At 35.6% G+C, this 59,774-nt stretch overlaps 2 protein-coding genes and 1 long non-coding RNA gene across 6 annotated transcripts; 1 reads left to right on the top strand and 2 right to left on the bottom strand.

The window, feature by feature from the left end:
• Positions 1-3,500: 3,500 nt before the first annotated feature.
• On the top strand, positions 3,501-29,041 carry LOC126814867 (lysophospholipid acyltransferase 2). 3 transcript variants are annotated; one of them, XM_050540300.2, is made up of 12 exons: positions 3,501-3,721; positions 10,940-11,085; positions 12,841-13,011; positions 13,352-13,462; positions 14,062-14,206; positions 14,582-14,665; positions 16,787-16,880; positions 17,191-17,289; positions 19,295-19,398; positions 19,790-19,987; positions 22,699-22,850; positions 25,228-29,041. In XM_050540300.2, exons 1-12 carry the CDS (start codon positions 3,641-3,643, stop codon positions 25,328-25,330), a joined length of 1,488 nt encoding a protein of 495 aa, XP_050396257.1. In that variant the 5' UTR covers positions 3,501-3,640; the 3' UTR covers positions 25,331-29,041. The 3 variants fall into 3 exon arrangements, with proteins under 3 accessions (XP_050396257.1, XP_050396264.1, XP_050396272.1); XM_050540307.2 differs by lacking the exon at positions 22,699-22,850 and adding an exon at positions 21,830-21,981; XM_050540315.2 differs by lacking the exon at positions 22,699-22,850.
• Positions 29,042-38,783: 9,742 nt separating this feature from the next.
• On the bottom strand, positions 38,784-41,638 carry LOC126813757 (putative ankyrin repeat protein RF_0381). 2 transcript variants are annotated; one of them, XM_050539176.2, is made up of 2 exons: positions 41,501-41,638; positions 38,784-41,126 (listed from the first exon to the last, which is right to left on the bottom strand). In XM_050539176.2, the coding sequence occupies exon 2, from the start codon at positions 40,978-40,980 to the stop codon at positions 39,796-39,798; it is 1,185 nt and encodes a 394-aa protein (XP_050395133.1). In that variant the 5' UTR covers positions 40,981-41,126; positions 41,501-41,638; the 3' UTR covers positions 38,784-39,795. The 2 variants fall into 2 exon arrangements, with proteins under 2 accessions (XP_050395133.1, XP_050395132.1); XM_050539175.2 differs by lacking the exon at positions 41,501-41,638 and adding an exon at positions 41,398-41,496.
• Positions 41,639-45,382: 3,744 nt separating this feature from the next.
• LOC126813981 (uncharacterized) lies at positions 45,383-51,837 on the bottom strand. The gene is made up of 6 exons (XR_007677298.2): positions 51,539-51,837; positions 49,840-49,917; positions 48,679-48,783; positions 47,748-47,894; positions 46,548-46,616; positions 45,383-45,452 (listed from the first exon to the last, which is right to left on the bottom strand). It is a non-coding gene; the product is annotated as an uncharacterized LOC126813981 (long non-coding RNA).
• Between the last annotated feature and the right edge of the window lie 7,937 nt (positions 51,838-59,774).

The following is a 59,774-nucleotide window of genomic DNA, read 5'->3' as shown; positions in this document are numbered from 1 at the left end:
AACCAAAAATTGAAAAGGGAAATGAAATGAACTGGGGTTTAACGTTCTATTGCTGTTCTGCACCGACTGGGATGCTGAAGACGGGCATACGCCATACAGTGTGCTATGAGGGAAATTTTGCCCGGACAGCGGCAATACGGCGCCTATACTCTTATTTCGAATTCCAACTGCCAAAGGTTCTTTTACGTGCACATCAGTGAGGACACGGGACCTCGGTTTTTGTCCCATCCAAACGACTATATGTGTTCCCTTGCCGGGCCCTCTGCAGGAGGTACCAAGCCGGAAAATCCCGATAAACTCTCTCGGCCACCACCGGGATACAACTTCAACTGTAATATTTGAATTTATCATTTTTACAGTATATGAGTAAGAAGTTATATAAGTTATACATACATTGAAGTACTGTAAGTATATTAGACTGGGTTAAAAGTAACAAGCCACCATATTATTGTAAACGTAAACAATGAGGTAAAGACTGGTTTGTAAACTGTTTTTATTGGTTTGTAGAATCGTGCTACGATCAAGGGCAGATAATTTGAATACGTGAATACCCCATGGATGAACCCAGGGTATACTGCAGTAGAACGGAGTGGGACTACTGGCAATACCGAGGGTGGTGATAACCATTCATCTCCGGGTGGGCTTAGTTCTTTCGATTGTACAAAACCATTTTAAGTAATGTTGGTAGGAGAGAAAATATAGAAACAACATTGAATAAGGTACACTGTTAAAAATATTTTGGTTATTTTACCCTAAAATTACGGGCAGCAAAAGTTGCCCCTAAATCATAGGTAAAATTACACCATTAGTTATTTAACAATTTACTGTAGAAAGACATATCTGTTAATTTACATTTCTTGTAAAACTACATCACAATGTTAATTTACATTTCTTGTAAAAATACATCACACTGTTAATTTACACTTTTGTTAAACATACTAATATTGGTAATTTTACATGCAAGATTCGAGCAATAGCCCCGGTGTAAAATATTTCGTATTAATTTCACTTTGATATATATTGAATATCGATAATCCTGTTTGGTAGACGAGAGCATGGTTCCAGGCTTCCAGATGTAAGCTCGCGTTACTATCTATTTGCAGGCATTATAACCCTGCTTTACAGACAGTCCGGCCCAACTAACACTGGCCAATCGATTTAATTTACCGCCTTCAAGTGAACTTGAAAACGAGATAATACAACCTACGGCCAGAAAGTCAGAACATTTTTTTTTTATGCATTTAAGAAAATACTTACAAACTGATTAACGTACGCTAAATATCAACACACTTTATAGATCTTATAAATAATGGAAACTAGATATACATGACATGCAATATACTAAATTTACAAGATGTGATTGTCCATATTATGGTTAATAAATTGAAATGAATACCATAAGAAGATAATTATTAGGAATGTTTTGTTTCTATGGAATACTAAAATACAATAAGAGATAGTAAATTTACCGAATAAGTAAATTTACCGAATAAGTAAATTTACAAAATAACGTGAATAAACGTAAGTCTGTAAAATGACATGCTGGCTATGTTATTTTCCGTTCAATATTTTAAGGTAAAACAAATTCTTTAACTGCTGTAATTTTACTTATATTTCTTACCTAAAAGTAAATTACATAATAATGTGAACAAACGTAAAATCTGTAAAGTAACACGCTTGCTGCGTTACTTTCAGTTCAATTTTATTACATTATATGTATTTTTACAGGATTTTGAATATGTCTTTGATTCGATCGCCACTTATTGTCAAAAAGACATGAAACTCGATAAACATACTTGAAACTCGGTAAAAATACATTAGACTTGGTAAAAGTAGTATGTTGTAAAATATACCGATAATTGAGATACAAAAAACCCTTGTACTACTGTAATTTTACATACATTTCTGACAGTTTTCCTGGTGGTTGTCGTAACATCATTTGCTATTTGGTTGTGGACTTCAACGGTCACTGTTAATTGGTTGTGTGTTGAGAAATGTTAACAAAAATATTTCAAGGTTTGCTTTCATTACTATTGAATAAAACATTTCTGTGATTTCAACATTTTACGACAACCAATTTGGGCTACGGTACATCTTCCTATAGTTTGAATACACTGAACATTACTGTATTTTGACGTTACGTATGTAAAAATAAATTATTTCACGGTAAAATCACCTGTATAATATGTTTTTTGTACGACTATTTGTACTATCACTTCTGTTTGGTGTAATAAAACATACATTTGTAAAATAACATACAACTACGTAAATATTTTACCACATTCTTACGGTAAATTAACATTTATTTCTAACAGTGTAGCTAATTAATTTATTTTCTCAAAATAATGAAATATTTGACGTACAAAAGTAAATTACTTTCGGTATTACTCAAGTAACCTAAAAATACAAAAGCAGACTAAAAGTCGTTTAGCTTTGACAATTCCTCGACTGGGGTAAGCTTAACCTACCTCGTGTACGATGCCAGTCACTACATGCCGACAGTTTGGACCTGATTTCATAACACAAAACTCCTGTATGCTAGACGACAATTTTGGACAAAAAGGCGTTCTGCAGCGTCGCTAGCACAGCGGTTTAACTACAAAAGTACAATAACGGTTTAAGTGTATCACTAAATTCCATTGTAAACTATAGTATGAATAAAAGACATCACCAATTTATGAAATCTGTAGTATAGAACATTGTTTCTACAATATTATGTAGGAAACTATCGTAGGCTATTTGTTAAAATGGTTTAAGTACAGTATACATATAAATTCTACAGAAAACTATAGAAGGCTCATGCATTATATTTTTCTCCACAAAATCTATAGAAAAAAATATTTTTTTCCATTGTTTTCTACAGAATGTCATAGAAAACTATAGGAATTTGAGACAATAAGTTAGTTCTGTAGAAAACTATAGTTTTTACCGCCAAATCTATAGGAACCACAGTTGACATGGGAATACAAGTTAGTTCTATAATAAACTATAGTTTTTACCACAAAGGCTATAGAAAACTGAAGGATTACTCAACTGACTCGAGGATACAAGTTAGTTCTATAGAAAACTATAGCAGCACCAATGAATCGAGATCTGTAGGGGTTTTTTTTCCAATAGTTTCTTACAGAATTCTATAGGAAATTACACGTGGAAAATATTCATCTACCAATCCTACATAAAACTATAGTAGGCCTACATGTTTTTGAATCTATAGTCATGTGTAAGGGCAGAAATCGGATCAAAAGTTTGTCACAGTCATGCATTGGCCGATTATGAACGCCCTCTGATTTAAAAGTTTCAAATACTGCCCTGTGCCCCTGGCAGAATTCGTTCAGAAAATTCAACAGAAATCTAACAACCAACGGAAGAGGTGTCAAACCATTCGCCGTTAACAATGGGCTTCCGTATCTAATAAATTCATTGCACAAAGGTGTTTCCATAAAATTCTGGATAATAGTGTCTATCATTTTGTTTACATCGCCATTTTGGATGAAGCTCGCTGGGATTAAACGAAAATGGTAAACGTGCAAGAGATAAAGTTGAAGAGATCTTAGATTTTTGGCATTATTAAAAGAAATGCGTTGAATCGCGAAGTGGAACGCAGTTTGAAGTTTTGAAGAACGTCTGATATATCATCAGAATGGTTCGTAGTGGTGAATTTTATGCTGGATCTCGCCTGTTAAGCCCACTTACAGAAGTGATTGGTTTGCCGATTGATCAGGTGAGAATACCAGGAATTATGAGAAAAGATTAATTAATTAATTAAAGATAGCACCTTAATTTGAAATTGAAGATTAAAATTGAAACTGTGGTCTACTTTCCGCTAATTAACGGATTGAAAATTCTTTTAACATGGACCGAAATTGGCAAAAACTAAGAGTAAAAGATCTTCAGTTTTACTTTATCGGCATGGTAATTAAAATTGGAAGTGGATAAACGACCGGAATTGGTTCCTTACGAAAATTTACTACGAAACCGGATATCGTCTCTGATTCGGTTCCTTACGAAAATTTACTACGAAACCAGATATTGTCTCTGATTGGCCAAACTAACCCTAACCCAAACCCTAAAAAAAGGAACCGTACCCGTGTTGTGGTCTCTTTCCGGTACTTTTTTACTTAAATGTTCTTCCACCAGAAGAATTTCTGGGTTATCTGGAACGTTAATTCCTCGCTTTCTTGCATTTTCTAATGTCCGCGTATCTCTTCGCCAATATGTCACTTTATTCTTAAATTAAAATTGTTTCATCACCTCTAAAAGTGAATTTAGAGTCGTAAATTTAGCACCAACAAGGATGCCTGTAGAGGCCTCCATATTGGAAAAGACCCCTAATAACCAGGTGATAAAATTGGCCAATCAGAGACGATATCCGGTTTCGTAGTACATGTAAATTTTCGTCAGGAACCGAATCCGGTCGTTTATCCACTTCCATTAAAATTTGACTTGAAGTAGCTAAGTCTCTAACTCAGTATCATCCAAAGTCTTCGATATTGAAAACACAAATTATTTGTCAATTTAAATCAACATTGATGTTGTAATCTTACCGGGAAAAGATGAGCTTCTGATCCAATATTTAAGACAAAATATACATTTTACATTTATACACGAATCGTGTACCATAATGCGTTTCAGCGCCATAACAAGGGACTTGAAGAACGAGGCTAGACATATTCCACAATTCATGTTAAACGGTGACGTCATATTCTTATCTGGAGAGCATGCACAATAAATAATATTGGTGTAGACTGGAATAACCAGATGCTAAAGATTGCCATTAGATTGAGACTTCTGGCATATTTCGCCGAACATAACTGATTTAAAATTAGAGTAAAAACGGAAACGATTGAATGTAAATCATACATTCATATTACATTATTATATGCATTGCGACCCATTTGTGCCAATTTCTAGGTCCCGAATATTAGCGGTTTAGCTCCTTTAAGTTATAAAAAATTTGAATTGGAATAGTACCAGTAGGCCTACATGTACTCTTACACAGAGTTTGAATAGCCAAGGGGTGACGATCCATGTGTCAGATATTATCTGAAGGATCTTAGCTATGAGAACGTAGCTAAAAACTGACGTGCTTGTTTGGGTGCCTTTGCTTTAGTTCCAAGTGGCAAACCCAGTTTCTTTATTAATTAATGCATGTAACATCTTAAAAATAAGTTAATTTTACACAATTATGACTAATTAAACTTTCAGAGGCCAATGTAGTGGCACAACTATAACCTAACTCCAAATGTTCATGTTGAAATTAATGAAGCGTTGTTTTTATCCAAAATACATTTGTACACCGCCATCGAAGTCCATTCATAGTTACGGTGCTTTAGACATGCCGTTCCTAGTAACATCTTAACGCCTCGATTTTAAATACGATGATTTATACCCGTTTCAGGTAGGATTATATGCTTAATTTTAGTTGGATGTGGCAGAAATATTTTAGATAATAATCGTTGTTTTGATGAAAAATATTGTCAATTTTGCTTACTGAGGTCCGATCTGATTCGCGTTGGGCATTGCTACATTGGAATATGGGACCATCTCTTATCTCGAAACACAGAGGGTTGAGAGATGAGGTTTGTTATCTATAGGATTTGTCAAATAATTTCAGATGATTAAATTATGAAAAAAAGTATAACAAAATGTCGTAGTACCTAACAGTTTTGTGACACCTTTGTAATAAATACCGAGAAGTGCTTTTCTTTACATATTTGGATGTAATGACATTTCACCGCATTAAAAAAATTTGTTACCGGTACTTAGATTTTAAAATTTATTTAATCGAAGAATATAACAGTATTTTAATATTATACTAATAACAACTAATGTACATGCTTTACCCTATTCATTGAAGAACTGAATGTGTCGATAAACAGTCAATAATATATTTTTCCGACACATTCTCCAACGATCCAAATTACCAATGATATATGTGTGACCAACATATACAGCAATTGGAGTTATGATTGGAATTGATGGATTTCAAACATAATTTGGTAACTATCAATACCTGTACCATACTTGATATATTTTTATTGGGTGATGCTTGTCCAGATGCAATGTCCTTTTCAGCTAAAGGGTCCAGTTTTAATGCTGCTGTTACTTCATCTAAAGCTTATGACAGATTTGAACTAAATTGAAAAAGTAGAACAAGGATTGTAATTAATTAGCTTTTTAAAATGATGTTCAAGTACTGTAGCTTTGGCCCATTTTGGGGACATTACAGCATATTTAAACATTTTTGGACTTAACGTTAGATATTTCAAATAAATTTCCAATAGATTTTGTTAAGATAATTGTCTCTTTGATTTAGTCCTGGAAATAACAATAACAATGTATACATGTATATTGTACATGGTCTTTGTTTTGTTGTAGGCATTTATAGTTTCACTAAGTGAAATCTGGCTTCAAATGTTATGAATTATTATTTAAAAATTTATTAACATGACAAGCCCATGGCTCCGATTTTAAGTAGATTAGAAAAACGCGGCCATTTAAGAGTAGATCTATAGTGATAAAATAGATACATGTGTACGATAATTGAGATTTAGTCTTGATTGCCACATACCGTGGCTAGGATAATACGTATTTTGTCAGAACTTCCAACACTCATAACTTCGCACAGAATAAAGTAATTTGACTTAAATTTTCACTATATTAATTTTTCATCATCTATTTTTGAACTATTATTACCGTAGTATTTTATCTGAATCTTAAATATATACAAGTAATGCTTCTTTAACCATTAGGCGATTTTTGTTTTAATATTTCAATTTATTCACCTCTTTTTTTATTTTTTACTAGACTCTAATCTGAGGCCAAAGTATTTTGGATTGAAGATATTTGAACTACATTTGTATATGTATATCATGTTCTTATGTTATTACCAATGATTTGATAAGATAAAAACTATATAAACTTCGTACAGTAGGCCCTACATATTTCTTTTATTTTCTAAATGACAATAGTGATAATTGCTGTCACTTGCTTTTTCTAGAACATTGATAGCGAAAATGTTTTACGGTGGGGGTTATTGGTTAATGAGGAAGTACCGGTAATTGTATCAAATTGTTCAGAATGTGTTATATAATCATCATTTAGTCTACATGTACTATAGACAATAGTTGATTTGATATCAAACTCTGTTAATCATAATGTTATCTCACATCCTCGTTAAACACTATAGTCTTGATTATCAAAGATTTTACATAATACATGTAGTAACGACTGACATATTTATATCAGAATTGACTATGGACCTTAAACTTAAACATACATTATGCAAGAGCTAAATTTGCCTATTGCAGGTGTTTTTTTAGGCCTGAAATGTTATACATGTATAAACTATTATTAATTAGACATATTAACATGAAAAGACCTTAATCAACTCTCGATGCCATCTTATATGTCTCATTTTACTGGATCGATTGTAACTTAAAATGCAATTTTAATAGATTTTAGTTAAAATTGCTTGCGCTCGCGCAGTGCACAATTCCGGTGAGGTCACATACGGTGTGAGCGTACACGCTTCGGAACTGAAAACTGTTGCCAGGTTGAACTAACCGTTACAATACCAAAGAGGGGGGTTTCATACGTTGTAACAATGTCTGCACATGGTCAGTCAATCGCAGAGAGATGAAATAAATACGTTTATTGCATGTTTTTTGTTTTGAAATTATCAGTTGGTTGGCCTTGAACTTGCATGTCGCTTTCGTGACCTTGGCATTTGATTTACTCGCAGGCTTCAATGGAAATAATGCGTAGGCCTATCGATAAACTAAATCGCTTGAATTTCGTAGTTTTATGGTATTTTGGATAACAGAAACTACTGAGAAATTGTCACAAACATGTGATATTTCTGACTCAAACGATTAATCTAGACTAAACTATTGTCAATTTTTAAAAGTATTTAATAACTTTTAAATTATTACACAAAATAACCAATGTTCCGGCGATGCCTAGATTTGAAATGTCAGTCCCATGGACCCTTTCAATAATAATTTGAAAATGCCAAAGTGCCACACTCCTTATTGGATAATGCCTATCTATTCCCAATATAAAATACCCTTGGCTCCTATAAATCATCATAACCCCAAAGCCATAAATACTGTGCATAGGTTTCCGGCGTGGTTCCCCCTTGTCAATGATGCGGGACGGAGGGCCTGACAAGGACAGCTGTCTAGTCCTTCGGATGAGACGAAAAACCAAGGTCCAGTGTATATATTGGAATGCACGTAAAAGATCCTCTGGCAGTTGGAATTCGATATAAAAGCAGGCGATAGTGCCGCTGCCAGGGTAAAATTTCCCTCATAGCACACTATGGCGTATGCCCGTCTTCATTAGCCCAGTATAGGAGCAGAACAGTAGGACGTTAAACCCCATTTCATTTTCATTTCATTTACTTTGCATATGGCGTATCTAGTATTATAGGACTGACAGGGTTTCGATTCCCCGGTTGTACGTCCAACCTCTTGGGTTTTCTCCGGGACCTCCGGTGTCCTCACACTACTAAAGACCCCTACGCCCAAGCAAATTATTGAAATAAAATTGAACCATGTGTTAGTCCCGAAAAGCCTCTCTCTCTCTCTCATTTTAAACAATTGTAGGCCTACAAAAATATTTTTTTAGACATTAGATATGAAGTGTGTTTAAATTTATTTTAGGACTTTTGGGGGGGGGGGGGGTCTTTTAATTATTTGAAAATAATATTATTTATACTTGAATCATGGTAATATATAAAACAGTAACAAAGAGTTTTGAGGTTTTTTTTTGTTCTTGGGGTTTTAATTTGGGGCGTCATCTAATTGCTTATATTGCCTTAAAGTGGGCCGCAGCTATATTTCCCAAATCCCATGCAATAAAAAAAAATGAATGAGAATTATTTTTGTGAATGATAGTATGTTTAAATTATACAACCAGGGCCATTGGCAATATTATCATCATTCCAAATATATCCATATGTCGCAATAGATCCCACAACGTAGCTCTAATCAATGTTTGTTAATGTCGTGATTTTAAGTTAGGAGAGGGTGACGGCTGTCCTAAATTAAAATTGATTTTAGTTAAAATTGTCCCTAAAATAGCTTTGTGAAACGCCACTATTTTAAGTTAAGATAGAATTTTAACTTACAATATTATTTTAGTGGATTTTATCTAAAATGCTTAAAATTGATTTGTGAAACGCATCTATCTTAAGTTAGGATGGAATTTTAGTTTAAGACGATTTTAAGGAGATTTAAATTTTTGTGAAACAGGGCCCCGATCTGCTGCTTGAGGCTAGGCCTAAAATTCAATCACAAATATCTCGGTTCAGTGTGGAGCAATTTTCAGCATATTCCCTTTAAATGTACATTATCTATAAGACTATATTGTCGACGCCCCTGTCCGTCCACAATTTGTTTGTGGACACTCTACAGGTCACAATTTTATCCGATTTTGATGAAACTTGAAACATAGGCCTATCTCCCAAAGATCTCGGTTCCTTTCGATATTGGCATGTATCGAACCATACATGTAACTTCATGGATTATAGCCCCTGATTGTATAAAAAAAATCACGTTTTTAGCTTGTGGACACTCTGGAGGTGACAATTTTCATCTGATTTTGATGAAACTTGAAATGCATGGTTATAACCCAAAGATCTTGGTTCCTTACGGTATTTGTGCATATGGGATTATAACTTCCTGAATTATGGCCCCTGATTGTACGAAAAATCCTGTTTTTAGCTTGTGGATACTCCTGAGGTCACAATTTTGATCCGATTTTGATGAAACATGAAACACATGTTTATTACTTTATAACCCAAATATCTTGGTTCCTGTCGATATTCATGTATATAGGATCGTAACTTCCTGAATTATGGCCCCTGATTGTACGATAAATCACGTTATTGGCTTGTGGTCCCTCTAGAGGTCACAATTTTTATCCTATTGAGAAAAACGTTTGAATATATCACCATTGCACCCTAATAATGGCTGAGTTCGACCATAACTGCCGGACAAAATTGCCGCTTCTCGTTCGCAAATAAAATATATGGTACATCAAGGTTGTGGGTGGACCCTCTAGAAGTCACAATTTTGATCCGATTTTGATGAAACTTGAAATATATCTTTATAACCCAAAGTTCTTGGTTCCTTTCAATATTCGTGCATATCATATCTTAACTTCCTGAATTATGGCCCTTGATTGTACGAAAAATCACTTTTTTTTTTTAGCTTGTTCTCTATCCATCTCTTGCAAAATGTGGGCGTATCTTGCCTGGCAGCTGCTGGTTAACTATTATAGTGAGAACTGCCAGCTCTTTATCTAATCTTCCATAATGCCCCTTTAAGGGGACAATAAATGTCCTACTCTGGGTTATTTATGCTTCTAATCTATGAATCTACATATATTTAAAATTTATTATGGTAACAATTGATTAATCTGTATACAGTTAGAAATATCAATATAATAATATAGTTTGAGTTGTATAATATATTCACAGTTTGAATATGTAGATCTTAATTACACAGCTTACTGAATAAACGAAAAGAGAGTAAAGTCTAAGTTCCACTCGACAATAACTAGTATCAGTATCTAATCTAAATAACACAATAAGTCTAAGTTCCACTCAACAATAACTAGTTTCGTTATCACTATAAATCAGATGAAATCACCCCTATTTGGGTCGATTTGATTTAGTGTACATGTGTAACACATCTATTACTCAACACCAACTCAAACCAAAATTTGAAATGACCCAATATATATGGCGTGCATGTAAAAGATATAGAGTAGACAGAAACACTTGCATTAAAGATATTTATTAAACAGATATGTTTTTGTCAAAATAATGGAAGCATTCTATTGTTGAAACTCTATATTTCAATCCGTTGTGTACAAAGGTACATACATGTACTACATAATATATGCTGATTTTGATATTACTTTATTTCAGGTGAATTTTGTAGTATGTCAGCTGGTAGCACTTGTATTAGCCTTTCCATTCCGTCTGGTATTATCACCTTCGACAACAAGTCTCACTGTGCGACATGTAGTCCAGGTCACGGTCGGCATGGCTCTCACTTTCTTCTGTTTTGGATAGTAAGTTACAAATTTATTAATACACTAAAAGCCATTAAGAACGTGGAGTTCTGGGTTTGAACCCAATATCAGTTCTCGGTATTGAACTTTGTTCGTGCAAACGCAACACTTGTCTTTTTTCACGATTTTAAGCAGTCCCATGTCAAATGTTTTGCACGTGCATGCCCTGCACTCTGGCCCTTTAAATACAGATCAAAATTTCAACATTCATCACTTAGGAAAAATGCCATGCCTTACACAAGAAAACAAGAACAGAGCTGTTGGCATGCTGGATCAGGGGGCTTCACAGGTAGCCGATCGACCCTGGCCTGGAGCGCCACCTGTAACAACCGCTGCTCAAGATCGCCACATCCCACTACAGCATCTGCACAGTGCGCAACAGGTTCCAGTCAGCTACTGCTATTGCCAGGGGAACTGTTGGAACACGGCAATGTCAGATCAGCCCTCAAACAGTCTGAAGGCGTCTAGCCAGGTTGACAAGAGACTTTCTGAACAATCACCATGTCCGTGTTATGGATTGGCCAGCTATGTCTACCTACATGAACCCGATCAAACACCTTTGAGAAGAACTCAAGCCGTGCCACTACGAACTATTGCAGAGTTGGCACAATCACCATGTCCGTGTTATGGATTGGCCAGCTATGTCTACCTACATGAACCCGATCAAACACCTTTGAGAAGAACTCAAGCCGTGCCACTACGAACTATTGCAGAGTTGGCACAGGCACTCCAAAATCATTAGCAAACAATCCCACAGCGTGTAGTGAGACATCTGTGCCAGTCCATGCCAAGGTGACTTCAGGCATGTGTAAGAGCTCAGGGTGGACATAACCTGATACTGACTTCAGCTGACCCCTGCTTTGTTTCATGGTTCTCTGATGTTTCGGTTTTGTGCATTTGTAGTGAATTCTTTCATGAAATTATCCACAGATGCTTGTTATCTCGATTTTTTCAATTCTTATGTACATTTGTTAAAAGTTGTTGTAGTAAATAAACATTGTGTTTTTAATACCTTTGAGTGTACATGCCCAATTGCACATGTCCAATCTATTGTTATTTTCACTCCTAGATTGACTTATCATCTTTCACTCTTCGATACAATTATTTCAAGCTTCACTCATGCATACAAAAGGGTATGCAAGTTAAACATTATACATACTGTCATTCTGTATCATTCAATAACCAACTACTGATAAAGACGTATTGGCAGACATATTCTACAAATATAGACCTACATATAGAATGGAAAGATTTGTGGCAAAAAGAGTTACATAATGGAAGGTTTCAATCGTCACATATTGTCTGTGTTATTTCAGTGTGTTATTCAACTTAATATGGACCACTTCAATGACCAATTTACACTACGTATTCATCAGAATTGTATGGCAATACACCATGGATTGGAGTGTTAGAGATCATAAGATCTGTCATTCGGTCAACTGCCGTGGTTTCAATTTCCAGCTTGTACGTGACAGAGAGTGGGGTTTGCTTGTCCATATTCGGGACTCCCACAGCTATAAACCATACATGTATGTTAGTCGTGAACTGACCTAGTTTGTGTCAAGTGGTCTTTAAAACCCATATCACACCATGAGTTACTCCCCTTACATCTTATGTTAAGACTGGTGAAATGATATATACATGTACTACCATGTGTAATCCTGAGAAACAAAATGCATGTGAATATTGCCATTGCTCTTCTTTCTTTTTCATTCAAATCTATCACTTGATAATCCTGTCTTCTTTCTTTTTCAGTCAAATCTATCACTTGATAATCCTGTCTTTTGTATGTTATTTATTGATGAAGTATGGAAGTAGGGACTGGATGCACAAAGCTGTATTTGTTTATAATATGTTATATTTATCGGCAACGCATATATGGCGTCAGATTTATGATTACGGTGGCTATACGTTGGATATTACGGGGTACGTATTACTTACAAAAAATGTCAAGGTGTTGTTTGGCCGAGTGGTGTGACACATGAACTTCAAACAATAATGTTTGAAGTCAGGGGTTGTGATTTTTCTCCCATGTTTGTAAGTTACACAGCAACGTTCAGGCGGATTATTTAGTCTTTACACTGATCAAGTGTCACTCCATGTTGACACATGATTTCTTGTCGATCGATATCAAGTTGAGTTATGGTTTGACTAGGTGGCCGTTAGTCTACTAAAACTTTAAACCTTTAAAATCAGTTTTACTTTAAAATCATTTAATAAAAGAGATTATATTCAGACTAGATGTCCAAACTCTTCTATATTTCAGGCCTCTAATGATCATGACCCAGAAAATGACGAGTATGGCATTTGCTTTACATGACGGAATTTATAAAGATAACAGTAAATTATCGGATGATCAAAAATCACAAGCTATCAGGTAAAAATATTATAACCACTAATTTCTATTATGTTACATCCGATTGGAAACAAGCTTCTACGATCACTAATCACAGGCTGATTTTACTATTCAAATACTTTATTTATGTTCAATATTTGTTGATTTCGTTGAATTATAAGATGGGAGCCTTAGTGGCCAAGTGAGTAAGGCACTGGCTCGCTAGCCCGAGATCGTCGGCCCACTTCCGACGTTGGCCGAGAAAGTTCAACAGGATTTTCCGACGTGGTTTCCCCTTGATTCGGGGATTGGAAAGTTCTCTAAAACCAAATAAAAAGTCTTTAAAATTTCCAGGAAAAACGTGTATAAACCATGTTCTATTATCAAAGCACGTTTTGTGGATATAGGGCTGTATAAGTGGGCATATTATTATTATTAATTGAGAGTTAATTCCATTACTCTGTCTATCAGATAAAGAGTTTTAAACCAATGAGAGAGTAGCTTTTATAGTCACCAGTAAAAATAATATTAGATAAAAGTTAAAATTTGAAGTTGCACTTAAGTTTTCATAGCTGACCTGGAGCTTTAAAATATGCAAATATTTTTGCATTGATAATTCAGAACAATATTTTTGCTTTCAGGAAGATGCCAAGTTTTTTGTCATTCTACAGTTATGTGTTTTATTTTCATGGTATAATGTGTGGACCAATGTGTTTTTTTTCTGATTTTATCAGCTTTATGGAAGGGAGAAACTTCTCTGAAGCTAAAATACCATTTACGGAAAATGTAAGTTGGTTTTACATGCATTCATACACTGACATCCACTCAAAAAAGGGATTTAAGTAAATTTTTTATGGTCGGCAATGTAATTCACTGAAAACAAGAAATAGCAGTCACACTTTGGGGTGTTATCATTAACTTTGCGCAGCCCTTAAAATTAGAACAAAGTTTTTCAATGTTTTTACAGAGTGTACATGTAAGTGATATTATTACATTATATTTATTGTGAAGGGGTAAATGTAATTGTTTCTACAGGTAGTAAGTAATAAGGGTATATTTATTTAATGTGAAGAGATTGTAAATCTTGTTTCTACAGCGTTTAAGTGTATTATAGTTATTGTTTATGTACATTGTAGTGATAGTAAACAATGTTATTTACAGGGTACAACCAATAATACTCTTACAACAAACAACGAAGATACTTGTAAAAAAACAACTTTAACTACTAAACATTATGGAATTGAGGTGAGTTCAAGTATTTAATTTGGGGGGCTGGATGGTCGAATGGTTAGCACGTGCGCGCTGTATCATAAAGTCTGTCCTTGAGTCAACTGGTGTGGTTTCGATTCCCCGGTTGTGCATAACAAGGAATAGGGTCGCTTATCCAACCTCATGTTGGTTTTTTTTCCGAGTCTTCCAGTTTCTTCCCACTGCTAAAGACCCCTATGCGCAAGCAAATTATTGAAATACAATTGAACCAGGTGTTAGTCCCGAAATGACCTAGTTTGTGTTGAGTGGATGTTAAACCTCAATTCTCTCACTCACAAGCATTTAAATCAATAATGGATAAGGGTGGCGAACCGAAGGGTCTTAATTTCAATTATATTTTGGAGAATAAAACTGTTCAATTTTGTGTGAAAAACCCTTAAAAAACCCTACCTTAGGGCCGAGGAACTAATTCAATATATGTGATACGCTTTCAAACAACTTAAGCCCGTCAATCTTCATCTGGAAATGGAGACAAGTGTCCCAAGCTGTATTATATGGTGTCTGGATTAAAACCGACTTATTTTATGAAAATAACGCGTAGGTGACATTTGCCGTTTGTTATCAAGTATAGAACATGCATCACACACTGTTATGACCTCTAAAGGAACAGTAATAGATTTATCAGGTCACCCAACAAAGAAAATTGACCCAAAATCTTAAAAGGGGTACTGTCTGGATAAACTTTTTTTTTTAGCTGAAATTCTCAGACACCATTCCTCTATAGTTTTACGCTTAAATTTCATACGTACACAGACTTTTATTCCTGAAGGTCCCTCTAATTCGTTTATCTGAGAGAGTCGTGCAGGGCTGCCGACAACCAGTATCGCAGCGCAATTTGCGATACATATTTTGTCCGTTGCTAATCAAAAATTAAAATCTAAAGTTTTTGATTCGCAGTAACTGCGAATCTTTAATATGCCTGTCATTTTGGATATTGACACAAGGATAATCCACATTTGAAGACTAGAAGGCTTTCTGAACACTTTCAACGTGTATAAAATGTTGAATAAAATTTTATAAACAAAACTGAATTCTCCGTGTGACATTTTTTTCTCGAACTACCCAGACACAATTCATTATACGGTACTATATAATACAGGGACATAACTCTATGATGAATAGGGACTATTAAACCGGAAATAGGGAATCAAGTAGTACCACTCACGTTGCGAGACATCAAGTAATTATATTATATTTATTTTGAAAGAAATAAAGCCAGTGTATCCCCGACGTATTGTAAATAAAATATAAAAAAATAAATATATGTTAACGTATTGTAAAATGATAAATCAAAGTAAAAATTCCCGTAAAATATCGCGTGTGTCTAGTTAATTGAGGTGCGCCCGATTGAACAAAAATAGCAATACACGATAAAAAGCAGACGAAATTGTTTTCTAACGAAGATTTCTAACGTAACAAAAAATAACAATTAAAATGATTGGGGCCTTGGAAGTCACTGTTAAGAATTGGATTCAGACATAAGACCTAACTAAATGTCTACATCACATTCACAAACTGTCACAAGTACTTGTGGCAGTGCTAAAAAAATCTAAGAATAGTAAGAATGGAATCTAATCATATTTGTTATGAACTAAAGTAATATCTTGTTATTTAGGTTTTTATGTTGAAACTGAAAAACTGCTAATCAATTTTTAAATTTGCTAATCAAATTTGGCAAAATTGGACTTTTTGATTAGCAGTTCTGCTAATCAACTGTGAAAAATTACCGATAGCCCTTGAGGTGTGATATTATCCTTGACAAGGCCACCTGCTTAAACTACAGGTAGTGGGTTTTCAATGGTTCTTTAGATTCCCTCCTACTTCTAAAGACCTCTGTGATAAAAGTTACTGAAAGCAATCTATATAGAAGGGACACTTACCGTCAGTGTTGTAGCCATTGCTAACTTTGGGCAATTCTCAGAACATTGTTCTTTGTCAATGATATTTTTTTTTGACCTTTGGTAACTTCATAAAATGATCATGGAACTTTATGAAACATGGACAGTGGCTTCAGTATGTATACATATACAAATCTTTATTGTAAGTGCCTGTTTTATTGCAGGTATATGATAATATTATGTTTTGATATAATTACAGAAAGCCACGTTAAAGACTTTATTAACTGCGGGTATATGTGGTATTTTAATGATATTTGTAGCACCTCACCTGTGTCCACCAGAAGGCCTTGTTTGTAAGTATTCAACTATTCTTAAAGGAGAACTTAACTATTGCAGATTTGTTATCGTTTTTTCTGTTCTCCCCTCCATCAACTGACATTGTCTGCTAATTGGCGCTGTCTTTGATCCAACTTTGTTATTGTGTATTACTTGGAGCTGTTTTATTTACAATGACTGACAGTTTCCTTCATATCATCAGTCTGTGGGTTAATTGTTTATATTAAAGGTGAAATATTTTGTATTTCAGGTAGTGCATTCTTGAAACTTTTATAATCATTCTTGTCTCTATCTTCTACTCTAAATTTGGGTTAATTTCTTTTTTAGCACCTTCATGGTATGAGATGAATTTTGTACAGAAAATGGGTTATTTATTAATTTGTTTGATGTTAGCCAAACAGAAATATTATTTCGCTTGGAAATTAGGTCAGTTACATTTCTTTTTGAATCTCACCTATTTACATTCAGATCCCAATATTGCAGAATAGATGACAAACATAGACTTTCATAACAAAATGGATTATTTTGATAACGTATTATTTTTGCCTGAATTGCTAATGCTAGCCAATCAGATATTTATTAAATTTTTGATAATCAAATTATATATTTCGCTTGAACTTCCAAGATCAACATCTTAATAAAGCCTAGAAAAGTTAATACTTATTACAGATAAAAATTCAAAGTCAAAGAGACGATGAAACCCCCACACTCGAAAAAGTAGGAGGGCGGAAGATTCCCCTGTAACAATGTGGTCCGGTTTGGATCTCAGTGATGCATCTAAGGGAGAGCAGGAACCAGTCCGTGTAGAGTAGATTGGTAAAGATAATCCCCCAGGAACAAACTAGATCAACACTGTGAATTTAAATCAGTATAATCTTCACCAAAACGCGTTTCGGGCTAATAGCCCTTCATCAGTTGGCAATTTGAACAATATGTAGAAATTTAATCCCTGTACTGGAATTATATTAAAAAATCAGTGATCAAATTAAATTTTTCTGCTAACTGCTTCCAGGATTCTTCATATAAGTCTGGAAGCAGTTAGCAGAAAAATTTAATTTGATCACTGATTTTTTAATATAATTCCAGTACAGGGATTAAATTTCTACATCTTTTAATTTTCAACATTTTTTAATCCCAGTATAGGGATTATTTTTTCAATTTTTTTCAATCTTTTAAATAATAATCCTAACCTAAGGATTATTTAATCCCAATTTATCTTAAGGCGCATGCGCCAAAAAATTTGTATATATACCACTAATCTGGGATTATTTTTTAATATTGTTCAAATTGTCAACTGATGAAGGGCTATTAGCCCAAAACGCGTTTTGGTGAAGATTATACTGATTTAAATTCACACAGTGTTGATCTAGTTTGTTCCTGGGGGATTATCTTTACTAACTTATTACAGATCATTCCAAATGGTGTTCGTCATGTTAAAAAAGGGGTGGTGGGTCCAAGTAGAGTTTATTTCGAGGTGGGCTAGTACTATTTTGGCAAAAAACTTGAAATTGTCTTTATACACCCACATTGAAATGTGATCGCATATTGTCGTCGCGCGCGTCCGTCGGTCTGTGGGTCTGGCATCCACAATTGATTGTGGACGCTCTAGAGACTAAAGTTAATATACGATTGACTTTAAATTTATACAGTGTTTACGGTCATGAGACGAAGAAGCCTATTGATTTTCACCAATTTTCGATTACTGCCAGAGTTATGGCCCTTGATCACTTTGAAAAATCTTGTGGATGCTCTCAAGACTAAAGTTAATATCTGATTGACTTTAAATTTATACACAGTATTTAAGGTCATCATTGATTTTCAGTGATTTACGATAATTACTGCCAGAGTTATGGCCCATGATCACATTGAAAAATCTTGTGGATGCTCTAGGGGCTAAAGTTAATCTGATTGACTTTAAATTTATACACAGTGTTTAAGATCATCAGATAAAGAAGCCTATTGATTTTCAACGATTTCTGATAATTACTGCCAGAGTTATGGTCCTTGATCACTTTGAAAATATCTTGTGGATGCTTTAGAGACCCTAGTTACCATCTGATTGATTTTATATTTATACACCGTGTTTACGCCTATATATAATCTTTTCCATTGACTTTAGATTGATACACAGAGTTTAAGGTCTTGAGACGAACAAGTTTATTGATTTTCAATGATTTTTGATAACTTAACAGCTAAATCCATGATATTCAATGTTTTGTATACTATACATCAGCATGGGCCAAACAAATTCTAATGATTTTCTGATAATTACTTAATGAGTTGTTACTCGTAATCAGATTTTAGTGTATTAAATGTTTCATTACCGACAAAAGTAAAAATATGCAACAACTCTTGTTGACTGCCTGGACGATTTAGCTGCTCTAGGCGTATGTTTCCTTGCCTGGCAACCTATCGTTAATTTATTTACTAGGAGAAGCTGTAAATAATGCTGCCGGTTTGGGTTTCCAAGGCTTTGATAAAGATGGTAAACCTAAATGGGATCTTGTTAATAATGTAGACATATGGGGAGTCGAGGTAAGTTATCTTTCTAAAGTCAAAGTAAAACTGTTCTGCATTTCATTTCGAAACGTGTTTTACCTTTGGATATAAACGATGGATGGGAATAATAGTAAATAATACAAATTAATGTGCTCTGGTTTTTAGTGAAATTCTTTGGCTTGCTACACAATTGTTGTTTATTCACAAGCTTATATTTGGTTTTGAAGAATGGTTTAAAATTGTGAATGTTTATGGCTACCCTTGTAAGTCTAACCATAAGTTAATTTCAAAATGACTGAAGTATCATATTGATTAGGTGTTAAACCCCATTTCTCATAATTATTTTCTTCATGTTTTAGTTTTATTTGATTTATTGAATTACATATAATTTTCATAAAGGTCTAAAGAATATTTTTGTTTGTTTCAGTTTTGTAATAGTTTAAAATTAAATCTAGATGCATGGAATAAAACTACGTTAATATGGTTGCGTAGAGTTGTGTATGACAGGGTACCTAAGTTTAAAGTTTACGCTGTATTTGCCTGCAGCGCAACCTGGCATGGTTTTTATCCAGGGTATTATCTAACCTTTGCTACAGGGATGCTTTTAACATTTGCTGCTAGAATGGTAAGTACTTCTTCTTTCATTCCAACTAATTTGATGTCTCTATCACCCTGAACTAATGATTTGATGTCTCATTTACTCTGAACTAATTTGATGTCACATTTACTCTGAACTAATTGGTTGTACAGATCTAATTATTTGTCTTATTTATTCTGATCTAATTATTTGTCTTATTTATTCTGATCTAATTTGTTGTCTCATTTATTCTGATCGAATTTGTTGTCTCATTTATTCTGATCTAATTTGTTGTCTCATTTATTCTGTTCTAATTTGTTGTCCCTTTCACTCTGTATAAATTCAATGTTACTTTTCTTCTGAACTAATTTGATGTCTCCTTTCATAGAGGAAAATAGTATTCCCCCTACACCTCTCCCCTAAAAGTTTTGTTTCCTGCATCAAAAGTTTTCACTTCATTACCGTGCAGTGTTATGCCATATTTGCTCATGGATTTATGAAGTTGAGCACTTGCATCATTAGGATGTTTATTTTGTAATCAATGATGTCTCTTGTTTGAAACACAGATTGGTCCAAAAAGAAACTTTGAGAGATTTTAAGCATCTGCATAGTATGTCTAGCCGTTTGTATGATATAAGATACCAAGGCCTCATATATACAAATTGGTAGTGCATGTAAAAGAAACCAAGATAGTTAGATATCGAAGAAGAGTAGATGGAAACAAGGTGGCTAATTCTGATTAGTAGACCCAGAATTAACTCACATTAGGTCTTACTCTATAACTGAGATCACTGGAAGAAATGATGACTTAGGGTATAATTGAGATGCATTATACATTTGAATATTCATTGTTCAACCAGATAAGACATGGTGTGCTAAAGTCTTAAGTTCAGATGTGTGACAGTGTTAGAAATTATGTAATGACAAAATGGAGGAGTTTGAGTAGAAAACAATAATTTCGGACCCCCATAACATTATCTGGATCATGGAGCTATAATCTTTTCTTACTCTTTGGGTCGGAATTAAAAAGTTACTGAAATTTCTGAACAACATACCAATATGACATCATTAACCATTCTGAATTTACAGTATTAATATTAAGTGAAACAGAATTGAGTTCCGACCCAGTTCTTCCAGTCTCGAAAACAAATGTGGTGTGAACAGAATTGTGACCTTTCAGCTATTGTGATTTGTCTTGTCATGTTTACCTGATTGACACATTTCCAGGAACAAAGAAAATTCAAATTATGGAACTGTCAATCAAGTATCCCCACCAATTTCTGATTCAGATATTTCTGATTTTTATTTTGGCTTGTTTGTTCCACTTCTTCATACTGGAGTGACCAACAGAATAAGCTGAACATAAAAAACATCTGGGAATGTCCGATTGTCAGTCTTGAATTAACAGAATTGCAATGAAGTGACACAGAATTCAATCCTGTTCTGTCAGTCCCCTCAACAGAGGTGATGTGAGTAGAATCGTGACATTTAAACACAACAAATATGTTTCAGCTGACATGGTTGGTTGACATATTTTCTTATGCAGTTGGCACATGCGTTGTAGTACAAAATCATCTTTTTCACTATTTTGGAGATTGAGAGAATTCAATTCCAGAAAGTTAATCAAGTGTCCCCTGTATCTTAATGGAGGGACCAACAGAAAAAGTTGATTAAGAATAGCATCTGGTGTTGTTATATCTTACTGGAGTGACCAACTGAAGAAACAGGATGAATACAACATTTGGTGTTATTTGTATCTTTATCCATTAAAATGCTTTTATGTTAGTAACCTATCCTTAAGAATCCCCTCCGATATAGCTAACCAACAACAAATATCCCTGGCAAAATCAACCCATATGGAGTTGACGGGCCCTTCCTTTCTTGTTTCAGGTTCGCCGAAAAATTCGTCCACTAACATTGTCTTCAACTACTAACAAATTTATCTACGATTGTATTACATTTATCTTTACGAGACTTGCACTAGCATGGCTCGCTGCACCTTTCGTAATACTTGAATTTCGTCTGGCCATTCTTCTCTACAGGTGAGTATTGAAGCCTAAACATGTTCACAGATAAAGAGTGGACAGTTACAGGATTGCTTTTACGTAAAATCTGCAGGCGTTCAAAAGCGGAAAAATCGCAAAATTTCATTCACCAAAATATAAACTTGGGGAGTTGGCTCTTTTAGGAATAAGATGGAACACTATTGCCATAAAAGTTTCAAAAACATGTTTTGCGAAGTTGTCTTTCTCATAACATATTGACTTTTAAATCTCGATACAGGACTGAGTTCTCTGAAATTATTCTTAAAAAGTAGTTGGATTAATTTAAACTTGCCAATTTCAAATTGTTAACTGCTGAAATATGACAAGCCCCAGTCTGTATTTTGGTGTTTTAAAGCACACAGAATTTTTATTTGTAACCATGATTGAAATAAGACGAACATTTTCAATGAAAAAGAGTTTTTGGTTTCAGCTCCCTAACATCCCTCTTAAATTATATACACATGTAATTCTGTATTTTATATCATCTAACATCTGTGTGTTATTACATTGAGATTTTATTGTCTTCAATGAACGCAGACAGAGTTTTTGTATGTTTTTAGCCAAGGTTCTTAATAAATAAATTAAGAACCATGTGTTAAGTTCAGTGTTAGATTTAAGGCCTATCTTGTGACTGCATCTCTCCATCTGTGTCATGGTTGCTTCTAAAGTCTTATACAATTTTTATTCTGTATCTTTCATTTTATTCTTTTTTAGATTAGACGTAAAATCCGACCTTTGTTTCAAGCGACAGCAAGCCTAGCCTATTTTTACGATTGTATTACGTTTACTTTCGTACGTTTGGCGAATCCATGGATGTGTGCGCCCTTTTTAATGCTTGAATTAATGCCAGCCATTCAGCTTTACAAGTAAGAGACATTGTCTGCCTATATTGGATGTAGAGTGATATCCCTTTGGTCTAGGCATGTTGTTAGTCTTGAGTTATCTTTTCTTATTTTTTCGTTTCAGATTTTTTTACTTTATTTTTTGTCTGCATTTTCTATTCCCTTTTTGTTATCTTTGTTTTGGTGTTTTATTTCTTCGCTACCCGTTATACCTATTTGATTTAGGCCTAAATAAAGCATTGAAGTATGTTGATCTGATGCATTATTTTGATTAGTGATCGTACAACAAATCATGTGTTCCTCTTTTTCTGGGGCTCTATGTCCATTTTCACCTTGAGTGAACCCCGCCCCTTTTCCTTGATCAATTATTCAACAAAAATTCTTTTCTTATAATATAACAATGATTGGGTGACATTTCCTTCTTCCCGTGATATGTTCAATATGTTACAAACACGCGTCCATGCATGAAATTATTTAGCCAATCAATAAGTTAGTGTAGTTGCGAATAGCAATTGTTAGTAGTTCTAAAAACTACTTTTTTCTGTTCATCATAATTCAGTTTATTGTTGTTAGATGTAGTGTGAGGCACTACAGTGTAGTGTGATAAAAAAAAAGTCCCTCATAATTGTAATGCTCTTTCCGATACAGGAATAAACACCATGTTAGATTTTGTGGTAAATTGGATCTAGTAGTACTAGAAGTAGTGAATGTAATTTTATATTAGCTACTCTTTGTCACTGCGAACCAAAGTTCATCATTCTTCGGTCATGGAAGTAAAATTATAATCAAAGCAAAGTTTTGATGATTTTAAAGAAAACTATTCAATCTCAAATGGCAAAACAAATTAGATCAACCCAATTCAACACTTTATTTTGTCCTAAGCCAAAGTTCATTTATTATTATTTGAAATATTTAAGGGGTTTTGAAAAGTTAAATGTACCGGTATGAATAAGTTAACTTTGCTTTAAAAATGAGTTTTAAAGATACATTATATAAGATTTAGATAAGGAGCTGGCTGTTCTTGCTATAATAGTTCAAATATAGATAATGCAAAAGGACTATATATATTCTGAGCCAAGTTATCACTGTTTGTAGTTTTGACAAGACGTGTATTGATTGTGCATTATTGTAACCACGGTACTGGTATTTACGAGGCTTAGCCTCGCTTCCCCATTTTTAAATTAAATTATTAAATGGGCGAATCATTCTAATCTAGTTAAAATCTTAAGTATCCAATGGCATCGCTAATTAGATTATGGTCTTAATGTCTAATTAATAATTTATATAACATTTAAGGCCCAAAGAAAGACCTGCAAATTTAGCTCTTGAATAATGTATCTTTAATGAACTGGATTGTAGTTATAGCTAGTGGTCACAGGTCATATTGACAGAAGATTTTCATATTTGAATCAAAGTACTATTAATATTTTGAATTCAATTTAGATGATTGATTTATGCACTGTATTTTATTGCTTTTCAGATTTCTAGAAATAGTGAATCTTTAAAATGTATATATTTTATATCTATTTCTGAATATTTCTTGATCCAGATGATCAAATTTTATATAATTTACATTTAATACCAAAAGAATCTGTTCAAATAGCTCTAAAAAAAACTATTTAAATGTAAAAGCAGTAGCAGTAGATTTTGTTTGTGACATTGTTACGTCTAATAAGACAATAAATCTATAATATTGTATTTAAAATAATCTATCAATATCCCAAATGCCTCAAATTATCGAAAATATAAATATTGGTCTTATAACAGCAACATATTTTGCTCATGTAAAACAAAGGATTGCCAAATTGAAAATAATTCCTTTTCATTTGACCATTTCATGATTATGCCACCTAACAATTTCAATCCCTTCTAACTCTGTATTTATAGCCCTCACTTTATATATTTTTTTTATTAACTATCTTATTGTCTATTTATTATACAGCTACACAGTTCTATGTATTTCTTGTTGCATAATTGATGTTGAACCATAATTTAATTACTATGTTTTTAATATATTTATTAAATAAAACCGTATGGTCACATGGCATGCCAATAGGGGTTGAGAGAGTAATTCCCATTGTAAAACTCATTAGGCTTACCGTAATCCTGAAATGGTCTATTAAGACAGTCTTTAATAAAATTTAATCATTTTCAATAGTTCTGTTGACCGTCTAATCTAATTCTAATGTGTATATTTTGTTTAAGGTGATGTACATTCTTATTATGGAACTTGACCATGGTCAGAACTTTATGTTTTCAGCTCTTTTACTGTGAAAATCTAAAATTTTAATTCTTGAAAATAATTTTCCAAATTATCCTCCGTCATTTTGTTTATATTATTTTTGTATTTTTTTTTATTAAAGATAACATGTTCAGGGTTATTTCCGTTGTATATTTTCAGCTCTCTCTATTGGTATTTGCATATAATGGCCATGGTGGCACTAGTTGTACTTCCTTTTTACCATCCACCTAAACCAAAGACAGAGGAGAAGAAAACCCAGTGATCACAGCTAGTCATAGATTGTATATACTGTTATATTCTATAATTTCATTATCTTCATAGATCTCTATTAAGTTTATGCAGTTAACTCCCCTGATTGTGAATGTCACAGGAGTTAGCTCCCTTTATAGATGTGACGTTGATGGAAGTTTGCCTTTTTACAATGACTTTTATTGGTGTTAGTGAACACTAATGGGAAGTAGCTCCCATTTTTCAGGCATTTAAAGGGAAAGTCTCTATCAGCTTTGATATATTAATTGAAAGTAGGCAAACAAATAATTTACTAACATCTGTGAATTCTTTGTTTTTATGGTTTTGATATGAACTATTTCCTCTATAGTTTTTAGTGCATGGTCCTTGTATGAACTGTTTCCCCTATAACTTTTAGTGCATGGTCCTGATATGAACTTTTTCCTTTGTAGATTTTAGTGAATGGTGCTGATATGAACTTTCCCCCCTATAGATGTTAGTGAATATGAACTGTTTCTTCTGGAAATTTAATGAATGGTTCTGATATGAACTGTTTTCCCCCTATAGATTTTATCGAATTGTCCTAATATGAATTGTTTCCCCTGTAAATTTTAGTGAATGGTAATGATATGAACTGTTTCCCCTGTAGATTTTAGTGAATGGTCCTGATATGAACTGTTTTATGGATTCCTATGCATCCTTCTTTAAGTCTGTGGTTGATTGTAGTGGATCAGAGCCGATCCTTATCTATGTACATTTTCAATTCCACCAGTGATAAGTAATTTATTTTCTAGTCAAGGGTTGAAATCTAATTTATTATATGGATGTATAATGTAGGATGCTGAAATCCAAGATGAAATATACAGAACCCAATAAAGCAAAAGTATTGATAGCAAATAAAAAAAAATCTAATGTGACCTGTTTCCTACAGTTATGTCACTTTAAGCCTAGTGGTACCTCATTCTGTATCCACAGACCAAAGCCAAGGAACTAGTCAGAGCTTAAAACCGAATCAGAATTCATTTAGTCCAGATCATTCCAGCCCAAATTATCTTGGCAACTGATCGGCATATGATGGCCTTTGTTGTGTACATGTATATGGTAACTTTTATACACAAAGTGGAGAATTTTGGCTGGAACAGTCAAGACTGTGTAATTAGGGCTATTGAGGAAATGATGGAGACTTCCCCTTTAATTTATGAAGACAATTGATTTGTCAAACAATTATTATTGATTCAAACTGAATGGTTTCATGCCCCCCCCCCACCACAACACATACACACACTTCAGAAATGAATAATTAATACAGTTAAAATTTTAGTAGAGTACTATGAATTTTGTTAGCTGTATATGGTGAGTGATATTCATAACCAGCTACCAGACCACCAATACCTACCTATAGCTATGGAAATAGAGTGATAAGTTCAGCTTTGATTTCAGAAACCAGAGCTATTTGGTAGAGGGTAGATATCTCTAGTACAGCCAAGTTTTGGGGCTAATGAAACATTGAAATTGCATGTGTGCCCTTATTTTTAACTAGAAAACTTTAATTTATATTCAGACTGATGACTTTCTTAACACCAAATCAGAGTTTGGGACCAGAGCTGGATCTCAATTATGGGTCTCTTTTGTTATTCTATTTATTTTGTTATTTGGAGTGAATTTATGGAAAGCAAACCAGACAAATTTCTGATATATCAGATCATACCAGTCTGAAACTGGTTTTGGCTTAAAATTTTTGAGAAGGGTTTGGAACTGGTACCAAAGCACAATGGAGATGGATTAGTAGGTATTATTACTTACCTATGGCAGATAGTAATAGTTCCAGTCAACTTTTTTTTAATCTTATTGTTAGCCCTTTTGGTTTATTTACCATTTATTTATCATGAAACTACAAACCAGTTTCTTTGTAATAAAGTTTGAGTTAATTTCTATGTTAATGTCCCACTGCAGCTGCAATTGGCTATAGATATATATATATATATAGCTATTTTCCCAATTTAAGGTTTTTACGGCAAGAATTATTTTTGCAAATATGACTACATGTATTTTTAGTGTTGTCTAATTTTGTAATCTGATTTCCAATGAGACATTTAAAATAAAAGTATTAAGGACTGTTGATATAGAGCTGAAATGCTTAACATACAGCAAGTACAACCATATAACCTCAGAATAGAAAGCATTTAGCCCTTTGAGAGCCATGCTATCAATTTTACCGACAGACCCATCATTGTTAATGATAAATCTACCCATTTTACAACAAATGTTATGCAAATTACGTGCAATTATTTGCATACTTTTTAATCCATATACGTATAAGCGGTTTGTTTATTTATTATTTTTTAAAATAAAATATGCCTCTTCTCTGATATTAACATAAAAATACTCAATTTATTTTACCAACATTGTTTAAAGGGGTACAGCTGTTCATTAGAAACAAGTTTTAGAAACATTATAGTTGTGGAATGGTTACAAAAGTATATTTGTAAGTTACCGGTACATTTATGTACCTTTTATGAAAATTTGAATTTAGTACATGTATACTAAATCATGTGTTATTGCTGTTTGTATATTTATTTGTTACCTTGGTTGTGTGTTTAGTGAGTTGTGATTTTTGAACATTTTTTTAAAAAAATTCTATGAATTTAACATAATAGAAAAGCGAGGCCTGGTCAGATAAGGAGTGGATCAATGTTCCCAAATTCATAACCTGAACTCATATTATGAGCCCATCCATGAATCTGGGTGTCAGATATTACTGCTGCTCCGAAATTCGTTCACAGGGTTTAGGGTTTAACTAGTTCCATTTTGATTGATTTCTTGTGGCTCTTCTTAGAAAATAAAAATACACGCCAAAATATATGCAGCGGAATACTTACGCCAGAAAGTTCTTTGTATACTAGTAGACTAATTTAGTTACTCACTTTGTTCTTGTATATAATGTGGACCTACAGTATATTGTTGTCACATCTGTCCCTCGTCGACTTGTCTGTCCACAATATCTTGTGAACAATATACATGTATAGCCTGACATACCTTTTTCATCCTAATCTTCACATCCTGTACATTCACATTTTGATTTTAAAATTTTGTGAAAGAATCCTTAATGGATATATTTTTTTTTTTTTTTTAAAACTGATCCTGCAGGATTTGATATCAATCATTTTATAGCTATCATGAACGACTTTGCTGCAGGTGGACGTATTAGGGAACCTTGACAAGCGTGTGTCTATGTTTATTCTTTGAGATGTATGTGGCAATCTAGCTTCTGTCTTTAATTGGACTGGCTCTCACAACAATATTATTGCTCTACACTATAGTGAATGCATTTAAAAGTGAGGCAGAGATATTCAGACCACAAATGTTAGGTAAACTCGCCCAGAACAAATATCCGGCGCAATAGAATGAACTATTGATATTAATAATTAAATATTATTTTATTTATTGTGTATGATTGCATATATATATATTTATGATTAAATTTCACAATTTACACATATTGGATGCATCAATAGCTCATAGTGAAGCCCTTGTTTAGAAATTGTCTCACTATAACAATTGTTGTATGCGAACCATTGTGTATAATATAAAGATGTTACTATATAACATGGATGTAACAGAGATCCAACATCTGTGCTATAGTGAAGGCCTAGTAATAGTGATATACAATAGCCTCACTATAACATAGGTGTATATAGTGAAGCGTACTTGTGTAATGACACCATAATAAACATTTTAAATTTGATATTATTTCCTCTTTTTTATTTTATTTGTCAATTTTTTATATTTAAATATTACAATTAAATGTGAAGAATAGGCAAGGACTATAACCTGATGAGTTGTTTCCTATAAGCCTGCCAAGAAGTTACCCAAAGATTATGTTACTTTTAATTTAAATTTTATTTTCAACTACATGTATTGTAACTATATGTAATCACTTAAAAGATTATTTTTTTTTTCAAATTGTTCACTTCATAATAAAGATATAATAAAATAATTCTCAGAGCCAATTAAAAAGTTGCCTCTTAATAAAATGTATTTATAGCTGGGCCCTTATTCACGAAAACTTAAACTAAGTTACAACCGAAATTTTAAGAAATACTGCAACTTCATTGGATATATGCAAATTGATTTTACTGGTCAGCCAATCGAATTGCAATATTTCTTAAAATTTCGATTGTATCTTAGTTTAAGTTTTCGTGAATAAGGGCCCTGGAAGTAAAATAAAGGGAGCAAAAGTTATTCGATTTAGAGTATTTTCAAAAAATGTACTCCCAGAGTTACTTTCCCTGGCTTATTTGGTTAAAGGAAGTTGAGTTCTTGACCAATTTTCACAAAATTTAGATTGTAAATCTCAAACAGTGAGAACGTTAGATAACAAATCTTATCTCTCAACCCTCAGTGTTTCGAGATAGGAGTTGATGCTATTAACTTCAACGTAGCACATGCGGGGGCGATTCGCACCCGGCATTTGTAAACAAAATTGACAATATTTTTAATCAAAACAACGATTGATTATTGTTATTAATAATATTTCTGTCACACCCAACTACAATTAATCATATAATCCTACCTGAAATGGGTACAAATCGTCGTTTTTAAAATCGAGGCGTTAAGCCATTACTAAGACCGCCATTTTTTTAAACGATACGCTGTCATCATGAAGGCGGGGCTAAATATAAGGCTTTTATAAAAGCCAATCAAAAGGGCAATCTAAAGCACTGTAACTATGAATGGATTTCGAGGGCGGTGAATGTCAGACAAAAACAACGCTTCATTAATTTAAACGCGAATATTGGCCTCTGTAAGTTTAATTAATCATAATAGCATAAACTTATCTTATTTTAAAGATGTTACATGCATTAATAAAGAAATTGAGTTTGCCACTTGGAACTAAAGGCATCCAATCGTAGCTAAAACAAACATCAGTATATCTCAACGTTTTTAGCTACGTTCTCGTAGCTATAAGAACGTATACTATGGACCAGGAATCAAGCTTGGGCTCATCGCATATCAAAAATGGCCAAGTCGTCCTCAATTGTCCAAGAAACAAACATGCCAATTTGCATATCGATTGTACTTGAATTGGCGAACCCCAGGCTTTTTCAAATAGCATCGCCCTCAAGGAGAAGAAAAACAAAACGCTTTGTATTTGATAACTGAATGACCGCGATCTATATTATTTGAAATATTAACCTGATACTGACACAAGTATTAGTAAACATCAGTCCCGTTTGCGCTTGGCCGCGATAAGCCTGCCGTTCTCGGCACGGTACCAGGCCGCGATAAATTTTAAGAAATTGACCCGTTATTACTCTGAAATAACCGGTCTCGGAACCTTGCCAGGCACGCTAAATGTGGAACTCTTCACAGATAAGTTAGTTTCAGACCCTATGCAAATTACGCGAATGAAAACAATTATGGCGGTTGATTTAGTTTAGGCAGCCATTTTGACTGAACTGATGATAAACCTGTCAAGGTTCGCGTAAAAAACAATCTGGTTAAAACACAGATCCTATTTCGTTTTTATAGTTCAAAATTTCGTTTTACTTGTCTTTACTACACTTGGATCTGGAAGAGTTGTTATTTAACCACAGAGTAAAAATATTTTTACTCTGTGATTTAACTCGTGTTCTGAATGGTGTCAGGGATAAACCAATGAAACGGTCTGTTACGGCGAGCTTTAGGCGTGTTTTTCACGGAACTGTGGGTAATCCACTAGTAACATCAATGCTGATTGGTTAATCAAATGTCTGGCGTCATAGGGTTACAAGTCGGTCTTTTGACCCCTGACGTGACCTATCGCTATAACTTGTCAGATCTTCATGTAGTGTAGGCCATAGAAAGTATAAAAAAAACGAAACGAAATATAGATCTGTATTTTAATCAGATTGCGTAAAAAAAAGGTCAAGAATTATTTGGCGCATGCGCAGTAATTCGTACTGAGAACCGTTTTTCGATAGGATAGCGTTTACTCTACGAAGATTTAACCGTGCCGAGACCACCTCACTTCAGTAGGCAAAATTGGCACGGTACCCAGTACGGCACGCTTATGTTTGACCCTTAAAAATTGTAATGTAAACGGGTCCATCGATTGACTATCATTTATAGGTAGTATTTATATACTTGAGACAAGTTAACATCATATTGACATAAAATATTTATACACAGTATTTATATACATGAGACGAAGATGTCTATTGATTTTTTGGCATTGGCTTAAACAATAAACCCTCTTAACACAAAATATGATAGTCTTTTAACACGAAATATCTTCTACACCAACACCCTAAACACCAAATATTTTAAATATAAACACTCTGAACACCAAATATTTTAAATATTAACACTGTTTGCATAAAATATCTTTAATATAAACAAGCTAACTCAAAAAATCTTAAATACTATCACTCTTAACATAAAATATCTTAATATCCGAACACAATATACCAAAACTCTGACAAATATCTACACTCTACACAAACTATCTAACACTAACACAGCACTCGTAATGCTCGAAAAATACAACTAAAGCAAATGTCCCTGCTCCTGCCCCACAAGCTATTACATATCTTAGTATTAGGCCATGTTAAGTCGCCATGGCAAATGAACAAACCTAGATTTTAAATTTTTTTTAAAAAGATTGTTAAGCTACGAAATGTAGAAAAAAATATATACAAATTTGAACCCAAAATATAATTTACCCACGTTTTGATAGTTTTGAAATGTTTTTTAGCCAATTACTGTTTGTTGATTTACTGTTTAAATGTTGATTGCTTTTTATTTAGGTATTTATATTATGTTACTGTATAATTAATGAATCCAGTATAATTTGTGATGGCTTTTATTACAGTGTGACGGTTTGACTTGGTAGCCGCTTTGGCTTGGTTCCCTTGACCCGGGAAAAATTCATCAGTTACGCATCTATTTGTTTGACAATTTTTTTGTTTTTTTTCATTGGCTTTATTACTCTCTGGGGGTTGGGTGGCCGAATGGTTAACACGTGCGCGCTGTATCATAAGGTCTGTCATTGAGTCAACTGACGTGATTTCAATTCCCCGGTTGTACGTGACAAGCAGGGTTTTCTCTGGGTCCTCCGTCCTCCCACTGCTAAAAACCCTACGCACAAGCCAATTATTGAAATAAAATTGAACCATGTTTTAGTCCCGAAATGACCTAGTTTGTGCCCCCCCCCTCTCTCTCTCTCTCTCTCTCTCTTCACTTTTTTTTTTTAATTTGTTAAATACAAGTCTTTCATTTGATGTTGTATTTGTTATTTATTTTACAAAATTATTCAGTTTCCTTAATGCTTTTAGGTCCAGTTTAGTCTTTTTGGCATTGCATTGTGTTTTATATAACTATATACCATTTCACTTGCAAAGTCCCAAGGGCAAGGTCTCACGTTTTGTGATTAATTGAAATAGGGTACCGAGTAGAACCGGCATTTATACCGAGTCAAATCGCGGCAACGGTCACCATTTTAATTGTATATCCAATCACCATTGCATAGTTTTTAAAACTTATTATAGAATTAAACCTATAAGAAAATAAATTTGTATATTAAAACATTTCTATCTATATTTCCTGTTTATTATGGTCTTAATTGCCCTTGGAATTTTCCATGCCGAAGTCTCACTTTAGAGTGACTGCCCGCAAAATATGTTGGGTTTTTTCAAAAGCTTTCAAAGTATTACACAAGTGGTTGCCATGCAAGATACGCCCACATTTTGCGAGAGACTGGCGGAGAACTGGAATTTAAAAAAAAAGTATTTGAAAAACTGTAGCCTTGATCAAGTCCATGCGGTAATCGGTAAAGGGGGGTTACTTTGGAACAGATGGCTGTTGAACACTGAATATCGATAGGGTTTGTCATCTCATGAATCCAACGCACTAAATTTAAAGTAGCTAAGTCTCTATATACATAGTCTTGTACAGCCATTTAAAATTCATTTTACGTGCTTGGGGTCTGTTTTAAATAATACGATGAGTCAGTGATTATTTTAAAGTAGCCAAGTCTCTAACTCAATATCATCCAAATTCTTACACGTTGAAAACACGGATTATTTGTCAATTCAAATCAACATTGATGTTGTGATCTTGCCGGGAAAAGGTAGGCTTCTGATATCCAATATTTAAGACAAAATAAACATTTTACCATTGGTACACGAATCGTGCACCATAGTGCGTTTCAGCGTCATTTGTATAAGTGACCAGAAAGAACGAGGTTAGACATATTCCACACCTCATGTCAAACGGTGACGCCTGGAGAGCATGCGCAATAGACTGGAATAACCAGACGCTAGAAATTGTTATTCGGTTGAGACTCATGCCGTATTTCGCTGGACATAACTGATTTGAAATTAGAGTCAAAACGGAAACAATTGAACGTAAATCAGTTTATATACAATTAGATTACATTATTATATGGGTTGCGACCCATTTGGGTCAATTTCTAGGCCCCAATTATTAGCGATTTAGCTCCTTTAAAAAGAATGTTAAAATCTGTAGTCGCGGAATGCTGAATATCAATACAGGGTTCGTTCTTTCATGATCGCAATGTGTCACACCAAGTTTGGAAAATATTCTGTTAAAAACTGTAGCCTCTACTGCCTTCACAAACTTTTCGGCTACGGGGGCATAACTCCGGGACAGAAGGTCATATGTACATGTACACTAAAATCTATTAATTAATCCCAGATCTTTAACATAGTTATATTTAAGTTTCCTCTGAATCAGCCTCTGTCGCTTTCCCATAGTGGGGGGTGGATGGCCGAATGGTTAGCGTGGCGTGGTTTCGATTCCCCGGCTGTACGTGACAAGGAGTAGGGTAGCCTGTCCAACCTTGTGGGTTTTCTTCGGGTCCTCTGGTTTCCCCTACTTCTAAAGAACCCTATGCGCCAGCGAATTATTGAAATTAAATTGAACCATATGTTAGTCCCGAAATGACCTATTATGTGTCGAGTGGACGTTACCCCCCCCCCCTCTCTCTCTCTCTCTCTCTCTCTCTCTCTACTTCACATAGTTTTCAGCTACGCAAGGGGCATAAATCGGGAACGAAAAGTAGCAGAATGCTGATTATCAAAATGTTCGTTCTCTCATGAATCCAATCTGTTAAAGACTATAGCCTCTGGCGTTCACAAAGTTGTTTGAAAAGGGGGCATTATTATCTCCGGAACGGAAGGTCCGATGCATACTAAAATCCGACAGCGTTTGTGTCTTAATATATTATTTTAAGTTCCCCTTAAATCATACACACTTTGCACATATTTCACCTTTTGCGCAAAAGGTAGGGGCCATAACCCAAGAAGTTCAAGTCTGGTATGCCCCAAAAATGAACTCGTTGAATATCAGTAGGGTTCGTCTTAAATCAGCCTCTGTCGCATTCAAAAGGTTTTCGATTAAGGAGCATACCTCAGGAACGAAAGATCGCAGAATATGCTGAATATCGAAAGGGTTCGTCTTCTCATGAACGCAATTTTTCACACCCAAAAATATGTTAAGAACTTTAGTGTCTATCGCTCACAAGGTTTTCAGAAAAGGGGTTCAACGTCCTACAGTGGCGTGGTGACCCAGGAGTTTGCACGAGGAACAAGATCCCGTCCGGGCCCCCCAAAACAATATTTATAAGGGGGTGGGGGGCTCCTCCTCCCTGTGCCGCCGGGTAATATTGGACTGTGTGGAACATTTTAGAGTCGATGTGTAGCATATCTGACCCATGGTATATGTTTGACACTGGTTAAGCATTATGATGGTGATTATAATGTTGTGAAATGCATTGCAACCGCGTGATTTTTTTTTGCCATTTTCGAGCGGGAGCAAAAACTGAAAACCATGACGCAAAGCTCGCCATTGCATCTCTTGCTTAGCCCCTGGTTAAAGAAGACAGGCATACACTATACAGTTTGCTACCTATGGGGGGTAATTTGCCCTGACAGCGGCGCCCTCGGGGAGCCGAGGTTTTGCCGACAGGAAGTGTGGACAGGTTTGGGCAAAAATGGGACTAACTCGAAAAATATTAAACCGATTTTGCCTAATAGAAAAATAGACCCTCTTCTTAATTGTCATGATTCAAGTTTACAGAGAGTTCAGATAAAAAAGTAACATCTATTACGCCGACACGAATGGCATTTCACATTGCAAAACATCTCACTTCAGATATTTTACACATTTGTTTTGTATTTTTAGAGATACATTATGGAAGATTTGATAAAGAGCTGACTATAATAGTTAAAAACTAGATGATATAAATGGATTGTGCTGAAAATTTCAGCCGAGAAAACCTTATTTTAAAATCTATGTAACCTCGATTGTCATTGTTACCGCTGTCACGATAATTAACAAAGTCTCGATTATCCATAGCTATAATCGAAAGGTCCTAATTAGTGTACTCCACTCATTTAAAGATACATTGTCCCGAAAGAATTTATCGGTGGTTATTTCTTATAAAATTTTAGACACCTAATTTTACCCGAAAAATATCCATGGGAAAAAATGCCAGGGTATCACTAACTGGCACCCCGACTGTTGTCTGCCAGCTTATTGTGTGCTAGTCTGACCGAGGAAGCGGTTGTTATTTCTTGATCAAATGCTTGGGCTGTTTTTGGGAACATTGAGGGGTGTCAACGTACAAAAGACTCAATTAAACGGCGGAAAAAGAAGTTGATAGAAAATAATTAAGAATTTACTTAGGCAATTAAACGGCGGAAAAAGAAGTTGACAGACAATAATTAAGAATTTACTTAGGCCTCAATATGTATGATAAATGGACAGTAAGTAATTAAAAATACATTCTGAAAAATGAAACTTCCAACAATGAATTAAGCTGACAGACATTGCGTCTAATAACAGTTTATTTATAGCTTGTGGTATCTCCCCACGAAAATAAAGTTTTGAGAGGGATTTGAAGCAAATTTTTGATAGATCAATTAGTTTGAATATGTTTTTCGTCGAAATATATCATCCAATCACACAGTACGCGGGAAAAAGAATCTTTAATCACATCCACGGGATTGGAAAATCTCTGAAGTTATCCATGTGCTCATTGGAGAAATATTGACGGAATATACGTTTTGTTTGTTACTTTTGTATCTTGTAAAGTAATTAAAACAATGAGATGTTTTTAAATATCACTGTGGAACCACAACCAGACACAAGGCCCAGAACAGCTTGGAGGGGGTTTCACAACCGGTTAGACTAATTAAATCACCGGAATTCACTTATAAACACCGGAATTTGCTCGCAAGGACTATACCTATTTACATATATATTTTGCATTAATATTAATAATGAATTACCTTTTAAAAAACACACCGAAAATCACCGGAATTCACATTGAAAACATATAAACACCGGAATTCACATTCAAATTATCAGAATTCGCCCGCAAGTCCCTCCTATTTACATATATTTTGCATTAATATTGATAATGAATTACTTAAAAACACCAAAACTAAACGGAATTCACTTTGCGGCTGAAGGACCAGCTATAGCCCAGGGTGACGAAAAATCTTATTAATTAAATACATATGCAAATTATATGTGAAAATATACACTACTACAATATTATGTTAGTGCTATCATATTAAGTGTGCTATAATATAAGTGATTCAACGATAAAACAAAATCTACTATTATGTGCTATCATACTATCGTATGAAGTGTGCTATAATATATGAGATTTATCCACAAAATATATCAAATGATTTATCTTGTATTTCTGTTGTGAATGTATAAAGGGTATATACCATATGTGACTGTTTCATAAAAAGTACAAATATATTTATCAACAAGTGATAGGTGAAAAAGAATATATAACGTGTATATATCATAATTATGTGACTGTTTCATAAAGAAAGTACAAATATATTTATATGTCAGTAGACCTGCAGCCAAACAAACATACTATACATTTTTGGAAAGCTTATAACACTTGGAACACAAATCCAGAGAGTTCCAAGCAAAATGTTGGCAATAACTGGAGTTAGGGAAACAATAATTTCAACAATAATTGATTCAACAAAACCGGATTGAACAACAGGTAAGAGGCTTGGGGGAGGGGGTGGGGGATTTCTGGATGAATGAATCATTAACTAAAACGAATTTTCCACAAAGCGGTGATGGTTGATTATTTTTAATTACATGTAATTACACAATTATATTTCTATGATATATGGTCTCATTCATAATTCTCTGATGTTTGTGCGCGAAAAATTACTGAAATACATTGCCCGAAAAATTATCCCAAAACAGTATTTCTGCTAATATATCTGTAAAACTTTAGTTCATATTCGATTTGAGGCTAAATTCCTAACAAATGTTTGTAATGTACTTACTAAAATAGATTATTATGGCAAAACCTAAATAATACTGTAATAAAGAGAAAAAAATATCAAATGGGAGTTGAATGCCTAACTGTTCGGTATCAATCGATATAATGAAGATGTAAATACACCATACATTATGCTATAGGGGGAATTTGGCCCAAACAGCGACATTACGGTCCCCTTTATTATTTGAATTCGAACCGACAAGAGTTCTTTTACGTGCACGTCAAGGTGTGCACTGGACCTTAGTTTATATCCCATCCGAATAACTACACGCTGCCCATCACAGCCCCCTCCCCCACCTCCTAGATCAACAAGGGGATTAGTGAGCCACGGACAACGTGTGCACAGGACCTCAGTTTTTTTTTATCCCATCCGAATAACTACACGCTGTCCATCACAGCCCCCCCCCCCGCCCATTCCTGCACCATTGACAAGGGGAAAAACGCCGGAAAGTTTGGGGAACTGTACGTCTAGGTCAACAAGGGGATTCGTGAGCCACGGACAAGGGGAAAACACCGCCCGGTAAGTGAGCCAGGGAGTATATCCGTTCTATTATTACTGAGTGACGCTCTCTGGGCAAAATTACAACCAGCCCATTCTTTAAGAAGGTTTTATTTTATAGGCTAATGTGTACTGGAATGCCTTTAAAATGTTACAAAGTATGTCAACAATTTGGCTAGCTGTACCCTTGTCGTTATAAACATTTCAAAAATAGTTAACTTGTGGATATCATTTGTCTTGAAAGACCTCATGAATGAAATGATCAGTGAATCGATCTATTTGAATTAGAGAGGTATATTTCAATACCACAAAATTGCAATAAACGTTAGGATTGCATGTCGTAGATCGTTATACTTAAGATATCGTTTTCCATATCCTTTCAAAGATATATGAGTTTTAAAAAGGGTCGTTTAATCTGTCTATATGTGTCCTTTGGTTAAACATTGAGATATATCTATTTTTCAATTAATCATGACACGATTTGAAATAACCTTTTGTCAATAGACAGAGACATTTATCATATACCTTATTAATATTAGTACTATGTACAAGTTACTATATATATACCGGACTACTATTTATAACAACTGTGATCAGCTGAAAAATATAGAATAGGAAATACCAAGTTAATGTTGAGAGCTTTATTCAAAAGCACTGAAATGATACAATAAACACAATGAGTTTTATGGGTGTGAGCATATCGAGGGAAAGAAAGTAACAAAGATGAATTCAAAATGGCTGACCAGTTCATCGAATTGTCGAAGTGAAACAGCATTTTGAAAGTCAAATCCCAGATATATTTTGGTGTATAAATTAGGTTTTGAAACGATTATTAAAACAGTTTATCTTCGTCCCGTCCAGCTACATGAAACTTTATATCACTGGTAAAAAGCCACAGCGTTTAACGGACTATAGTTTCGGGTACAATGTTCCAAAAAGTCCGCCTCTTCCCCTAACATTTTTGATGGTTATGTTCCGCGAATTTTCACACGGATTCATAGCCTGGTAAAATATTACAAATTACGAGACTGATATGGAGCAATGTAATCAAGTGGGGGTTGACGTCCTACTTTTCTGCACCAGTCGGGCTTATAGATGCCACGCGTATTTATATTTTTTTTGTCCAATCGATATAACACTGTTAAATTCAACTGTTTTGACGGAAATTATAACTACACAAGGTTCACTTTCCTTTAAGGAAGACCCGAACCTTGGGTAGAACAAATCAGATCCAATAAGATGAAATTAAATAGGGTTTAACGTCCTACTGTTCTGCTCCGACTGGACTCACTTACCATTAGGTCTCGTGTTCGCGCCCGGTGTTGGCCGAGAAATTTCCTCGAAATGTTCCTCCGTGGTCCCCCCCCCCTTGTCAGAGGTGAAGGATGGGACGAAAGACCGAGGTCCCGTGTACACACTGGAGTGCGCGTAGAAGAACCCTTGACAGTTGGAATTCGAAATAAGAGTAGGCCGTAGCGCCACTGTCGGTGCACAAAAGTAGGTTGTTAAACCCTATTTCATTTCAGTAGTAATCTTAATGCTACAAATCTCCACATTTCGCGAATATAGCGCTTGTAAACCAAATGTCTATAATTAGCTGGAAATACAAATGGTGTTTAGTATATAAATATTATTGTATAAGGTAGTATGCAACTGTTAGATCTAGCAATGTCTAAAGATTACTTTGGAAATTTACACCCATTGCATTAAGGATATCTTCATATCTTAGAAATGATTTTAGTTTATCAGGCAGGGGCAACAAACCCACACTATACCACTGGTTAGGTGGACCTAATGATCCACAAATCACATTACGGGTTATACAAAGAAGTGGCATCGGATTTGAAGCAAGTTTTAATAACGGGTCGCTTGAAAAAGGTGACTGTGAGAGGCGGCGCAACTCTTGATTATTTATCAGGTTCAACATGTACAACCAGTAAAGTATGGTCATAAACAGAAATCCGTATTTGCACAAACCTTCATTGAGACGGAAGTAAGTGCGCCCATTCAGTTCTCTAATTGCAGTCAATAAATGTCTACCACTAAACGCTTGGACTATACCGTACTGAAACAAGTGGTTTACACACCTGGCGCTATTTTCTATCACACTCGTTTCATTTTTAAAAAATATAGTTATTGCTTCAGGATTCATGAGAGTCAAGTCAAAGCCATTCTGTAGTAAATTCTCCACCAATTTATAGTCTGTATTATCATAAGCCATCGATAGTAACGACGAGTCTAAGGAAGTGACGTGTCGAAGTAATGTTAGAGCCCACTCCCGGTTTTTAACCATTATAGCATACTGTAGCATACGTGTGAGATGAGTCTGATCGAACGAATCGAAATTTTGTTGCTTGGCTAACAAAATGTTACATATCTCCGCATTGCCAAGACCGACAGCAATGTGTTGTGCAGTTTCACCGTACTTGTTAGTGATATTAACATCTATTCCACATAAAACAAGCAATTTAACAACTTCGGGGTTTTGAATTCGAACAGCATGGTGTAGCGCAGAATCCTTAAACTTATTCGTCTGATTTAATTGGCACCCCCTGTTTATCAGCAATTTGACAATTTCTAAATTACCTGCTGCCATCATTAAAGGGGTGACCTTAGTCGTCTTCTCGGTTTTCTCAGGGTTGGCCCGAGATATAAAATTATTCAGTAACACATCTACACAATGTGTACGATGATTGATAATGGCTGTTAACAGTGGCGTATTACCATATGAATCAGTATAATTAACATTTGCTCCATTTTCCAACAACGAAAGAATACTGCCAGAATCACCACACTCGCATGCTCTTAGCAATGTTTTATTGTTACCGTTTCCCATATTCGCAGTGTTTGGTTTCATACATCTACAATCTGTTGTACCAATCCACCATGGAATGTGTTGAAGTTTTGCCTATGGCTTGTGAGGAAGTTTACAGTTTGTCTGTTGAATCGAAGCAGACTAACTCAACACATTCGTGAAATCCACTTCTAAACAGCTTGCACCTGCTATAATAAAGTAAAAATATCAATACAAAATTTAGAATCAAATAGATTTAAATTACTATCAAATTATGGGGTTTTTTTTTTACAAAAATTTAATCAAAACATTCAAATTGAGAAACACACATTTAAAACTTATAAAAAAAATTCGGAAGAGTGGGCGGTGGGGGTTGGGCACAAACATATCGCAAACTTAATTACACATAAAATTGTATCAACATATTATATTATATTACATTACACTGAATGTAATCATCTCCAACATAAACCACATTACCTTTTAATATCCAACATAATTTTATATCAAATTACACTGACATTAATATCTACCCAAATACTACATCACACGGACACAACTAATAAAATTAAAATTTACTTACGACCTAGTTTTCCTTGTGCTAGAAAAGGCTTTTATATCAAAAGGTATTCACCTTTATATCAGCTAATATTAATAATCGGCTGTCGGCTAATATATTTGTTTGTATAAAATAGTGTATTCAACTTACCTTTGAAATATCCTGTCTGTATAGGTTACATACAACCAACCTATATAACCTTTCACTATTGAAGGTGTACAATCGATAGACTAAACTGGTTTAAAAACTAATCAGCCACAATAACAGCGCCTTAAGTATTGCAAAAAATGACAGACCAGAAAAATATGTTATATGATTTCCTAAAAAATATTTGAGAAAATAATGGAGGTTATGTACCGTTAGAAAGCGATTAGAGAACCTGTCCTTTTATTTCAGACACAATAACTTACCTGGGGTAACACGGATATAAGAGTAGCTCTATAAAATAAATATAAGTTGGAAAGCTCGTTGTTGCGGCCAGTTTCCATACTGGTAAATATTATTCCAAAAATGTGTTCTTTATAATTTTCAATTAGTAAGGGAGCTAGGTTGAGGTTGTTTCGAAAATCGTGTACAAAATTTCTACTATGCTAGATGAGTGGACAGCGGTGCCCGATACGCTGAACCTTGATTCTTAAGTTGCGGGTCACTTTCCCCTGGTATGGGGTGGGGTGGTCCGACAAAACGTCGAAATTTGGAGTTTAATTCCCCCACGGACCCGTCATTCTCCCCTAAAACACCCCTTTGCCACCCTGAGAGATAGGTTAATTCGACTTCCGCCTACAACATTAATTTTTTCGTTAAAAGTTTCACTGTTGGTCCACTAGAACATAACAGTAACTTATGAACGCGAAATGGGAGAAATGGCCAAAAATGACGATTTACTTTGACTTTTGAGTTCAACGCAACGATCAACTTTCGTGCATACGTCGACCAACCTCAGGTGTCATCAAAAACACTGCTTAAGAAGACCCCCCGACCCTTCCCTCCTCCCTTAAGAACTAAGAACATCCCCTTTAGGTACACCCCGCCCCTCCCGGGAGCTGAGTTACTTCCTCTACAACATTTAATTTTTTCGTTAAAAGTTTCACTATTGGTCCACTATAACATATCACTAATTTAAGAACTCGAAATCCCCTTCTATCTCGGATAAGAACGACAAAACAGGGGGACAATGGGTAAAATGACCAAATATGACGATTTAATTCGACTATTGCGTACAACGGTCAACTTCCATGCATACGTCAACCAACCTCAGATGTAATCAAAAACACTGCTTTAGAAGCCCCCCCCCCCGACCCTTCCTTCCTCCAAAACACTCCCTTTACCACTCTGAAAGATGAGTAAATTCGTCTTCAGCATACAACATTAATTTTTTTCGTTAAAAGTTTCATTATTGGTCCACAGACTTAATAACGCTAAATTCCCTTCTATCCCGGAGAAGAAACACAGAACGGTTTAATTCGACGTTTGCGTACAACGATCACCTATCGTGCATACATCTACCAACCCCAGATGTCATCAAAATATCAAAAACACTGCTTAAGAAGACCCCGGACCCTTCCTTCCTCCCTTAAGAACATCCCCTTTACCCCCATCTAGAGATGAGTTAATTCAACGTTAAACGTTTCACTATTAGTCCGCGGATTAGTGCGGGTTTTATATAACGCTGGATAGCACGTGCGCGCTGTACCATATGTTCTGTAATTGAGTCAGCTGTCATGGTTTCGATTCCCCGGTTGTACATGACAAGGAGTAGGATCGCCTGTCCAACCTCGTTGGTTTTCTCCGGGTCCTCTTGTTTCCTCCCATTGCTAAAGACCCCTACGCGCAAGCGAATTTTTTAAATAAAATTGAACAATGTGTTAGTCCCGAAATGACCTAGTCTGTGTCGAGTGGACGTTAACCCCCCCCCCTCTCGAATAAGGACGACATAACGGTCGCAAGGGTGAAATGGCCAAAACTGACGATTTAAGTCAACTTTAGCCTACAAATAACATCCTCAGATGACATCAAAAACTCTGCTTAAGTAGATCCCCCCTTTACCCCATCAGAGATGAATTAATTCAACATTAATTTTTTTCGTTAAACGTCCACGGATTAGTGCGGGTTTTATATGACGCGGCTCTCAGAGAAGGAAGCTGATTTAGTTGACCCTAAAAGCTCAAGACGTCCATTCTGTTTAACAAAAATATATACAATCTGTAGGATTCGTCATACTCATGATTTTCCAGGATCTTCCAGATGGTGTGATATTTTCATTAAGGACTCCAATGAATTGCTCCCATACGGCATTGTCGACCTACTCACTAATGTGCCAAGAGAAGAAGCCTTGATTTGAGATATCTTGAAACCCGTTTTCGACAACTTTCTATCATTATTTCTTTGATCAAGCAATGCCTGAAATCCACATATTATTTCACAGATCAATGGTTTACCTATATGGAAAGTCATTTATCCCCGCTCATTTCCGAAATCTACATGATGTCACCAGAAGAAGTTACTTTAACCGCTCTTTTTCAACCTTTTTTCTGGTTCAGAAAGATGGATAACACCTTCGTCATGTTACAAAAAGAAGATGATACTGTCGTCCCCCTGAATCACTTGAACAAAATTAACCAACATCCAAGAATGAAGTTCACAATGGAGAATGAAACCAACAGCAGCCTCCCATTTCTTAGGCCTAATGTAGGCCCTAATGGTAAGAAGAGCGAACTCCAATGTCACAACCTCAGTTTACAGGAAACCAACACACATGGACCAGAACATCTACTACAAATCTAATCACCCAAATGCATAAAACGCATTATGGTACATTATGGGAGATTAGATAAATCGGACTATAATAGCTAAAAACTAGATAGTGTAAAGGGAATTTACTGACAATTTGAGTCAAATTGATCCACTCTGAACTGAGATTTTAGCGATTGAATTTTAGGCCTAGCCCCGATCATTATTACTAAAGTCGGTACGATAAAAAACATAGTCTCGATTATCCATTTTATGATTAAATCATGATTGGAAGTCGAACAGCAAATCGGAACCTAATCCAATAAACATCGCAGGCTAGCGATGACATCGAGAGTTGATTATGGTCTGGATAAGTTAATTAATGTCTAATTAATAATTTAGATAATATTTCAGGCTTAAAGAAAGAACAGCAATAGGCAGATTTAGCTCTTGCATAATGTATGTTTAACTAATAGAGCCAAAAGCATTTGTAACCCCGAATCCCTCAACCTGGAAGTACAACACCTAAAAGACGTCTCCATCTAACACAACGGTTATTATGGTAAACAAGTTCATCAACGCCACATTATCCAACCTTCCAAAACTTGATAAACCAAAAAATGATACACCTGTAATACGAGTCTTTAACCATTCAGCGGCAACATATAACAGTCCCATATAACAACTTTTGGTCTTCGAAGGAATGTGAGCAGAAATTCGCCCGTATATCCGTTATCACTCGTCACATCAGTCAGTTATATAGAGAGACGACTCGTGTTTTCCTTTGGCGTTCGTCACTTCCGATTCAGGAAACCTGTATTACTCAGCTATCGTAGCAAGGGCCAGGTGTCTTCTTAAGCAGTATTTTTGGCAACATCTGAGGTTGGTCGACGAATTACATTTACACTTTAAATCATGAGGGTTGTCATTGGGTCAGGTGGCGTGTTTCCACCCCCACCCCACCTTGTACGTGACAAGGAGTTGGGTCGCCTGTACTAGCTAGTGTCGAGTGGCCATTAAAACCCATCTCTCTCTCTCTCTCTCTCTCTCTCTCTCTCTCTCTCTCTGTATAAATCCAACAAAGATCTGGCGTTTGCATAGATGATAAATGACAGATTTATGGTATGCAGATCAGCAAGCCTACGAACCAGGAAATGAAACAAAACAAATAGAGATACAAGTTTTAATAAAACTATCTTCTCTAAACACCTATAGGTTTCAGCTTACAAGCTTCTGGTTTGGTTCCCTGAAAAATATTTTATGAAGACAATGATTTCAGACAGAAATTAGAACTCATGCTTGAACCAATTAGAACATTAGAGAATTTGCAAGCTCTACACCTTCTTGCAGTGGTATGTTTCCTTAGGGTACAAAGAATAAGTATGCAAAGTTTCAAGATGATACGTTAAGAAATGCGGCCTGTAGAAGACAAACAAATACAAAAAATGGGCGTGGCTTTGCCCCTGGGGGTCGGACAAAAAACAATAGGGATCATCCTTAGGGTATAAGGAATAAGTATGTAAAGATTCAAGAATATGACTGAATAGGGGCCATCTTTAGGGTATAAGGAATAACTATGCAAAGTTTCAAAAGCATCTGTTAAGAATTACGGCCTGTAGGCGACCTACAGACACCCACCTCCCGCCCCGCCCCCTCCACACACACACACAGGGGCTACGGCATAAAATACGTCGGCATTATGAATGTGGACGTATAGTAAAATTGAAATAACGTCGGTGGCCATCTTTGATGACGTCATTTGGGGATTAACCTACCACGTGGTGAGTATCCACCCAAGTCCAAAATACTGACTAAGACACCTACTAAACATTATACAATTTTTTTTTATCCCAACTCAAACTTTTCTACAGAACCATAGTAGTCAGATCCAGGACTCGGTTGAGAAGATCAAATGAAATGAAATGGGGTTTAACGTCCTACTGTTCTGTTCCGAACTTGGCTAATGAACACAGGCATACGCCATACAGTGTGCTATGAGGGAAATTTTGCCCGGGAAGCGGCGCTACGGTCTACTCTTATATCGAATTCCAACTGCCAACATCCGAACGACCTCCGGGCTGGCGAGCCAGCGTCTTAGCCACTGTGGCCCCTCATAGTGGATCAATCTCCCATAAAGCCCCTTTAATGGTCAAAAGAATAAAAAATTATTTCGATCATCAACATCATATCAGGTTGATATGATTATGAACCGAAAATATCAACCTATGATGACGTCATGACAGGTTGATATGAGATATAACTTCTATTCACATCAAAGATAAAACTGTCGCCAGTTGTATATGAAAATACAATGTCCCTATTAGACATTTTCATTCCTCACCTGATAGGTCTGACACACCAATCCAAATAGATTTTTTGCAGATAATTTTTTTATCCTTTCTGTATGTACCTGTACGACATACAATTAATATTTTTAGAATATATTTCATTAGAATACATTTCATAAATTCTGCAAAAAAGTGTGTTTTTTTAATTCATAAACTATTAAAACAATTGATTTTAACCACATACTCTATAGGGTTAAACGTCCACTCAACACAAACTAGTTCATTTCTGGACTAACATGATTCAATAATTTGCTTGCGTGTAAGGGTCTTTAGCAGTGGAAGGAAACCGAACGACCCGGAGAAAACACACGAGGGTGGACAGGAGATCCTTGTCACACACAAGCTGAAAATCGAAACCACGTCACTTGACTCAATGACAGACCTTATGATCTAAAGCCCATGCATTAGACCATTCGGTCACCCCCCCCCCCCCCCGCCCAAGAAAACCAGCGGTAGCCACTTGCCAGGCAAGATAAGCCCACATTTTGCATGAAATGGATAGAGAACACGCTAAAAACAAAGGCGATTTTTCGTACAATCAGGGGCCATAGTCCAGGAAGTTATGGTCTAAAATGCGCAGAGATCGTTGGGATATAAATATATATTTAAGTTTCATCAATACCGGATAAAATTGTGACCTCTAGAGGGTCCACAACCTTCGTATTACATACTTTTACACAATTTGCGTGCAAAGAGCGGCAATTTTGTCCGACAGTTTCATTTCAACCTTCATTATGGTAAAATGGTGATATATTTGAACGGTTTTTAAAATCGGATAAGAATTGTGATCTCTTGGGAATCCACAAGCTAAAAAACACGATTTTTTGTACAATCAGGGGCCATAATTCAGAAAGATACAGTCTAGGATATGTGCGAATATTGAAAGGAACCAAGATCTTTGGGTTATAAAAATACATTTCAAGTTTCATCAAGATCGGATAATAATTGTGACCTCCAGAGTATCCACAAGCTAAAAACGTGATGTTTCGTACAATGAGCTGCCATAATCCATTAAGTTATGGTCCTGTGGAGTGTCCAGAAACAAATTGTCGACGGACGGACAGACGGACGGACGGACGGAAGTTCTGGTGGACAGTGGCGACGGAATAATACGTCCTCATAAAAATGTGGGCGTATAAAAAATAACAAACACAGCAGTAATCCTAAACCAAGGGATACCACGGAGTACTCACATTGTTTATAACAACCCACGGGACCCAATCCAACTTTGGGTCTAATGAGCCTTGTTGTATACTTGATGCATGTTGTAACATCATTCCTTCGTTTCCTTTGGCACAGGTCAAAATATCATCTATGGGCAGTGATTGATTGACAGAACACTGCGATAAAATAAAAACTGGTTAAAATATGTGTTCTAGATACTGATTGGTCGACATAATACTAGAAACCAGGTTAAAGTATGTGTTACATTATACTGAGTGGTTATTTAATACAAATGTCGGATTCTGGAAGCAGATGTCCAACCACACTACAGCATACACCCACAGATGGTCTTCTTGTACAAGGATCGACAAGGGTATTCAAATATTGGTAGTTTACATGTTAAAAGATCAATTTGCTTTTAGCAGTGAGGAGATTCAGTAAAACTCCAGCAATAAAATAATAGGGCATATCTGTATTATACAGCAATATATATCACCAGTGCCCAGTTCAGTCAAAAACGTCTCGCTATCTGCTAATACGATTGCTTCCCACACCCTTATGACGCAACGACATGCAATAACACCATTACCCACACACCTGCCTATCACCATCCCATGTAACGCTAGTTAATATAACGCCCTGAAATAATTCTTGTTTGCTTCTTTACAAGCATTTTGAACAGAAAGTTTCATCCCAATCGGTCAATCGCCGTCATATCTGCAAAAATTGAGAAATTTATTTTTGAAGCAAGGACAATAACTCTGTCAACATTAATCATAATTCTTAATTATGGCGCATCATTTAGTTGTATTTGTACTGCCTGGAAACAGAAGAACAAATGGCACATCATTTAGTTGTAATTGTACTGCCTGGAAACAGAAGAACAAATGGCACATCATTTAGTTGTAATTGTACCGCCAGGAAACAAAACGAGTAACCTGTAGAATAACATCAACTTACATCACGAGCAGCCTTTTCAGGACCATCCGTAAATATGACTTCTTCCATACAGTAAATAAATTGCGAGTACACATCAAAATCATTTATATGTTTAATAGCACACGCCTAAAATACAATATTCATATACTGTAATTATAGTGAAAGAAGATCTTTTAGAACTTTATACACCCGGTCGAACATTACGCACATCAGCTTAAAGCTTAAAACTGTTTAACTAGTCTCTTATGGTCAGCGCTCTTTTAGTTTTCAAGTCCCTGTTTTATGGAATAACCTACCATTTAGTTTAAGATGCTGTACATTGTAGCAAGATTGTTAGAATTTTTTATCTTTAAATTAATTATAGAATTATATTGAATTAATTAATATCTTTGGCTAATTATTAGATGCACACATTGTACAGAAGTCATTGTCTAATATGCACTTAAATCAAAATGAGTGAATGAGTGGCAGATTGTTATATAAAAGTTATGGAGTTATAATTTGGTAAACATCCAATTCTAGGTTGATAACAGATATCTTGTGTGAAATTTGTACTCAAACTTTCCTACAGAACCATATTCAGTTCCAGGACCATACAGCCAGTTTTGTCTATTTCGGGCCCCGAGTTCACAAAGCATTCTCAACGTAAGTTAAGAATTTACTCAACTTTCAATCACTGTTTATGAGAAATATCTTTGATCCAAAAACACAAAACTTGGCACATAGTTTCTTTTTGAGGTATTTGATACATTAAGACAACAATAGTTTTATAAAGAGCTATATTTTAGTTAGAATAAGGCAAACAGTTTTGAGTAAATTCTTAACTTAAGTCTGAGAATGCTTTGTCAACTCGGGGACTGGTGATTTCAATTGGTAGGTTCACAAGATGGGCTGGTACGAAGACAATAATAACACCACCGTTGCAGTTCTTATGTCTATGATTCATTCAATGATTGTACTTGTTGTTTCAATCCAATTGATCTATCATTTTTTAGCCAGCCAACGTAGCTCTCAAATCAATTAAAAATAAACTGTACATTGTTAAAATTTGATCACGTACAAAGCATCAAAATATTCTAAATTTATCATTTCAGCTGACCCTGTTCCACTCAACGGGATAAAGCAAATATTAATTAGCACCAGGCAAGCAATATTTAAAAACTATAAAAAACCCTGACGTACTTGTATGACGTTACCGTAACATTCTTTACTACCATGTTGACAGGTGAATGTGTAGGAACCATCTGTTTCTTGTTTTTCCTGTAGAGAGAGAGAAAAATATGGGTTTTAACGTCCACTCGACACAATTAGGGTCATTTCAGGACGAATACATGATTTAATATTATTTCCCCGGTCTTTAGTAGTGGGGCAAACTGACCCGGAGAAAACCCACGAGGTAGGACAGGCGACCCTACTCCTTGTCACATACAACCGTGGAATCGAAGCCACGCCAGTTGACTCAATGACAGACCTTGTGATACAACGCACACGCGCTAACCATTCGGCCACCCAACCTCCCATTTTCTTTCCTGTAATAATAACATTCATATGGTTCCTGTAATAATAACATTCATATGGTTCCTGTAATATATAACATCATTTAGAAATCGCCCAAATTGTATCTTTAATTTAACCAATGCAGATACTATCCCGCGATAAATGTTCTTTTACGTGCACACCCGCGTGTATCCTGGGCCTTAGCTTTTCGCCCATCCGAACAACTAAACGTTGACTCTTGTCGGGCCTTCTTTTTGAAGCACTAATAACGTGAAACCATGCTGGAAACCGGTGATAATTATTGTTGCCTCCGGAGCGTTGACACGGTTTCTTAATTAAACATGCATTATGCAAGAGCTAAATCTGATTATTGCAAGTGTTAATTCAGGCTTCAGATGTTATAGAAATTATAAATTAGATCTTTATTTAAACAACAAGCCCAAAATCAACTCTGTAGACCCACGGATGGCTCGACTACAGCTCGGATTTAAATAGGATTTCACTAATTGATTAAAGATACATTATGGGAGATTTTTATAGATAGTTGGCCATTCTTGCTATAACAGTTCTAAAGAAGATGATGAAAGAAGAATATATTGAAAAATTCAGTCAAATTACTTTATTCTGAACATAGTTATCATCGTTGTAATATTTGCCTAGAAATGGTAGCGAATTGTGTCTTCACCTTCGCTGATCGTTTGATTGACAGGCGTTAACTCCACCTACATATCTCGATTATCAAGTAAAGTTTTCAAAGGCATACCGAAACGCTTTACAGCGGCCTCGCTAAGTACACTCTATCATTTAGCCTCGGTCTAACTGACGTATTTTCATCAGGTTACTGTAAAGCGTTTCCGTGTGCCATTGAAAACTTTACTTGATAATCGAGATATGTAGGTGGAGTTAACGCCTGTCAATCAAACGGTCGGCCAAGGTGAAGACGCATTTCGCTACCATTTCTAGGCAAATATTACAACGATGATAACTATGTTCAGAATAAAGTAATTTGACTGAAATTTTCAATATATTCTTCTTTCATCATCTACTTTTGAACTGTTATAGCAAGAATGGCCAACTATCTATAAAAATCTCCCATAATGTATCTTTAAGGGATACATTTCTGAGAATTATCGTCAGAAATCATCGATGATTTCATAATTTCCTCCGATTATTGCGTTAACATAGTTTCGTAATTGAAAGTGCATAACTCCGACATGAGAAATTATTGATATTCGATAGAATTCTTCTGTTTATCCACCTGAACAACGTATTAAAATTTATCTACGTTAACAAAATAGTATGGACGGGCGGACAGGGTAAGGGCAATATACTACCACATTAAAATGTTGGCGTTTGAAACTATAATAACTGCAAAGGAAATTACTGTAGCTTTTCCGTAAGGTACCAAACTGATTTCCACAATATCTTTCAACGTATGGTAGGTGGGCCTGAGCTGAGTTAGAAGAACATTTTTTGAATCTGGGCACAATGTCTCGTAATATACATCTATCTTCACAGGTGCAGCGAGATCGGCATTACCATCAGTAGCCGCAAACAAAACACCCAAACACAAAATAGATAGCATCCTGTGATCACTGATCAACTTCTACCAAGTAAACCATACAAATGGCAGAATGATCTATTTATCTTCAACACTCAGTATATCAGCAGCTGTCACCTGTACATGTTATTGTATAAGTGTATATTATAACACACTGGGAAGATTTCAACATAAATCGATTTATTACCTTACACTACTATCTCAATACATGATATAGACATAGAGATAAAGCTGTGACCAGTAAATACATAGCCTTTGTTTTCTTCCAACAGATTGTCGATATATTACCACCCCACTCCTTGTATTTACGGCAACCCGACCGACCCTGTTTTTGAGAGTAAGTCTCCCACCCTAATCTTTTGTTTCTCATTTCCCAGATCGTATAAATCTGCCTTGCAGACACTGAAATTTCGGTATCTCCAATATTCCGAATCGGCATTTTTTTTATATTTTCCAAAACCTCACTCAGTAATCAAACTGGAAATACTATTTAGAAATGCTAACAACTGTCAGTAACTTTAAAAGTTAGATAAATAATAATAACTGAACTGTATGTAAAATGATATTAAAAAGGCTATAGAATGCGAGAATTGATTTAGGTTACTAAAAGATTAATATTAGTTCAGTTAGTAACCAATCTTATCACCGCAAGATCGTCGACCGACCGACCTTATTTTGTGACCAAATAACCGAAACACAGATTCTTTTTTGCTTTGGCCGTATCTTATTCCAAGCAAAATATAAAGTATTAAAATACGTTGGACACTAGAACAACCCCGTGGTTTCCAGTGAGCTTATCAAGTTGCGGCCATGGGCAGTTGGTTTCAGTCACAGAATGCGAGCGGCGATTAGTGTTTGCACCAGGGCGTAAATAATAAACGAATATTTCAGCTTTTTGGAGTATTTGTCATTTGGTCAAGAATCGTTTTGACGAAATAACCCTCTTCAACTTTATATGCACTTGACACAATTCTATGCAACGACAATGGTAAAAATACATTCGCTTGATAATACCGATACGTCGCTCACTTCTTACACAGAATTGTGTCATGTGTATTTTTAAATGTCATTAATGCGGTTAAAATCTTTTTTCGACCATCTTGAGTGTTGCATTTAGAATCTGACAAATTATATAATACTGTATTTAATATCTATACAAATGGGATATCTAATAACTACTGAAGTGAATATAATCAGATTTACCAAGTGACCTTTGATCAACGTCATTACAAATAGTGTTCTGCCCCTGTATTCGAATATTCGATCGCAGAACTCCGCAAATCGAATACTAGTCTGATGTTGGAATATTCGGAAAGAATTAAATTTGATTTATATTAGCCAGTTCCTCTTATAGGAATAACTAATTTAGTAGAAGCTGTTCATTGTGGATTTTTTCCTGCTCTGGATTGCATTATAATCACAGATATAGGCTTAAGCCGTTAGTTCACAGACCTTTGCAAGGTTCCATGTGTTGATCCAGGTTAAAACCTGTGAACTAATCATCAGCGGTTACATTATTCGAATGAGCATTGATTTCCAGAAGTTGCTGTGTGTGTGAGTTAGTTGTATTTTACGTCCGCGTCCACCGAGGTGATATCGCAGACAATAACATGTTATGTTATGACAAGTGAAGTTGCTAAATTAGCAAAGTTTTATATAGGGATCCCTGCCACCAGTGGGGCATCCCAGAAGACATGTTTAATGAGGCGTGTATTGTGCAGGAGTTAAATCTGCCCATTGCGGGTCTTTTTTCTGGCTCCATGACAAGTCCATAATCAACTCTCTGGGACATTGGGTGGCTTAGATATTGCGCCGCCAGATTTAAGTTAAGCGATAATATTGCACCACTCACGGCGACGGTCAATTGAAGGACTGACAATGGAGACTTCGTTTATTGTCGTGGCAATGGTACTTGACAATCGACAATATGAACTGCCAATCGACAATCGTCGGACATAACAGGCTATTTCTTGTCAAAACTACTCATAACTTCGCTCATCATAGAATAAGTTGACCGAAATTTTCATATTTATTTTCCATTATCTATTTGTAAACTATTATGGAAAGGACGGCAGACTCTTTATCTAAATCTTATATAAATCCTCTTGGTGGCAGAAACTTTCTAAATAAGAATCTTTATGTGGTTATCGTATTATAGATGGTTGAGAAATAGTGGGCCTACGTATTCATTTAATTAATGTTCCGTGTTCTCGTATTTTTGTATCAGCTATTCGAATACTATTCTAATATTATCTTGATATTCGCCGAATATTCGAGTAGTGATTTGGTTCGAATGTCAGAACACCAATTTCAGATCAAAGCCACTTCATAACTACACGACATTACAACGAATGCATACAATGCATACATTATGTTCTTATCAACACAAATCACATACACGAGTTATCCCGTTTCACGCAAATGAGCGTGAAACTCAGATTTTGGCACAAACCAGACACGTATTCAAATAAATTGTTATTTTCTGTTTCCAAATCCAGCATTTTGGAGTTATTGGGTGTTATTTGGGAGTTATTGGGTGTTATTGGGTAATTCGACGTGCCGCTTGATATTGGCTTAAAACACCTTAGTAACATAATTACACACCAACTGATATTTAATCTAAAATTAAAAACATGTTTGTAGTTGGAAGATGACTTAAGTTAAACCATACGTTTGCTAAAGTTAATCTCAGGTAATTGGTGGTCGTCTTGGATTTTACAAAGATGTCATGTGTTATACAACTAGTGGTTTGTTTTAATGGATTGTTTGGTCAATAAAACCTTGGTATAGTGGCCATTTTGGACGCCATCTTGATTTTCACCCCTCCCTTTTATGATTCAAATTGAGGCGACACGTAAATGCACACGGGACTTCCTTCAGCTTATTTATTAGCGAGTAACCCAAATAATTGTTCAAAAATACCAATTATTATTTTAACCTCCAATTTATAATGACTTATTTTTCATCAAATATTGGCCTATTCACTTTTCTGCGCGTATCTTATTTACATGGGCGTGTGTGTGTGAGTGTGCATGGACCTTATAATACATTATTAGGTACATCATGGTGTGTGTTTGGTGATGGTGGTGTGCGCAAGTGTGTGTGTGTGTGTGTGGGGGGGGGGGGTATAGTTTGCTTTCCAACCAGTAAAACAAAGTACCCGGTGACAGTTGGTCTGGGGACATTCTGCTTAGTGCGACATTTTTTTCGGGCATCATCGTTACTTGTTTTGTCAATTTGTATTTTCGGGAAGTCAAATTTCGGGTGTCCGGTGAATTCAGCTACAAGAGCCTGATTGATTAGTTGAGTGGGATTTCGGTTGCAAATCCACATAAATAAGGCTATATTGGAGCATTTTCAAGTTGCCTCACTCACGGGCTGAAATAACGGGAAAACGCGTGTGCAACCGTCTAATTATGTAAGATTTTCTGGGGGAACTGAGCATGCCACGTATGCAAAAAAGAGCAAATGAAATTTAGATTAAAATGTAATGTATAGAATGTGAATTCACCACGATGAAGAATATTTGTTATGAAATATGCAGATCAACAGATAAATAAAATTCAATTTCCTGTGAAATGACTAATAACATTTATGGAAATAGTTCCAGTCCATTAAATATGCGTTTTGTTTTTAAAGTAATGATACATAATATCGTTTACATTGAATGCTGGGTGGCTGAATGGTTAGCGTGCGCGCGCTGTATCATAAAGTCTGTCATTGAGTCGACTGGCATGTCCAACCTCGTGGGTTTTCTCCGGGTCCTCCAGTTTCGTCCCACTGCTAAAGACCCCTATGCGCAAGCGAATTATTGAAATAAAATTAAACCATATGTTAGTCCCGAAATGACCTAGTTTGTGTCGAGTGGGCGTTAAACCCCATTTCTCTCTCTCTCTAAATGCTTCATGACACTGCATAATGCGAAATAAAATATTGCTGTTAAATCAGAAGTAAAACTAGTGTACAATGTGTGGGAAAATCACCATAAAACCGACCACTTATCTCTTTCAAGTCGATAATGTATAAAAAATATTTTTATCTTGCAGAAATATTTACAGTCCAGCAAATTTGTTACTTACAATTCCGTTGATATTAATCTCATTATTATCAATTTTATTTTAACCTAGACTAATTGATTATATAGACACAATAATACAACCTGTAACAATGTAAACAATCATGTTCCTGACACAATGACGATTTCATGTGAACACCTCTCAATAGCAGCAGTACTGGAAGCTTTCAACAGGCAATCTAATATATGTTGCCGGTTAACGTGCGATGGAACCATCCAAACCTTATCAAAAAAAAACTTGGTTCTCATGCCCTCAAGCTTGACATATCGTTTCGTCTCCCATGTCTGCGCTAAAAAATCGTGATTTATCCATATATTAAAATGGTGCGTTTTCATTTTGGCTCAGTATATTATTAAGTCACGGTTACTAGCTAATCAAGGTACGGATGAGACAAAGAAGAATATAAATCTAACCACCACGGGATTATATGTAATACAGTGTAAATGAGGGCATGTCGAATTACCCAATATAGCCCGGTGGCTGAAGGGGGAATCCCCACCCGAGCTTTGAATTTATGAGACCAAGTTTTTCTAGCTAGTTTTTTTGCGTAGATTCCGATTCTAGGTTTTGATCAGGCGTTTGAGGGGGTCGTTTTCGAGATATGGGGGGTCCAATGTCTACAATTGGGGGAAAATGTGATTATGTTGACATAAATAATCATCATGCTGTATATTAATAAAACATACATTTCTAGGACTGCCCATCTCTAAATAAGTGTTTATGATGCCACTCGACAATTGTTTTGATTTGTGGCGAGGTGGGACGGGTGGTTGCAGGTGTGCGTGTGGGGGGGGGGGGCGTAAAATTGGCGGGAAATGAGTTCACGTCGATTTAAATGATGACTATGTTTATAAATATGTTTAGAAGATTCCCATTGTGTTGGATTGGGCGCCGGTGTAGGTGCCTGTAGGGGGAGAGGGGGGGTAACATGTGGGGGTTTTTTTGTGGACAGGCATCATTTGGTTCAAGGTTGACCTTAAAAGTGGTTTCTCGTTAGCTTTCTCGTTCAGTACCTATTTCGTCATTGAATATATTAAATCATAATGGTACTTTTCAAGAGAGTTGGAGATAAAAAAACCCACTTTGGTTGTGATGCTGTGGTAACTTTGCTGTTTGACCCCGGGTATCATTTTACCCTTATAATGGTCAGTCTGTGCCTTACTTAGTCTAACGATCATTTGGAATAAATCGATGAATGTGAACTTCATTTCATTTTGTCATTTGTTTCTTCGTCAGTTTCATTAGGTGACTTTAATAACACTTAAAAATCAAATATCCCCTACTTTTTTTGAATAGTATATTTGGATATGCTTCAGATACCAATTTACATGTAAATCTTCATCTCAGCCATGTAGCAAAAGACCACTACGGCAAGTTGGTAATAAAGAAAGGTCTGTTATTTTTTCACCCAGATAATCTTTCTCCTAGTGTCATCTACTGATGTAAGTCACCTTCCGCGATATTTTCTACCTTTGCCCGTTTCATTATCAATCAAAATGTGTATATTTGGATCACTGTTTGCGAGGAGAATGATTGGGGTGTCTATTTCGCCCGAGCAAGAACGCAAAATAAAATTTGTTTCAGCGCCTCCATTAATTTGCAAAGCGAAGAGGAGTGGGTAAGCTATTTTGCTGTCCTCGTATGGTTTGTTGTCAGGTCTAGGATATGCTCAACACTTTCAATACTAATCTTGATATTAGCGAGTAACCCAAATAATTGTTCAAAAATACCAATTATTATTTTAACCTCCAATTTATAATGACTTATTTTTCATCAAATATTGGCCTATTCACTTTTCTGCGCGTATCTTATTTACATGGGCGTGTGTGTGTGAGTGTGCATGGACCTTATAATACATTATTAGGTACATCATGGTGTGTGTTTGGTGATGGTGGTGTGCGCAAGTGTGTGTGTGTGTGTGTGTGGGGGGGGGGTATAGTTTGCTTTCCAACCAGTAAAACAAAGTACCCGGTGACAGTTGGTCTGGGGACATTCTGCTTAGTGCGACATTTTTTTCGGGCATCATCGTTACTTGTTTTGTCAATTTGTATTTTCGGGAAGTCAAATTTCGGGTGTCCGGTGAATTCAGCTACAAGAGCCTGATTGATTAGTTGAGTGGGATTTCGGTTGCAAATCCACATAAATAAGGCTATATTGGAGCATTTTCAAGTTGCCTCACTCACGGGCTGAAATAACGGGAAAACGCGTGTGCAACCGTCTAATTATGTAAGATTTTCTGGGGGAACTGAGCATGCCACGTATGCAAAAAAGAGCAAATGAAATTTAGATTAAAATGTAATGTATAGAATGTGAATTCACCACGATGAAGAATATTTGTTATGAAATATGCAGATCAACAGATAAATAAAATTCAATTTCCTGTGAAATGACTAATAACATTTATGGAAATAGTTCCAGTCCATTAAATATGCGTTTTGTTTTTAAAGTAATGATACATAATATCGTTTACATTGAATGCTGGATGGCTGAATGGTTAGCGTGCGCGCGCTGTATCATAAAGTCTATCATTGAGTCGACTGGCATGTCCAACCTCGTGGGTTTTCTCCGGGTCCTCCAGTTTCGTCCCACTGCTAAAGACCCCTATGCGCAAGCGAATTATTGAAATAAAATTAAACCATATGTTAGTCCCGAAATGACCTAGTTTGTGTCGAGTGGGCGTTAAACCCCATTTCTCTCTCTCTCTAAATGCTTCATGACACTGCATAATGCGAAATAAAATATTGCTGTTAAATCAGAAGTAAAACTAGTGTACAATGTGTGGGAAAATCACCATAAAACCGACCACTTATCTCTTTCAAGTCGATAATGTATAAAAAATATTTTTATCTTGCAGAAATATTTACAGTCCAGCAAATTTGTTACTTACAATTCCGTTGATATTAATCTCATTATTATCAATTTTATTTTAACCTAGACTAATTGATTATATAGACACAATAATACAACCTGTAACAATGTAAACAATCATGTTCCTGACACAATGACGATTTCATGTGAACACCTCTCAATAGCAGCAGTACTGGAAGCTTTCAACAGGCAATCTAATATATGTTGCCGGTTAACGTGCGATGGAACCATCCAAACCTTATCAAAAAAAAACTTGGTTCTCATGCCCTCAAGCTTGACATATCGTTTCGTCTCCCATGTCTGCGCTAAAAAATCGTGATTTATCCATATATTAAAATGGTGCGTTTTCATTTTGGCTCAGTATATTATTAAGTCACGGTTACTAGCTAATCAAGGTACGGATGAGACAAAGAAGAATATAAATCTAACCACCACGGGATTATATGTAATACAGTGTAAATGAGGGCATGTCGAATTACCCAATATAGCCCGGTGGCTGAAGGGGGAATCCCCACCCGAGCTTTGAATTTATGAGACCAAGTTTTTCTAGCTAGTTTTTTTGCGTAGATTCCGATTCTAGGTTTTGATCAGGCGTTTGAGGGGGTCGTTTTCGAGATATGGGGGGTCCAATGTCTACAACTGGGGGAAAATGTGATTATGTTGACATAAATAATCATCATGCTGTATATTAATAAAACATACATTTCTAGGACTGCCCATCTCTAAATAAGTGTTTATGATGCCACTCGACAATTGTTTTGATTTGTGGCGAGGTGGGACGGGTGGTTGCAGGTGTGCGTGTGGGGGGGGGGGCGTAAAATTGGCGGGAAATGAGTTCACGTCGATTTAAATGATGACTATGTTTATAAATATGTTTAGAAGATTCCCATTGTGTTGGATTGGGCGCCGGTGTAGGTGCCTGTAGGGGGAGAGGGGGGGTAACATGTGGGTTTTTTTTTGTGGACAGGCATCATTTGGTTCAAGGTTGACCTTAAAAGTGGTTTCTCGTTAGCTTTCTCGTTCAGTACCTATTTCGTCATTGAATATATTAAATCATAATGGTACTTTTCAAGAGAGTTGGAGATAAAAAAACCCACAGTAAATCAGAGACATGT

Source organism: Patella vulgata, chromosome 1 (assembly GCF_932274485.2).
Source record: "Patella vulgata chromosome 1, xgPatVulg1.2, whole genome shotgun sequence".
Classification (NCBI taxonomy): Eukaryota; Metazoa; Mollusca; class Gastropoda; family Patellidae; genus Patella; species Patella vulgata.
The sequence above is the reverse complement of the archived record's forward strand: the minus strand, read 5'-3'. Positions and strand labels throughout refer to the sequence as shown.

Excerpts from the sequence above, each read along its gene's own strand:
- LOC126814867 (XM_050540300.2), top strand. The coding sequence starts at position 3,641 with ATGGTTCGTAGTGGTGAATTTTATGCTGGATCTCGCCTGTTAAGCCCA. Across the intron at positions 3,722-10,939 it reads TTGGTTTGCCGATTGATCAG|GTGAATTTTGTAGTATGTCA; the intron begins GTGAGAATACCA and ends ACTTTATTTCAG. Across the intron at positions 11,086-12,840 it reads ACTTTCTTCTGTTTTGGATA|TCAAATCTATCACTTGATAA; the intron begins GTAAGTTACAAA and ends TTTCTTTTTCAG.
- LOC126813757 (XM_050539176.2), bottom strand. The coding sequence starts at position 40,980 with ATGAAACCAAACACTGCGAATATGGGAAACGGTAACAATAAAACATTG.